General features: G+C 42.0%; 2 protein-coding genes and 1 pseudogene across 2 annotated transcripts; 2 read left to right on the top strand and 1 right to left on the bottom strand.

Annotated features, from left to right (window-relative positions):
• Positions 1-19,236: 19,236 nt before the first annotated feature.
• LOC120043054 (calcium-binding protein 7-like) lies at positions 19,237-46,575 on the top strand. The gene is made up of 5 exons (XM_038987782.1): positions 19,237-19,351; positions 44,148-44,291; positions 44,427-44,539; positions 46,104-46,251; positions 46,448-46,575. The coding sequence occupies exons 1-5, from the start codon at positions 19,237-19,239 to the stop codon at positions 46,573-46,575; spliced, it is 648 nt and encodes a 215-aa protein (XP_038843710.1).
• Positions 46,576-58,840: 12,265 nt separating this feature from the next.
• On the bottom strand, positions 58,841-62,383 carry LOC120044237 (annotated as a pseudogene).
• A 4,835-nt stretch (positions 62,384-67,218) lies between these two features.
• On the top strand, positions 67,219-67,934 carry LOC120045015 (cytochrome b-c1 complex subunit 9). Its single transcript, XM_038989828.1, has 2 exons — positions 67,219-67,397; positions 67,607-67,934. Exons 1-2 carry the CDS (start codon positions 67,257-67,259, stop codon positions 67,652-67,654), a joined length of 189 nt encoding a protein of 62 aa, XP_038845756.1. The 5' UTR covers positions 67,219-67,256; the 3' UTR covers positions 67,655-67,934.
• The last annotated feature ends 4,155 nt before the right edge of the window (positions 67,935-72,089 follow it).

Raw genomic sequence — 72,089 nt, 5'->3', positions numbered from 1 at the left:
AATCAAGATTACTGAATGTAAGTACATTGTTTACCTTCAGAGGTGAATGTATCAAACCAGTTGCCGTGATAAGTGTTTTGTTGTTGTGCACTATCCTCAAACAATAGCATGGTATTTTTTTTGCTGTAATAGCTACTGTAAATTGGACACTGTAGTTAGATTAACAACAATGTAAGGTTTCTGCCCATATAGGGCATGTCTATGTCCCGGAAAGTTGTCATTCTAGTCACATTATCGCATAATGAGCAACAACTGTCCCGGTTTAGGGACACTGATCCTGTAGAGATTTTAATACTGCCTACACTGATGCATGCAGCGAATATCTTCCATCAACATCTTCTAATTTAACTATGGTTGGCTGTGAGAGCAGACTAAAGGATGAGACATTACTGTAATTTAGCCACTTTTTGAGTTGTCCAACTCTGTCTTGCAAATCACCTTGTTAAAACTGCAACAGCAGTATGCCTTCACTCCCTCTCTCCTTTAAGTAAATACAATATCCCTGCCTATCAATCAATCAACTCATCAATAAACTATTCAATCCAACAATCAAGTATACAGTTGATCACACTTGAAGCATCATATGGCTGAATAGTGTAAATAGTAATCATATTATGGGTTAACCTCTGAGTATTTGCTTGTTTTCATTCACACTAATTACATTTACATTTCAGCATGGCTGCGGTGCTAACATCCACATGTAAATTAAAATGAAGACCACTCCCAACAGATGCATTAAAAAACCAGCAGGATATACAACAGGTATATTAACGTCATGGGCGATCTTTACTAAAGGGGTAGAAAAAGTTGATGTATTCCAGGCAAACATTGGGCCTAGGCTCTGATTGAGTTACAGTAACAGTACTGCAGGATAATCAGATCAGGAAGAAAGTGATCCAGGCCAGCTGGAGTCCCTTATGGCTCTGCCAGTCAGTGTGCAGAGGGTGATGGAAGAAAACAAGGCAGGTTAGTTCAAGGTCAGTCTCACACCTTCAGTAATATACAGTACCCACTCACCCACTTGGTGATGTTTGATAACGCCTCTGCCTAAACACCCTAACTTGTAATGCCTATGTACATCCTTTAACAACATATTGCAAGAATAAACTCAGATCTTCCACAATCTTCCACAGACACTCAAGTAAACAAGGCTTTGAAAGAGAACCTTTGACAGTTTATCTTCATCCTTTAGTTTTTTTTTTTTTTTTTTTACATATTTCCCTGCAAACACTATTTGTTAATCAGTGGTACAGTAGATGTGGCTGCGGGGTGGTTATAGCATTTCTTTCACATGACACACCAATTTACACGTGTGTCTGGGTAAGCATCATCTAATAATTATAAAATATTTATACAATATTTTTTATCTGGACACTTTCCATTTTTTTATTTTATTTTTATCCCCTTTTCTCCCCAATTTTCGTGGTATCCAATCGCTAGTAATTACTATCTTGTCTCATCGCTACAACTCCCGTACGGGCTCGGGAGAGACGAAGGTCGAAAGCCACGCGTCCTCCGAAGCACAACCCAACCAAGCCGCACTGCTTCTTAACACAGCGCGCCTCCAACCCGGAAGCCAGCCGCACCAATGTGTCGGAGGAAACACCGTGCACCTGGCCCCCTTGGTTAGCGCGCACTGCGCCCGGCCCGCCACAGGAGTCGCTGGAGCGCGATGAGACAAGGATATCCCTACCGGCCAAACCCTCCCTAACCCGGACGACGCTATGCCAATTGTGCGTCGCCCCACGGACCTCCCGGTCGCGGCCGGCTGCGACAGAGCCTGGGCGCGAACCCAGAGACTCTGGTGGCGCAGCTAGCACTGCGATGCAGTGCCCTAGACCACTGCGCCACCCGGGAGGCCGACACTTTCTATTTTTGATATTGCTACTATGCAAATATGCAAGTAACCATTTCACTGTACAGTTTACACCTTCTATATCCTATGCATGTGACAAATAAACAATGGTTTTATTTGATATAGTATGTGTTTACCAGAGACGGTAATGTGAAGAACAACATGACCTGCCCCAAAGTCAGATTATGATATTGGCTAAGGACTAGATACAGTTTATTTTTACCTGGAGTTTTTGCTTATTGTAGGATACTACTTTCACCACTTTTTTAAATATTTTTATTTATTTATTTTTAATATCTTTTTCATCCCATTTTCTCCCCAATTTTCGTGGTATCCAATCGCTAGTAATTACTATCTTGTCTCATCGCTACAACTCCCGTACGGGCTCGGGAGAGACGAAGGTCGAAAGCCATGCGTCCTCCGAAGCACAACCCAACCAAGCCGCACTGCTTCTTAACACAGCGCGCCTCCAACCCGGAAGCCAGCCGCACCAATGTGTCGGAGGAAACACCGTGTACCTGGCCCCCTTGGTTAGCGCGCACTGCGCCCGGCCCGCCACAGGAGTCGCTGGAGCGCGATGAGACAAGGATATCCCTACCGGCCAAACCCTCCCTAACCCGGACGACGCTATGCCAATTGTGCGTCGCCCCACGGACCTCCCGGTCGCGGCCGGCTGCGACAGAGCCTGGGCGCGAACCCAGAGACTCTGGTGGCGCAGCTAGCACTGCGATGCAGTGCCCTAGACCACTGCGCCACCCGGGAGGCCGACACTTTCTATTTTTGATATTGCTACTATGCAAATATGCAAGTAACCATTTCACTGTACAGTTTACACCTTCTATATCCTATGCATGTGACAAATAAACAATGGTTTTATTTGATATAGTATGTGTTTACCAGAGACGGTAATGTGAAGAACAACATGACCTGCCCCAAAGTCAGATTATGATATTGGCTAAGGACTAGATACAGTTTATTTTTACCTGGAGTTTTTGCTTATTGTAGGATACTACTTTCACCACTTTTTTAAATATTTTTATTTATTTATTTTTAATATCTTTTTCATCCCATTTTCTCCCCAATTTTCGTGGTATCCAATCGCTAGTAATTACTATCTTGTCTCATCGCTACAACTCCCGTACGGGCTCGGGAGAGACGAAGGTCGAAAGCCATGCGTCCTCCGAAGCACAACCCAACCAAGCCGCACTGCTTCTTAACACAGCGCGCCTCCAACCCGGAAGCCAGCCGCACCAATGTGTCGGAGGAAACACCGTGTACCTGGCCCCCTTGGTTAGCGCGCACTGCGCCCGGCCCGCCACAGGAGTCGCTGGAGCGCGATGAGACAAGGATATCCCTACCGGCCAAACCCTCCCTAACCCGGACGACGCTATGCCAATTGTGCGTCGCCCCACGGACCTCCCGGTCGCGGCCGGCTGCGACAGAGCCTGGGCGCGAACCCAGACTCTGGTGGCGCAGCTAGCACTGCGATGCAGTGCCCTAGACCACTGCGCCACCCGGGAGGCCACTTTCACCACTTTTAGTCATGAAATCTTTGGTTGTTTACTATACTACCTTACTCACGTGTGAATCATAAAGAGAGGGGTGGTGCTAAAGAGGGTGTAAACGATCCTGAATAGGTGTAGACAAAGAAGAGCTCTCCAGGTAGGTGTACCAAAAAATTTAAGGGACATTTTCTCAAAAGTGGGGTTACAAGATTATCAACTTTAAAAGCAGAATTACTTTCCCATTGTTCCTCAACTGTAGCGTATGATATAACATTTTCTAGCTCTGAGTCTCTACTTTTATCTAATGTAAATAACACAATTTCAAATGTTGCTATGTATGACCAAATCGAGGCGGTCGGTCACATATTGGCTGTTCTTTCTCTTTTCCCACCGACAAACTCTGCTCTGAATAAACTGGTTTTAATTGGGCCTTCAAGTGAATCACTTGAAATCAATATGTACATGAATGCAATGTTTGACCCATCATTTGCATTTGATTAGAACCGTCCATCAATAATCTTACTGTATTTTTACCTCATGCTGTCAAAGTTTAGAGTTTATAGAGCTATAATGCTGTCAATATTTCACCATAGTCAAGCTAACAATGACAGGATCATCTGTAGGCTGACTCACAAGGGTTTACTGCTGCATCATTTATCACCACAAACTGCTGTGTCATTATTGCTTGTGACACCCATTAAGTCATGCTTAGGGGCTGCATAAAGTAATGCTTAAGAAGAACATCATTTGATGACATATGAATTGTTTTCTATTCAAGCTGGAGGGTCTGTTTGACTCTTTGAGTGATTTTTTTCTACCAAGAGAGACTTCTTTGAGAAGAGGAAGATTGTTAAACCCTCTGTCCCCAATATTGACTCAGCTCATACAAATCAGCTCTATAACTTGGAGCCTAATTGCTTTGAGAGACTAGTCAAGGATCATATCAACTCTACCTTACCTGACACCCTAGATCAAATACAATTTGCTTACCGCCCTAGATCAAATACAATTTGCTTACCGCCCCAATAGATCCACAGACAATGCAATCACCATTGCACACTGCCCTATCCCATCTGCACAAGAGTAATACCTTTGCAAGAAATCTGTTCATTGACTATAGCTCAGCATTCAACACCATAGTACCCTCCAAGCTCATCATTAAGCTCAAGGGCCTGGGTCTGAACCCCACCCTGTGCAACGGGGTCCTGGACTTCCTAAAGGGTTGCCCCCAGGTGGTGAAGGTAGGAAACAACACCTCCACTTTGCTGATCCTCAACACTGGAGCCTCACAAGGATGCGTGCTCAGCAACCTCCTATACTCCCTGTTCACCCATGACTGCGTGGCCATGCACGCCTCCAACTCAATCATCAAGTTTGCAGACAACACAACAGTAGTAGGCTTGATTACCAACAATGACGAGACAGCCTACAGGGAGGAGGTGAGGGCCCTGGGAGTGTGGTGCCAGGAAAATATCCTCTCACCCAACGTAAACAAAACAAAGGAGCTGTTTTAGAGGGAGCACGGCCCTATCCACATCGACAGGACCGAAGTGGAGCAGGTGAAAAGCTTCAAGTTCCTTGGCGTACACATCTCTGACGATCTGAAATGGTCCACCCACACAGACAGTGTGGTGAAGAAGGTGCAACACAGCCTCTTTAACCTCAGGAGGCTGAAGAAATTTGTCTTGGCACCTTAAACCCTCACATACTTTAACAAATGCACAATTGAGAGCATCCTGTCGGGTTGTATCACCGCCTGGTACGGCAACTGCACCGCGCGCAACCGCAGGGATCTCCAGAGGGTGGTGCAGTCTGCCCAACTCATCACCAGGGGCAAACTACCTGCCCTCTAGGACACCTACAGCACCCGATGTCACAGGAAGGCCAAAAAGATCATCAAGGACAACAACCACCTGAGCCACTGCCTGTTCACCCCGCTATCATCCAGAAGGTGAGGTCAGTACAGGTGCATCAAAGCTGTGACTGAGAGATTGAAAAACAGCTTCTATCTCAAAGCCATCAGACTGTTAAATAGCCATCAATAACACATTAGAAGCTGCTGCCCTATAGACTAGAAATCACTGGCCACTTTAAAAATGGAACACTAGTCACTTTAATAATGTTTACATATTTTGCATTACTCATCTCATATGTACAGTTGAAGTCGGAACTTTACATACACCTTAACCAAATACATTTAAACTCAGTTTTTCACAACTCCTGACATTTAATCCTAGTAAAAAATCCCTGTTTTAGGTCAGTTAGGATCACCACTTAATTTTAAGAATGTGAAATGTCAGAATAATAGTAGAGATAATGATTTATTTCAGCTTTTATGTCTTTCATCACATTTCCAGTGGGCCAAAAGTTTACATACACTCAATTAGTATTTGGTAGCACTGCCTTTAAATTGTTTAACTTCGGTCAAACGTTTCGGTAGCCTTCCACAAGCTTCCCACAATAGGTTGGGTGAATTTTGGCCCATTCCTCCTGACAGAGCTGGTGTAACTGAGTCAGGTTTGTAGGCCTCCTTGCTCGCACACACTTTTTCAGTTCTGCCCACAATTTTTCTATGGGATTGAGGTCAGGGCTTTGTGATGGCCACTCCAATACCTTGACTTTGTTGTCCTTAAGCCATTTTGCCACAACTTTGGAAGTATGCTTGGGGTCATTGTCCATTTGGAAGACCTATTTGCGACAAAGCTTTCACTTCCTGACTGATGTCTTGAGATGTTGCTTCAATATATCCACATCATTTTCCTGCCATCTATTTTGTGAAGTGCACCAGTCCCTCCTGCAGCAAAGCACCCCATAACATGATGCTGTCACCCCCGTGCTTCACGGTTGGGATGGTGTTTACATTTACATTACATTTAAGTCATTTAGCAGACGCTCTTATCCAGAGCGACTTACAAATTGGTGCATTCACCTTATGATATCCAGTGGAACAGCCACTTTACAATAGTGCATCTAAATCTTTTAAGGGGGGGGAGGGGGGTTAGAAGGATTACTTTATCCTATCCTAGGTATTCCTTAAAGAGGTGGGGTTTCAGGTGCCTCCGGAAGGTGGTGATTGACTCCGCTGACCTGGCGTCGTGAGGGAGTTTGTTCCACCATTGGGGTGCCAGAGCAGCGAACAGTTTTGACTGGGCTGAGCGGGAACTGTACTTCCTCAGAGGTAGGGAGGCGAGCAGGCCAGAGGTGGATGAACGCAGTGCCCTTGTTTGGGTGTAGGGCCTGATCAGAGCCTGAAGGTACGGAGGTGCCGTTCCCCTCACAGCTCCGTAGGCAAGCACCATGGTCTTGTAGCGGATGCGAGCTTCAACTGGAAGCCAGTGGAGAGAGCGGAGGAGCGGGGTGACGTGAGAGAACTTGGGAAGGTTGAACACCAGACGGGCTGCGGCGTTCTGGATGAGTTGTAGGGGTTTAATGGCACAGGCAGGGAGCCCAGCCAACAGCGAGTTGCAGTAATCCAGACGGGAGATGACAAGTGCCTGGATTAGGACCTGCGCCGCTTCCTGTGTGAGGCAGGGTCGTACTCTGCGAATGTTGTAGAGCATGAACCTACAGGAACGGGCCACCGCCTTGATGTTAGTTGAGAACGACAGGGTGTTGTCCAGGATCACGCCAAGGTTCTTAGCGCTCTGGGAGGAGGACACAATGGAGTTGTCAACCGTGATGGCGAGATCATGGAACGGGCAGTCCTTCCCCGGGAGGAAGAGCAGCTCCGTCTTGCCGAGGTTCAGCTTGAGGTGGTGATCCGTCATCCACACTGATATGTCTGCCAGACATGCAGAGATGCGATTCGCCACCTGGTTATCAGAAGGGGGAAAGGAGAAGATTAATTGTGTGTCGTCTGCATAGCAATGATAGGAGAGACCATGTGAGGTTATGACAGAGCCAAGTGACTTGGTGTATAGCGAGAATAGGAGAGGGCCTAGAACAGAGCCCTGGGGGACACCAGTGGTGAGAGCACGTGGTGAGGAGACAGATTCTCGCCACGCCACCTGGTAGGAGCGACCTGTCAGGTAGGACGCAATCCAAGCGTGGGCCGCGCCGGAGATGCCCAACTCGGAGAGGGTGGAGAGGAGGATCTGATGGTTCACTGTATCAAAGGCAGCCGATAGGTCTAGAAGGATGAGAGCAGAGGAGAGAGAGTTAGCTTTAGCAGTGCGGAGCGCCTCCGTGATACAGAGAAGAGCAGTCTCAGTTGAATGACTAGTCTTGAAACCTGACTGATTTGGATCAAGAAGGTCATTCTGAGAGAGATAGCAGGAGAGCTGGCCAAGGACGGCACGTTCAAGAGTTTTGGAGAGAAAAGAAAGAAGGGATACTGGTCTGTAGTTGTTGACATCGGAGGGATCGAGTGTAGGTTTTTTCAGAAGGGGTGCAACTCTCGCTCTCTTGAAGACGGAAGGGACGTAGCCAGCGGTCAAGGATGAGTTGATGAGCGAGGTGAGGTAAGGGAGAAGGTCTCCGGAAATGGTCTGGAGAAGACCATTTCCGGAGAAGGATAGGGTCAAGCGGGCAGGTTGTTGGGCGGCCGGCCGTCACAAGACGCGAGATTTCATCTGGGGAGAGAGGGGAGAAAGAGGTCAAAGCACAGGGTAGGGCAGTGTGAGCAGAACCAGCGGTGTCGTTTGACTTAGCAAACGAGGATCGGATGTCGTCAACCTTCTTTTCAAAATGGTTGACGAAGTCATCCGCAGAGAGGGAGGAGGGGGGGGGAGGGGGAGGAGGATTCAGGAGGGAGGAGAAGGTGGCAAAGAGCTTCCTAGGGTTAGAGGCAGATGCTTGGAATTTAGAGTGGTAGAAAGTGGCTTTAGCAGCAGAGACAGAAGAGGAAAATGTAGAGAGGAGGGAGTGAAAGGATGCCAGGTCCGCAGGGAGGCGAGTTCTCCTCCATTTCCGCTCGGCTGCCCGGAGCCCTGTTCTGTGAGCTCGCAATGAGTCGTCGAGCCAAGGAGCAGGAGGGGAGGACCGAGCCGGCCTGGAGGATAGGGGACATAGAGAGTCAAAGGATGCAGAAAGGGAGGAGAGGAGGGTTGAGGAGGCAGAATCAGGAGATAGGTTGGAGAAGGTTTGAGCAGAGGGAAGAGATGATAGGATGGAAGAGGAGAGAGTAGCGGGGGAGAGAGAGCGAAGGTTGGGACGGCGCGATACCATCCGAGTAGGGGCAGAGTGGGAAGTGTTGGATGAGAGCGAGAGGGAAAAGGATACAAGGTAGTGGTCGGAGACTTGGAGGGGAGTTGCAATGAGATTAGTGGAAGAACAGCATCTAGTAAAGATGAGGTCAAGCGTATTGCCTGCCTTGTGAGTAGGGGGGGAAGGTGAGAGGGTGAGGTCAAAAGAGGAGAGGAGTGGAAAGAGGGAGGCAGAGAGGAATGAGTCAAAGGTAGACGTGGGGAGGTTAAAGTCACCCAGAACTGTGAGAGGTGAGCCATCCTCAGGGAAGGAACTTATCAAGGCGTCAAGCTCATTGATGAACTCTCCAAGGGAACCTGGAGGGCGATAAATGATAAGGATGTTAAGCTTGAAAGGGCTGGTAACTGTGACAGCATGGAATTCAAAGGAGGCGATAGACAGATGGGTCAGGGGAGAAAGAGAGAATGTCCACTTGGGAGAGATGAGGATCCCAGTGCCACCACCCCGCTGACCAGAAGCTCTCGGGGTGTGCGAGAACACGTGGGCAGACGAGGAGAGAGCAGTAGGAGTAGCAGTGTTATCTGTGGTAATCCATGTTTCCGTCAGTGCCAAGAAGTCGAGGGACTGGAGGGAAGCATAGGCTGAGATGAACTCTGCCTTGTTGGCCGCAGATCGGCAGTTCCAGAGGCTGCCGGAGACCTGGAACTCCACGTGGGTCGTGCGCGCTGGGACCACCAGGTTAGGGTGGCAGCGGCCACACGGTGTGAAGCGTTTGTATGGTCTGTGCAGAGAGGAGAGAACAGGGATAGACAGACACATAGTTGACAGGCTACAGAAGAGGCTACGCTAATGCAAAGGAGATTGGAATGACAAGTGGACTACACGTCTCGAATGTTCAGAAAGTTAAGCTTATGTTGCAAAAATCTTATTGACTAAAATGATTAAAATGATGCAGTACTGCTGGCTGGTGAAGTAGGCTAGCTAGCAGTGGCTGCGTTGTTGACTTTGTTTGAAAGTGTTGCTGGCTAGGTAGCCTCGATAACTGGCTAGGTAACCTCGATAACTGGCTAGATAATTACTCTAAACTACACAATTATCTTAGATACAAGGACAGCAAAGACAACTATGTAGCTAGCTAACACTACAATAATCAAATCGTTCCGTTGTACTGTTTCGGTAGAAGTTGGCTAGCTGGCTAGCTAGCAGTGTTGACAACGTTAGAAGATTCGATAATTCGATAATAATCTAAACTACACAATTATCTTTGATACAAAGACGGCTATGTAGCTAGCTAAGAAAAAAGTGCTAAGATCAAACAAATCAAACCGTTGTACTGTAATGAAATGAAATTAAATGTAATACAGTGTTCTTTGGCTTGCAAGCCTCCCCCTTTTTCCTCCAAACATAACGATAGTCATTATGGCCATACAGTTCTATTTTTGTTTCAACAGACCAGAGGACATTTCTCCAAAAAGTACGATCTTTGTCCCCATGTGCAGTTGCAAACCGTAGTCTGGCTTTTTTATGGCGGTTTTGGAGCAGTGGCTTCTTCCTTGCTGAGCGGCCTTTCAGGTTATGTCGATATAGGACTCGTTTTACTGTGGATATAGATACTTTTGTACCTGTTTCCTCCAGCATCTTCACAAGGTCCTTTGCTGTTGTTCTGGGATTGATTTGCACTTTTCGCACGAAAGTACGTTCATCTCTAGGAGACAGAACGCGTCTCCTTCCTGAGCGGTATGACGGCTGTGTTGTCCCATGGTGTTTATACTTGTGTACTATTGTTTGTACAGATGAACGTGGTACCTTCAGGCATTTAGAAATTGCTCCCAAGGGTGAACCAGACCTGTGGAGGTCTACAATTTTTTTCTGAGGTCTTAGCTGATTTCTTTTGATTTTCCCATGATGTGAAGCAAAGAGACACTGAGTTTGAAGGTAGGCCTTGAAATACATCCACAGGTATACCTCCAATTGACTCAAATGATGTCAATTAGCAGAAGCTTCTAAAGCCATGACATCATTTTCTGGAATTTTCCAAGCTGTTTAAAGGCACAGTCAACTTCTGTTAACTTCTGACCCACTGGAATTGTGATACAGTGAATTATAAGTGAAAAAATCTGTCTGTAAACAATTGTTGGAAAAATTACTTGTGTCAAGCACAAAGTAGATGTCCTAACCGACTTGCCAAAACTATAGTTTGTTAACAATAAATTTGTGGAGTGGTTGAAAAACGAGTTTTAATGACTCCAACCTAAGTGTATGTAAATTTCCGACTTCAACTGTATATACTGTATTCTGTCCTTTTCTTCTGTACCTTAGTCTAGGCCGCTCTGACATTGCTCGTCCAAATATTTATATTTTCTTAATTCCATTCCTTTACCTTAGATTTGTGTGTATTTTGTGTATTGTTGTGAAATTGTTAGATATTAGTTGTTAGATATTACTGCACTGTTGGAGCTCGAAACACAAGCATTTCGCTACACCCACAAAAACATCTGCAAAACACATGTATGTGACAAATATAATTTGGTTTAATTTGATTTGATGAGTTATGTCACATTCCTGCTGGAATAGAAGCACTCTGCTCAACTACCACAGGATCATCCTTGTACCGCTCTTCTGTACACTGGCAGATTGGATGTTGACTGCATTGCAGGGTATAAGAAAAATATATAAAAGGTATAGGAAAATAACTTTGGAAAGGAAGCATTTGTTTATTATCTATGCGTAGAGGTCTCTTCAAAGTCCCCAAGTCCAGAACAGACTATGGGAGGCACACAGTACTACATAGAGCCATAACTACATGGAACTCTATTCCACATCAAGTAACTGACACAAGCAGTAAAATTAGATTTAAAAAAGAGATTAAAAAAACACCTTATGGAACAGCGGGGACTGTGAAGCAACACAAACATTGACACACACACACACACACACACTGTCACGTTCTGACCTTTATTTCCTTTGTTTTGTCTTTATTTAGTATGGTCAGGGTGTGAGTTGGGGTGGGCAGTCTATGTTTGTATTTCTATGTTTTCCTATTTCTGTGTTTGGCCTGATATGGTTCTCAATCAGAGGCAGGTGTTTTGTGTTGTCTCTGATTGGGAACCATATTTAGGTAGCCTGTTTTGTGTTGGGTTTTGTGGGTGGTTGTTTTCAGTCTTTGTGTGTCTGCACCAGATAGAACTGTTTCAGTTTTCACTGTTGTTTTGTATTTGAAGTGTTCAGTTTTGGATTATTATTAAATAAGATGAACACTAACCACGCTGCACTTTGGTCCTCTCCTTCCACCGACGACAACCGTTACAGAACCACCCACCAAAACCGGACCAAGCAGCATGGTAAAGGACAGCAGCAGCAGCGGCAAAGTACACAGGACTCCTGGACATGGGAGGAAATTCTGGATGGTAAGGGACCCTGTGCACAGGCTGGTGAGTATCGCCGCCCCAAAGCTGAGCTGGAGGCAGCGAAAGCAGAAAGGCGGTGGTATGAGGAGGCTGCACGAAAGCGCGGCTGGAAGCCAGAGAGGCAGCCCCAAAAATTTCTTGGGGGGGGGGGGGGGGGGGGGGCACACGGGGAGTGGTGTTAAGCCAGGTAGGAGACCTGAGCCGACCGGGCAGGCACCGTGTTATGCAGAGATGCGCACGGTGTCCCCGGTGCGTGTGCATAGCCCGGTGCGGTCCGTCATCTCAATCCAGAGCCGCCCGTCAGTCAGGAGCCGCCAGAGCCGCCCGTCAGTCAGGAGCCGCCAGAGCCGCCCGTCAGTCAGGAGCCGCCAGAGCCGCCCGTCAGTCAGGAGCCGCCAGAGCTGTCCGTCAGTCAGGAGCCGCCAGAGCCGCCCGCCAGTCAGGAGCTGCCTGAGCTGCCCTTCAGTCCAGAGCTACCCCTCAGTCATGAGCTGCCCTTCAGTCATGAGCTGCCCTTCAGTCATGAGCTGCCCTTCAGTCAGGAGCTGCCCTTCAGTCATGAGCTGCCCTTCAGTCATGAGCTGCCCTTCAGTCCGGAGCTGCCCTTCAGTCCGGAGTTGCCCTTCAGTCCGGAGCTGCCCTTCAGTCATGAGCTACCCCTCAGTCCTGAGCTACCCCTCAGTCATGAGCTACCCCTCAGTCATGAGCTACCCCTCAGTCATGAGCTACCCCTCAGTCATGAGCTGCCCCTCAGTCCGGAGCTGCCCCTCAGTCCGGAGCTGCCCCTCAGTCCGGAGCAGTTTCCTCAGTCCAGAGGCGCTCCTCAGTCCAGTGGGGCCCTTTATTAGGGTTCCCAGGCCAAGGTCGGCGGCGAGGATCGCCGCTCAACGGACGCTAAGAAAGCGGACAAAGACAATGGTGGAGTGGGGTCCACGTCCAGCGCCAGAGCCGCCACCGCGGACAGATGCCCACCCAGACCCTCCCCTATAGGTTCAGGTTTTGCGGCCGGAGTCCACACTGTGGGGGGGGTACCGACGACAACCGTTACACACACACACACACACACACACGATAACATACGCACTATACATACACATGGATTTAGTACTGTATATATGTGATAGTGGTGGAGTAGGGGCCTGAGGGCACACAGTGTGTTGTGAAATCTGTGAATGTGTTGTAATGTTTTAAAATTGTATAAACTGCCTTAATTTTGCTGAACCCCAGGAAGCTGCTTTGGCAGCAGCTAATGGGGATCCATAATAAATACAAATGTACAAATACCCCTACACCCTTCACCCCTACCTACATGTACAAATTACCGCAACTAACCTGTACCCCCGAACACTGACTCGGTACCGATACCCCCTGTATATAGCCTCATTATTGTTATTTTATTCACTTTTTATTATATTTTACTTTAGAATATTTGGTAAATATTTTCTGAACTCTTCTTGAACTGCACTGTTGGTTAAGGGCTTGTAAAGTAAGCATTTCAAGGTAAGGTCTACACTTGTTGTATTCGGCGCATGTGACAATTAAAGTTTGATTTGATTTTTATTCAGAAGAGCATCGTTCAACTGGGAAGCAATCGGAAAAAACTCCAGAAAAACCTCAAGGCCCTATATTACATAATCTGTTTTTCAACTTGTGTCATGTCGCCTTCTTTTGCATACTGCATCAGATGTTCTTGGTGAGGATATTTTTCTCCTGACTGGCTGACAGGTGCCACATGAAAAACCTCTCATAAGAAGACATGATGAACCTATGTTACTCTCACTTCATGAACATGTTAGCTTATTCTGAGTAATCTTGGAGGCAAAGCAAGTGAATTTTTGTGCAGTTGACTGACGGTATCTATGAGATGTACAGCTAATGCTCATGCAAAACTTCCTGAAGAGTCTGTATTCTCATGGCTCGGCATGAGAATTCATACAGAAGCTTACATTTCACATTTATCTCATTAAACTGGCTGCCTGTGTGATTTAATGACAGTTTGACAGTATAGACATAAACAAAAACAATTAAAAATGTTTCTTTGGTCATGAAAAGCAGAAAGTTGTCTCTATCTAAAAAGTTTTGCGATGCTGACAGCACCATCAAGATGTTTAATTATGAGCGCTGTGACAACCTACCCGGTGAGAAATAGTCCCACGCTCCCATACTAAAGTAAAGACTGAATGGGCAAGAAAAATAAGTACATTTCCTTGCTGATGATTGTTTGGTTTAGAGAATTGAGCTGAAAGCTCTGGATTTCATTCTCAGTGCATATCTGAGTCATTAAAGAGGCTCTTTGATGTGCTGTGTACATACTGTATCATTAGTTCTTCTTAGAAAGACAGGTTCTGTAAGAGTATACGTTATTGTTCAGGTTGGACAAGAAATTATAATTTCAAAGTAGAACACCTATTTAAATAAAGTCCAAAATATATACAATTGTATCCAAACATCATTGTGCCTCATTCCTCTCAAGCACTCTAGGCAAGTCAAGAGCATACATAAGCTGGTTGTTTTGCATATGTCACATTGATTACAAACATAGACTGATTGCAGTTAATAGGCTGTTGTCCCAAACTACCTTACTCTGTATTGAGAGGTATACGTACGGTGGTACAAAGGGCAAAAATCCTTGTGCCTCATTTCTCTAAAACACTCTAGGCAAGTCAAGAGCATTCGTAAAATAGGAAGTAAGATGGTCGTTTTGCATATGTCACATTGATTACAAACACAGAGTGATTGAAGTTAACAGGCAGTCCCAAACCACCTTACTCTGTGTTGAGAGGTATAAGTATGGAGGTATAAGGTCTCTCTTCGCACTTAGCTAACAAATAACTTGATAATAACTACAGGTGAAACCCCTTGTCACCCCAAAATGTTATTGTTTGGTGAAATTAGGCAGAAGTAATAGAGTGCGCCACAGGAAAAGAACACCCTGGCATTCTTCCTTGGCAATGTTAGAGCAAGACATCCTGTGGGTCAACTGTTTAAAGTGGTGATTAAACTGGTGATGATCACAAGATTCACCCAAGCAACAACCGTGAGTTAGAATTCCGTGTGTAAAGCGAGACAATAGTAATGGAAATTATAGCTTTTCATTATGCTTATTTAAGGAATGTTAATTATGCTGCTTAATGGTATCATAAATCTGAGGAACATTTGTTCAACACAAACAAATCAGAATCTAAATTAAATTCATTGGTGTCTACCCCACCGCAATATCATGATTATTGCCCCATAGATATGCAAAAGTGCATTCGGGAAATCTAATTGGAATCATCAATTCAGGTGATCTGCTCTCAGGTTATTAATGGTTTAATCCAGACTGAGGGATAATAAAGACCAAAGCAAATAAAAGTCCAAAATACAAAAGTCTCTTAAATCTTCTCAAATAAAACCACTTTCACTTTTTCTCTCTCACTTTTGTTGTAAACAAAAAGCTGATTCAGGGTTGGATATCTGGATTATGTTACAACAAAAATGGGTAGTTTTGCCAGTCAACAAATTACTTCAAACACGGCTGTATTTGGTCAGTTGTGCCACTTCTATGACAATGTTATGATTGTGCAGTGGAAGAGATAATGATCTTCTTGAATTGTGATTCAGACTGTGTATATACATATATGATAAATATTACTCACTACAAGGGTACTGGTAGACCAATTCAAGATAAGATTTGTCACATACTCTGCCATGGGATAAGCCTTGGGGGTGTGTTACTTGGATAATGGACCAGGTTCCATTCGGATCACATGCATGCTGACAGATAAGTGTACACTGTGAAATTGAGGGTCCTCCAGTCAATTACAGAAGAAATCAATATTGCCAATAGAATCGGCCATGAACCTGTTGCAATGCAGGTCCCGTTGATGAGATTTTGGGGGACTTCTTTCTGCTCTGCTAGTTTTACAGATTGCGTTTTTCATGGAGGGAAAATCTGTTCTAGTTTGTTTGTTTAACAGCTGATTTTTTTTCTGGTTTTAACAAAATCTCATCAAATAGGTATTTTACAGGAATTTCTTCAACCTCAATCAATGAGCTATTTACCAGAACAACATAGGTGGAAAGAAATTGAATGGAGTCCACATTGATTTATTTCTCTAATAGATATAGGCCATTCTTATTCACATCAGAGCATTTGTTGGTAACAACTGACATAAATCTTTGTCATCGGCTATGGGTGCGTGTGTGTGCTGAATAGTTAAATGACAAACTTACAACCAATAGATTTGACCTAATAATTACTATTAGTTTGTTGTGTGTTGTATATGATCTTATGTAATAAATGGGACATCTCAATCCATTTTCAAACTTCTTTAACCTACAACAAGAAATCTTTTCCCCTGTGATAACTAGCATCTCCAGTACGAGCTACAGTGCATTTCAAACACTCAGTACAGAAGTTGGGAAGGTTGATAGCTTTAGGCAAAAGACATGAAACATCAAAATGATTTCAAGCCATCAAATCCGATCCCTCATCTAGTGGTTGACTAAGAACATTTGTACTTAATTTGCCCTGCCAAGGCATAAAGATGAGGCTGAAATCCCTTAATGGAGGTTTGCTCCCAGCGCAGAATGTTTTATATCTAATATGTTCACTCTGAAACAGCCATAAGCAAACCAAATGAATAAGTAGCACTAGAGGTTATTTTAAATGGGGTTCTTTCTGTTGTTTTAACACGTCTACATAATTTCACTGTGACCTCTATCACACTATTGAAGTTCTGAAACTATTAAAATTGATACTGACAAGTTTTAGGGGATCTAAGTGCATTGGTTTACTCTTACAAAGAGGGACAGAGTGTTGTGTTTCACCTGTGTGTAGTACAAGCAAGGAAATAAATGAAAATAGCAGAAAGTGGTTATATCGATAGATTCTTTCACCTCTTGGTCTCTAACTATGGTCTGAGACCATTAAAGATTTTACATGAACAAAAGATGAACCCATGCTGGCTGTTGGATAAAAGCATTCTAGACGTCAAATGCTGTATAGATGTCTGACCTTCTAGTACTGCCCGTGCACAAGGGTTTGTATGCTGTTGAGGGGCACCTTTTCTGGCTTGCCCTAAACCCACTCCCTCCCTCACACATACACACGCACAAACATACAGACACAAAAAAGCTCATGCAGTGTGGTGCCCACACAGTGAATAAACAACAGGTTTTCAGCATATTTTATCCTAGCAGGGCAGCTGTGACATTGAGAATCAATACATATTTAAAGGTGATGCACTCACTCACCAAACATGCAAGGATGCCTTTGTAAACAAGACACGTACTGTGCAGTGTGGGGGCATTTTGGATGTGATTATCAAACCATGGCTTTCTCATGGCATTGTGTTAGAAAAATCATTAAAGCTGAGCCTGTCTTTCTGGGTTTGAGAGGATGAGTCAGGGTCTGAACCATCACATCCATTGTACTGTGGATCGGTTTGGAATGAGAAGTGCCTGTTATTCAGCTTTCATAAAGCCTGCTGCTGTCAGAGCCCAGGCAGTGCTCAGACAGAGGCTCAGGGAGGGGCCCAGGTGCAGCAGAGGGAGACAATCCCCCAGCATCCAGAGAGGAATAGAACTGTCAGCCAAACCAGCACGAAAACAGCCCAGAGAAACCATTCAGAGCCCTCACCACAGGATTCTCATTCAACTATGTGAAGAATCTTGACACATAGCCAACAAACAAGCAGTACATAAAAATACACACACACACCCACACACACACACACACACACACACACACACACACACACACACACACACACACACACACACACACACACACACACACACACACACACTGAAATTGTGAATAATTCTAGTTTCATCTACAGACTTGAGTGATATGCTTCATTGAGTGATGTTTAATTGAAATCACATATTGAAGAACTCCATAAGGAAATGATAGAGGCGTTTGGCGCCACGACGTCAGACTGACATGAGGAAGAGGAGGCAGTAAAGTGCATGAACGTTAGAACGCGCTGTCCTTGGTGCTGGAATCGTATTACGGCGCGCAGCTTTGACCTTCCTACCACAGTAGCTATCGTCCAATAAAGTCAAACTGAAGATCATCTGTTGTTCCTCGGGATCAGCTCTTGCACATTTCAAGTAAAAAAATAATATATATGTATTACTATATACAGCTTTAGCAAAAAACGACATCCTTAAATAGATAGACTATAATATTATTTCTCTATCTCTACGTTCATCTATTCATTTACCATTACGTGCCCTAGTACAAGATACAGTGACCATCATGTTCAAGCTTCACTAAATAGTAAAAAGAGTCAGTCATCAATGTCAACCTTGAGAGACACGTTTTGTGCTCAATAAGATAATATATAAAGTCTACCGTGAAGGGGGAGGTGGATGGGGTTGTCATCACTAGAAACCGTGGGGAGCTTGGATTGAGGGAACCAAAATGAGACAACAGTGTGCAGAGCAGACGGCTCAAGGATCAACCTATACACGGAGTGTTTCTCCATCAGAATAAAGAGACAGTGGGTCGACCAGGAAATCCATTGATTATTGAATATCATGACAACTCTTGTTTTTAGTTTTGCTGTTATTTAGTTGTTAGGCTATACATTCTTTTTGTCTATTTTTTTGCCGCCAAAACAAAACGTGTTAATTTCACTGAGAACCTTACCGATGAAAATCTGTTCAATAAGCTACTGGTTGCAGCTGTTTTTGGCTAATGGTTACTTACAGTTGTATCGACTGGTCTCAAGAAGTGAAGATAAAGGAACAGGAGAGGAACGTGTGAGGAAACCGGCGTTAGCCTACGTTGATCTATGATTTAACACAAAAATATGCGCTCGACTCGGATTTGTAATTCACAAGTTCTGTTTTTATGTATAGTTTTTTTGTATCATTATTTTATTCCCAGATATGCGGAATAAAATATGTGATTTCAAATTGGAGGTTTTGGTGTAACACAGATATTCGCTATGCTTAGGTGGATCATTATTTGAGACAATAACATAGATATAATTACACCTGATAATAAAGTTTCAGCACTATATGTAGTACTTATATCCTTTGGTAATTGTATTGCAAAGTTGGCGTGACATATATACACAAGCATTCTTGTTGTATAGCCAGCCATTACATGCATGAAGCCAAAGGCAGAGACACCTGCCACTTTGTCGGGGACTTCACGTGCTTCGATTCCGCTACTGTTTTCTCAACAGGCTACACCAAAAAACAGAAGATATCAAGTGACATAACCTAACAGATGTTTGTTCTCCAAAGTGGACTATAGTAAAGTTTTATTCAGCAAACAGTGAGCTATAGCCTATGAAGATCGCGACACAGAGTTTCCCTCGCAGAAATGCCAGTGCGAATGCCAGTGCGAACCACCAGGTTGATGTACAGGGGAATTTGCACTATTCCAGATATCCTGTCATACCGGACCCCCATTAACCTGCCTGAGGATGAGGTGGAAGGTGAGTCATGATTGTTATATCTACAGATGTAGGATCTTAATTTGATCACGCTTTTGTTGCTGAGAATTTTCTTGCACAGCAGGAAATGCAAACCTATAGTGTATTTGAGGCTTAAAAATGCTTATAAAGTTTGTAATTTCCACATTGAAATTTCAGACTTGACTTGCACTTACAAAAAATGTATCAACCCCTACAAAAATGTCCATTATTGTATCAACAAAAAATTTATCAACCCCTAAAAACATGTCCATTATTTATAATAATTTAAATTGCTGTTGCTGCAAGATTATTTTCCTGCTGTAGAAAACTGGCTCAAATTAAAATCTTACATCTGTATTGTTTCATGTCTTGCCGAAATCCATTCTACATGTGGCGGATCGATCCAGCCAGGGTAAGAGAATGACCTTAGACTTGACAATAAAATGAGTCACATGAAATGAGTCAGCAAATTGGAGAGCGCCTCACTGATACGGGGCTAAATGTTTGCACATCAGAATGGTCTCAAACAAGAGCAGCAATTACAACTTAAATGTACTCACATTTTTGGGCCTGCTGTAATATTCTCTATTTAGGTGATAAAGCCAGAGAAGCCGGTGTTTGGAGGATATATTGGCACGGGTGTTGTTAGGTCCGAGATGAACTCGAACGCCGGCAACCGTGCCAATATATCCTCCAAACACCGGCTTCGAGGGCATTATACCATTCATACAACGAGTTACCAACATATTCAAATAATGATTGACATATTTTCATTAAAAACTTAATTTTGATGAATTTATTCATACAATTTCATCTTTCCACAAGATATAGTCCCGACACAAATCTAGGGTTGCTGGAGACGCGACACAGTCATTCAGTCTTTTTGTTCTGTATCTATGGATGTGACCCAGTCGTTAGTTCTAAATGTTCAATTGCCATACTGGCTGGCAACGTTCTTATCCCTTGCTTGCTAGCTAGCCAACTATGTCTAAAAGTGCAGCTAGAATAACAACAAACTAGCCGCATTTGCATTTGTTGAAGCTGTTTTCTAGTGACATTTATTTGGATACATCCATAACAATGAGCTAATGAGGCGCGATTTTGCCTTGCATAGTAAATGTGCTCACTCGTCAGGACACTGTTGTTCAGAGGAGCAAGCCAACAACACAGCTACAAAACTATTGTTTTGGCTTGTCAGTTAGGACATCTACTTTGTGCATGCCACAAGTCATTTTTCCAAAAATTGTTTACAGACAGATTTTTTCACTTATAATTCACTGTATCACAATTCCAATGGGTCAGAAGTTTACATACACTAAGTTGACTGTGCTTTTAAACAGCTTGGAAAATTCCAGAAAATTATGTCATGGCTTTAGAAGCATCTGATAGGCTAATTGACATCCTTTGAGTCAATTTGAGCTGTACCTGTGGATGTATTTCAAGGCCTACCTTCAAATTCAGTGCCTCTGCTTGACATCATGGGAAAATCAAAAGAAATCAGCTAAGACCTCAGAAAAAAATGTAGACCTCCACAAGTCTGGTTCATCATTGGGAGCAATTTCCAAACGCCTGAAGGTACCACGTTCATCTGTACAAACAATAGTATGCAAGTATAAACACCATGGAACAACGCAGCGTCATACTGCTCAGGAAGAAGACGCATTCTGTCGCCTAGATGAACGCACTTTGGTGCGAAAAGTGCAAATCAATCCAAGAAGAACAGCAAAGGATTTTGTGAAGATGCTGGAGGAAACAGGTACAAAATTATCAATATCCACAGTAAAACGAGTCCTATTTCAACTTAACCTGAAAGGCCGCTCAGCAAGGAAGAAGCCACTGCTCCAAAACCGCCATAAAAAAGCCAGACTACGGTTTGCAACTGCACATGGGGACAAAGATCGTACATTTTGGACAAATGTCCTCTGGTCTGATGAAACAAAAATAGAACGGTTTGGCCATAGAGAACATCATTATGTTTGGATGAAAAAGGGGTACGCTTGCAAGCCAAAGAACACCATCCGAACCGTGAAGCACGGGGGTGGCAGCATCATGTTGTGGGTGTGCTTTGCTGCAGGAGGGACTGGAGCACTTCACAAAATAGATGGCATCATGAGGAAGAAAAATTATGTGGATATATTGAAGCAACATCTCAAGACATCAGTCAGGAAGTTAAAAATTGGTCAGAAATGGGTCTTTCAAATGGACAATGACCCCAAGCATACTTCCAAAGTTGTGGCAAAATGGCTTAATGACAACAAAGTCAAGGTATTGGAGTGGCCATCACAAAGCCCTGACCTCAATCCTATAGACATTTTGTGGGCAGAACTGAAAAAGCGTGTGCGAGCAAGGAGGCCTACAAACCTGACTCAGTTACACCAGCTCTGTCAGGAGGAATGGGCCACAATTCACCTAACTTATTGTGGGAAGCTTGTGGAAGGCTACCGAAACATTTGACCCAAGTTAAACAATTTAAAAGCAATGCTACCAAATACTAACTGAGTGTATGTAAACTTCTGACCCACTGAGATTGTGATGAAAGAAATAAAAGCTGAAATAAATAATTCTCTCTACTATTATTCTGACATTTCACATTCTTAAATTAAAGTAGTGATTCTAACTGACATAAAACAGGGATTTTTTACTAGGATTAAATGTCAGAGATTGTGAAAAACTGAGTTTAAATGTATTTGGCTAAGGTGTATGTAAACTTCCGACTTCAACTGTATATCTGTAGAAATGATGCCAGTTGATTCATGATTTCGACTGGCTGAGAAATGCTCCCTGCCTGTCTGTCTTGTTCCGACTCCCGACACATTCATTATTATGGGACAGCAGGAGATCAAATTTGAATATTGAAACAATGTTGACAAAGTCGGAGAGACAGACAGCAAGGTTTTTGCAAATCTCTGCTGTTGAAAAAAAAATGTTAGTCTAAAAGAAATGTGAGATAATGTCTAGATGCTTTTTATAGTGGAGATCAAGTTTATAAATTGCCTGGCTGGGCTGATGAGACAGTGTATTGCGTTGAGTGGATTGCACAGAGTAAATAGGCATTTTAACATCATAGATTTAGCCGGTGGCAACTTGTGGAAACGACACCAGCTGGAATGCGGTTTTAACCAATCAGTATTCAGGATTAGACCCAACCGTTGTATAACATATGTTCTTGACCCATTAATTTGTTCATAAAACAACTTACATGTGCACAACTGTTACAATTGGGGGATCAAAGTAGTGTAACGTTTCACCACGTTGGGTTGCGAGACATCACTGGGCACCAAAGTGTTGTTATTGTTGTTAATAATGATCCTGTTTTGATGGTAGTTCCACCAAACGCAAAATAACTGAAATCCTGATCATTTAAATCCTTCATCCTACAGCATGTGACAGACAAAGAGAATGGGTGCTAGTATGCATGCAAATCTGAATATGTGCTATGATTATTATTCTAAGGCTTGCAGGCCTGGAAAAGCATGCTGAATATAGCTAGACAATATTTGTTTGAATGTTGCTTGAATGCTCCTAGACAATATTTGTTTGAATGTTGCTTTAATGTTGCTAGACAATATTTGTTTGAATGTTGCTAGATAATGTGTTTCATTGTTGCTTTGAGTGTTGCTAGACAATATTCAGGTCTTTGTACTTCCATTTTTTGTTGTTGTATTCGTTGTCTGATACTTTATTCCTGTATTTCATTATACTTAAATTGACTTCATGCAATCCTGTTTCACAGAAGCCTTGTTGGACATACATCTCCCAAATCTTAGTTATGTCAAGCAGTTAATGATCTCTCTCTCTATCGCACTCTCAATATTCCTTCTTTATTAATCTATCTTGCCAAACATGGGCGATTCAGACTGCCTGTGAGTAAAGATGTGTATACAGATATATCTCTCACAGCAATCACTCAATTCACTCCATTATTCTGATTCATATGTATTGAAGCCCCTGCATATTGCTTACTGCAAGCTATTTCCTATACAGGCCACCCAGCATCCACAGACTTTGTCTATCTGTTTACTCTAATAACTTTTCTGATTTAATTCAGTAAAGTTATGACTTATCATCAACAGAGTAGCTGCGGATCTTACTCTTCTGGACCCTTCTTCCTGACAGCTAAAAGTCCCGAAGCTTCTGCACATGTTTGGGATTCTATTTATGCACAGTCTCTGCTCTATTCGTAGAGAACAGGCGACTCTGGCGAATGGTGCTCATTTAATAAAGTTATATCAAAGCTGAATCAATTTCTGCAAGATCACATAATGATAGTATTTTACATAAAATAAAATAACAGAATATAATAGCATAGTCTAACATTACTGTAAAACAATAAAACACCACCTAATTTCTTATGAGATTACAGCATGATGGTCAAATTTTTCTCTCATGTAGCCGAAACTCAACAGCCATGCCACTAGGCGAAATATGTGCTTTGAAACAAAACACAGGTAGGCTATGCTACAGTTTATTAACACCATCTGCCCTAAAATTCAGTCACTTTACACAATTCAAACAACAAAGTAGGCTGCTTCGAAACAACACTATATAACTCAACAAGATCTAAATGCATATCCCCATGAAACTGATTGAGATAAAATGGTTGGTATGCAGATCCTGCATGGACGTCTCACCTGTTAAACCTGAAACATTTTCATTCAGGATTGAAAGTGAGAAATGTGAAGGGAGGGTGACCACAAAAATGTGTGCATAAAGTAGAGGTAAAGAAACACATGCGCAAAACGTGATTCGGATCTTCAGCTCTGGGGAAACGGGATACAGGGGAGCGGGACAGAGCGGTTACCTATGGATCGCAAACCACTGCCTATCATTAATGCGTTGGTGCTGCAGGGGGGGGACATATAGAGTAAGAATCAGGAGAAAGAGGATATCACAAAGTGTAACTGTGTAGCAGGATAAATCCAAAAATGTCACCAGAATTTCCTAGGAAATGCAATCAGATTTTCCTGAGAGGATGTACTGTAGCTAAGACAAGCCAACGTGTACAAAACGTACCCCTACCTAAACGTACAAGTTACCTCGACTAACCTGTACCCCCGCGTATTGACTCGGTACCGGTACTCCCTCTATATAGCCTCGTTATTGTTGTTTATTGTGTTACTTTTGATTATTTTTTACGTTAGTTTATTTGGTAAATGTTTTCTTAACTCTTTCTTGAACTGCATTGTTGATTAAGGGCTTGAAAGTAAGCATTTCACTGTTGTATTCGGCGCATGTGACAAATAAAGTTAGATTTGATTTGAATATTTAAATATAACCTGTGTATGTCTGCTTTATCCAACTTTGAAACACAGAAAACCAAGTACTTAGAATCCAAATAGAAGAAAACAATTTTAGCCAATTATTTACTTCTTCACACTTCCAGAAGACAACAGTCATTAGAATACAATGCATGTCCATTCTGACGTTAGAGGGAGGGGCCTCTCTAACCCTGAAGTAAAGGAAATGCACTGTGTACATGGTATGGCATTGGAACTCACAATATGTGATGACTGCTGATGATGAGCATGACTCCCGGCTGCAAATTAAAAGGGAAAATATGAATGTCATTGACTGTTTTTATGAAGGTCATTGATGATTGACAGCAGGCGGTGGTATGGGGCAGGGAGGAGTGACTACTACTTGGAAGGACCAGATAACAATGAGAGAAGCTGCATTGTGAATTCTGAAAACAAGTGGTTCATGGAGATTTGAATTTGAACTAAATACATAGGAATTAAAACAATCAACAGCATAATAAAAACCTTAGAGAAGAGTTAGGGATTGATCGGCATTGACGCATCACTGTTCTAGTTGACGTTAGTTTGGCTATAGAGGTTGCAAATCATAGAGAACCTATGGGTTTGGGTAATATAGAACCCAGTCTTGCACAGGATATTTGGTCCTGGGTGACGAGATTATAGAACCCAAATATAAATATAGAACCAAATATAAACTTGAGACTATGCTTTGTCTACTACTCCAGGATGAATGGACTGTGGAGTTGAGTTCATAAGGGATGTTTTCATTTTGAAAAGCCAAATTCTAAAGTTCACATAGGTGCATCTCAGCAGACGAATCATTAAAGAGATCTGGCATTGGGTAAAAAACTAAACCCTGTCAGAATATTGTAGCCTTCCTCCTGTCTGAAAGAGCAGTTTGGTGGTTCCTGCAATGACAAGATACACATTAATTAGAATAAATGTGTTTTCATAAGTTTCCTGGAAGTTAACAATGGAGATTTTGTTGTAACAAAAAAGAGATGAAAATCAGATCAGTCTTTTATGCTGATAATGAAAACCCTATTTTCTGTTTCTGCTCTTGGTTAGACACCCTGGCCCCAGATCTGGCCAAGCTGTCTCGCCCTAAAATTCCATCATCGCTTTGAGCAATTAATTTGCTGTCAATCAGCTGTACATTTTTACTTTCTCCCCCTTCCACTTGCTTCTTCCATTTTTGTGGTAATGCTGCAATTAGTTGGTTGTAATTTTGAGTAGAGCAGACATTTCCATATATTTTTGTTAGCTGCATGTGTGACATAATTCCACAGTCCTATTTATCAAATCAAATCAAATATTATTTCTCACATGCACCGAATACAACACCTTACCGTGAATACTTACTTACAAGCCCTTAACCAACAATGTAGTTTTAAGAAAATAGAGTTAAGAAAATATTTACTAAATAAACTAAAGTAAAAAAGAAAAGAAACAACACAATAAAATAACAATAATGAGGCTATATACAGGGGGTATCGGTACCGAGTCAATGTGCGGGGGTACAGGTTAGTCGGGGTAATTTGTACATGTAGGTAGGGGTGAAGTGACTATGCATAGATAATAAACAGCAAGTAGCAGCAGTGAAAAAACAAAGGGAGTGGGGGTGTCAATGCAAATAGTCTGGTTCAGCAGTTTTATGAATTGGGGGTAGAAGCTGTTAAGGAGCCTTTTGGACCTAGACTTGGCGCTCCGGTACCGCTTGCCGTGCTGTAGCAAAAAGAACAGTCTATGAGAACAGTCTGTTTCTTCCTCTGACACCTCTTGACAGTTTAATACTTTCTGTGAAGTACCCATTATTTACTATTTTTACACCTACGGCTGCTATACTTTAACCCATTTGTATAAGAGATTCTCCAAAATTGATATATTCCAGGCATTTATATATAAATCTCAATTGTACTTTATCAAAAGTATTTTCAAAGTCCGCTATGAATACCAGGCCTGGTTTTCCAGATTTTTCATAGCAGTCTATTGTTTCCAGTACTTATCTTATATTATCTCCAATGTACTGTATCGTCCATGTAAAAAACCTGTCTGATTAGGATGAATAATATCCTTTTTAATTCTATGCGCTATGCACTTTTCTATAATTTGTTGCATCACAACACTGAAGTGTAAGGGGACTCCGATTATTTTTATGGATTGGATCTTTATATTTACCACTTGGGTCCTGTTTCAGTAATAATGAAATCAGACCTTCTTGTTGAGTATCTGATAATCTACCATTTTGATAGGCGTAGTTAAAACATGCTAATAACAGTCTTCTGAGTACATCAAAAAAGGTTTGGTATACCTCAACTGGTATGCCATCCAGCCCTGGAGTTTCCCCAGACTATAATATATTACACTTGATCTTTCTTGAATAAGTTCATCCATTTATTTTTGTTTTTCCTCAAACGTATTCTGTGCCTCTATGGCACTGTTTTTGTTAGTATCTATCTGTACTGTTAGTCCCTCTATTTCCTTTCTTAATATGAATTATTTTGACTTAAATTGCTTTTGTTTTAAAGATGAGTATTGAATTGCATGGCCTCTAAAGGCACATTTAAAAGTGTCCCATACAATAAGGGGATCTGCTGTACCTACAATATATTATGTCGGAAAAAGTCAGTTATAAATTCTTCTGTCCTGATTAAAAACAAGCTGTCATCCAATAGGCCTTGATAAAGTGTCCAATATCCGACTGCATTCTGTCTCCTGTCAACACTTTTTTTTACTTTTGGTGCCAGCGAAAATGACATAAGTATTCAATACGACTAACTTGATTGAGCCTCCACCATTTATATCTGACTAGTTCAGGATATTTAACCCTCCATATATCCACTAGTTCCATTATATCCATGATATTCATGATTTATTTAAGTGCAGAAGGGTGATAGTTTGTAGTGTGATGAGGTTAAAAACCTCTTAAGGATCTCTACAGATCGGTGTCCCACCCTCTGGACGGTTGAGCTAATGTGTGCTAATGTGATTAGCATGACGTTGTAAGTAACAAGAACATTTCCCAGAACACACAGCCACTGTCACTGATTCCTTCCAAACCACTAGTTGAATTTGGGATTTCCAACTTGTTGTGTCATATTTATGTCCAATGGCCGATGAGCACCGATACGTTTTATCTATAATTTTTCTTCCTTATTTCTCTTCATATGACAAGGATTAAAAAGGATTTGCAAGTAGATTGTCGACTTGATTCATGATGATGACTGCTAGCTAAGATTGTGAAAGTATGATGTTGACATGATCGGTCCAGTCAAAGTGATTTGATGTAATTTTATCTGTGGCCAATGACCTTGAGCCTTCTTGGATGGGCACTTTTATGGCAGCAGCCAATGGGATAGAATTTTCAATGTCTCCTCTTACACTTGGCAGTGACGTAAAGTCCCCATGAGTGACAGAACACTGAGCCAATCACGGCGCAACGCTCCGTATTTTCTGCTGGCTTTCCCCACCACCACAGAAAGCACTGACCTAGGCTGAAACACCTGAATTTTGGAGCTGCCTTTCTCAAGAAAACAAAAAAGAGACCATGTTTGTATGCGGGTTTATTAACTCAATGATACTGTATATATTATTTTTTACATTGTTTGCAAACTGATATGTGACACTTATTAATGCCACAATAACATGTTAACAGGCAAGCCCCCCCCCCCCCCCCCCCCCCCCAAAAAAAGTATTTTAGTTATTTATTATTTGCTAAAAACCTGCCCTGAATGACGGGTCACCACTGCTTGTAGGCTTGATAAATTATTATATATACAGGGCCTTCGGAAAGTATTCAGACCCCTTGACTTTTTCCACATTTTGTTACGTTACAGCCTTATTCTAAAATTTATTAAATAAAGAAAAAATCCTCAGCAATCTCCACATAATACCCCATAATGACAAAGTGAAAACAGGTTTTTAGAAGTGTTTGTAATTGTATTAAACATAAAACACTGAAATAACTTATTCACATAAGTATTCAGACCCTTTGCTATGACACGAAATTGAGGTCAGGTGCATCCTGTTTCCATTGATCATCCTTGAGATGTTTCTACAACTTGATTGGAGTCCACCTGTGGTAAATTCAATTGACATGATTTGGAAAGGCACACTCCCGTCGATATCAGGTCCCACAGTTGACAGTGCATGTCAGAGGAAAAAACGTAATTGTCCGTAGAGCTCCGAGACAGGATTGTTTTGAGGCACAGATCTGGGGACGGGTACCATACCATTTCTGCAGCATTGAAGGTCCCGAAGAATGCAGTGGCCTCCATCATTCTTAAATGGAAGAAGTTTGGAACCACCAAGACTCTCCCTAGAGCTGGCCGCATGGCCAAACTGAGCAATCGGGGGAGAAGGCCCTTGGTCAGGGAGGTGACCAAGAACCTGACGGTTACTCTGACAGAGCTCCAGAGTTCCTCTGTGGAGAGGGGAGAACATTTCCAGAAGGACAACCATCTCTGCAGCACTCCACCAATCAGGCCTTTATGGTAGAGTGGCCAGACTGAAGCCACTCCTCAATAAAAGGCACATGACAGCCCGCTTGGAGTTTGTCAGAAGGCACCTAAAAACTCTCAGACCATGAGAAACAAGATTCTCTAGTCTGATGAAACCACAAACTCTTATGCCTGAATGCCAAGCGTCATATCTGGAGGAAACCTGGCACCATCCTTACGGTGAAGCATGGTGGTGATAGCATCATGCTGTGGGGATGTTTTTCAGCGGCAGGGACTTGGAGACTAGTCAGGATCGAGGCAAAGATGAACAGAGCAAAGTACAGAGAGATCCTTGATGAAAACCTGCTTCAGAGCGCTCAGGACCTCAGGCGAAGGTTCACCTTCCAACAGGAAAACGACCCTAAGCACACAGCCAAAACAACGCAGGAGTGGCCCTGCCAAAGCCCGGACTTGAATATCTCTGGAGAGACCTGGAAATAGCGGTGCAGCAACACTCCCCATCCAACCTGACAGAGCTTGAGAGGATCTGCAGAGAAGAATGGGAGAAACTCCCTAAATACAGGTGTGCCAAGCTTGCAGCGTCATATCCAAGAAGACTCGAGGCTGTAATTGCTGCCAAAGGTGCCTCAACAAAGTACTGAGTAAAGGGTCTGAATACTTACGTGAATGTTATATTACGTTTTTTTTTTTAAATAAATTTGCAAAAATGTATAAAAACCTGTTTTTGCTTTTTCATTATGGGGTATTGTGTGTAGATTGATGAGGAGAAAAAATGAGTTAATACATTTTAGAATAAGGCTGTAACCTAACAAAATGTGGAAAAAGTCAAGGGATCTGAATATTTTTTGAAGGCATGGTATTTTCAAAGAAGCTTGGATCATCATTATTTGGACCGTATAGATTAATGAGCTTTAAAGATTAAAATAATCCATCTTTGCCACCCGAGTGTCGCAGCGGTCTAATGCACTCCGTTGCAGCTCTAGAGGTGTCACTACAGACCCGGGTTCAATTCCGGCTGTATCACAACCAGCCATGATCAGGAGTCCCATAGGGCGGTGCACAATTGGCCCAGAGTTTGGTTGGGGAGGCTTTACTTGGCTCATCACGCTTTAGCGACTCCTTGTGGTGGGCCAGACGCCTGCAGGCTGATCTTGGTCGTCAGTTGAACTGTGTTTCCTCCGACACATTTGTGCGGCTGGCTTCCGGGTTATGAAGCGCGGTTTGGCGGGTCATGTTTCGGAGGACGCTTAACTCGACCTTTGCCTCCCGAGCACGAAAAAGGGGTAAAATACCAAAAAATATATAAAGAAAATCCATCTACCTTGCGGATCTGTTTGAACAATTTGCACATTCGGATCAAATTGATTGTAAATTCATATCTTCACCCCTTTCGCCCATGGAAGAGGTATATTTCGTCCCACCAGTCCATTCTCCACACAACTTAATCTAAAATAGTTGAATGAGTTTCCTGTAAACAATGGATATTATATTCCTTCTCTTTTAGCCATGTAAATACTGATTGTCTTTTCTTATTATCTGCAAAGCTATTAAAATTATAACTGCCTATACTTATTTCACCATAATGAGATACAAGTTTAAATTCTATTTATCATAATATATGTTTGGAAACTTACCATTAAAAAGTAACATAATGATTGGTTGCCCATATAGCTATACCATTGTATTTGCACTGCTAAAACCTCCCGCCATCCCAAGTTGGATTGTCGTCCCAGTGACTGGCAGACCACCCCTGTCAATCTGTATCCTAGGTCCTTTGAGAGATTAGGACCCATCCTTTAAAAAGAGCACATAGCGCCACCCACAGAACAGAAGCAGATTAACTGCCAAAAACATTTCCAACGCCCTTACCTCGATTGTATTGTATAGCGTTATTTAAAAAAATATTTATCTAAATTAATTTCCACAATTGGCGAATAATATGCGTAATAATGTTGGCAGTTCATACGAAGGATTGTTACCTATAACCAGGATTGGCATTAAAAAAATGCATTTTTGGCAAGCAATTATTGTTTTGGCCATGTACTGTTATAATCTCCACCTGGCACAGCCAGAAGGGGACTGGCCACCCCTCAGAGCCTGGTTCCACATTAGGTTTATTCCTAGGTTCCTGCCTTTCTAGGGAGTTTTTCCTAGCCACTGTGCTTCTACATCAGCATTGCTCGCTATTTGGGTTTCTGTATAGCACTTTGTGATATCTGCTGATGTAAAAAGGGCTTTATAAATACATTTGATTTATTGATTCAATTATTGTAATTCATCCTGTATTGTCCCTAACATTATAACCCCATAGCAACAGATGTGGGATACACACCCACGCACGCACGCACGCATGCACACACACACACACACACACACACACACACACACACACACACACACACACACACACACACACACACACACACACACACATACACACACACACACACACACACACACACACACACACACACCACCCTTCCCCTACAAACAACCACAAGCTCAGATGTTTAACAGTTATTTCATCCCGAGCCCAACTCAAGAGAAGGCTTAATGTGCGAATGCATATACAGTTGTAGCTGTTTGAGAAGGCACGCAAAATTGAGCAAGAATGGGGAGATTTGATTAACCAGTGTCAAGTCTTAGCTGATGGTGCTCAGATACACCCCCCTACCCTGAAACACACACACACTGGTCCCCCGTTGTGACCATTTTACCAAGCATCTCTGTGCAGTCAGACCTTTTGATTATTTTGTCCCACCAGGGCCACAATAATTAGCCCCTTCTCTGATTGTGACCCCCTCCCCATGGGTTACTGCAGCTAGTGTAGCCAGTACTGCTACTACCTGTGTGGGGGCACCCCACCGGAATCCCCACCAGCTAGGTAAAAGGTCATCAAGGTTCTCATTAGCAGCTTTGAAAAATTCCTTGTATATTATGCTCACATATCCGGGGGCTTTGGCTTTATAGGACCAACCTTGCCAGGCAGGCTCAGACTCTTGAGGGGGCAGTGTTGCTTTAGTGGGTCTCTGACCGTGTTTATCTTTCTGTCTTGGCTGCATATAGGCTACTTGCAGTAGGCCTATTAAACAGATAAGGATTTCTCCTTAGTGTGTGGGTCACTCAGGTGCGTGTCTAGGGTACAGGGTTGGGGACTGCTCCGTCATGATAAGAAATTAAAACAATAAACTATATTTGTAATCTATTTTAAAATGTATATCCCATATCTGCACAAAATTGAAAGCTCTCTCTGTCACTACTCCTGCTCGCAGACACACATGGGCTCTGGCATTTGCAACAATTTTCCTTTTTCACTCACTTAACTCCAGACTTTTCCAAACACAAAAACATATACCCCATCTTCCATCACAATACACCCACACATACCCACATACTGTGCCTTCTATGTCCTCTGTTTGATGTGTTTTTTTTATCTCTACCATGTTGATTCCTACCTAATTTTGGGCTTTTAAGTACTTATGTGTTCCAGTTCATTATATTTGAAATATGTATTATTTAAATAATTATCCTTTCTTCTAATGCTGTTTTTTTTAATCTATTTATAAATAATATGAATAGAAAGTCAAATACAAATTATTTTACAACATGCTATCTTGATTGATAGAATGGATTTGTAGTTTATTTCTTTATCAATTGTTGTATTTTCTTGTTTTCCGTTTTTTCCTTGATTACAATCCCTACCATGGATAGTATTGGGCGTTCCATTATTCAACTCCTCTTTTCGAACTTTGTATTATTTAGAATAGCCATGGAGTAGTCTTGGTGTCTCGGAACAGTTGGTTATCAATGTACAGTTTATCGACTACGAGAGCTACACATTTCCCTATAAGTCTATTCACCTTGAAAACTGGGTACAGAACTTTGCGCCGTTCTGCAATTTCCTTCATGAACTGATCATTCATTCCTATTTTCGTGCCAGTGAGTTTTTTTCCCAGGCTTTTAACCATTATTTTATCTTTAAGAATGCAAATTTGGCAACGATTGGGCACTCGTATCGTTGTCCTCTCTATCCGAAACGGTGTACGCGTTCGAAAAACGTTTGCAGTCAGAGTACAGTATAACTGCAGTGATAAATGCAGTTAGAGTGCAGTCTAACTTCAGTGTGCTGCAAATATTGCATCCAAATAACAAAGTTTTCTTTACTGCAGTAATTTTGCAGTATAACTGCAGTTAGAGTGCAGTAGAACTAACTGCAGTACAGTGCAGTTATTCTGCAATTACTGCGTCCAAAATACTACAGTCGACTGCAGTTACTGCAATTTTACTGCAGTTTCAAAACTGCAAAAACATTTTGTAAGGCTTGATTTTGTCAACAGTATCGCATGGGATCTGCAGCGCTTCAAGGAGGAATTCTTTCCCCATGCTTTCAGGATCTTTCACCCTCATTTTCTTTAAGCACCAGTTTTTCTCGCATGGATCTAGTCTGTATTCCATGTAAGGCTTCTCTTAGAAACATGTTCTCCTTTTTAAGTTCATTAACATCAGATTCAACAGTATTGACTGTATCTTTTAGCTTGTTTGTTTCTTTCTCCATTGTCGCAGCTTTTTCATCACTCGTTCTCCTTTATTTTTTTACTGACAAGTTCAAATACTCCCAATTTATAATTTCTTGATTTTAGCAGGTCGGTTTCCACTCTTACCGTACCAGGTGGTGAAAAGCCAATGGTGTCTGTCGAGGAATCGCGTTGTTTTCTCTTGGAGTTTGGTTCATAATTTTTTTCCCTGGTTCCTCTCTGACATGTTTTGACCTCGACTGCATGTAACGTATACGCTGGGAGTCAAAAAGCAGGTGCAGAAAGTGAGGTTAATACGGAACTGATACAAAAGAACAAACATGGGAAGCGTACTGAACGTGAGAGACAACCAATAACACCTAAGGACTGATGGTTAGTTGTTAGTAAACCGGCGACGTCGAGCACCGGAGCGGTGGAGCGGGAGTAGACGTGACAGTGGGCCGATCTGGATGGCAAAGGTGGAAATCTCAAATTTTGTTGGGATCTAGAATGTCGTCCACCGGAACCCAACACCGCTCTTCTGGACCGTACCCCTCCCAGTTCACCAGGTACTGTAGTCAGTCGACCCCCACAACGTTGGGAGTCCAGGAGGGATCTGACGGCATAGGCAGGGCTTCCCTCGATGTCCAGTGGTGGCGAAGGGATATCGTGGGAGATGGCATCAGCCAGGGGACTAGGAACCACCGGCCTAAGGCGGGACACATGGAAAGAGGGTGAGATCCGGTAGTCAGTGGGGAGCTGCAAACGGTATGTTACCTCATTGACCCTCCGGAGTACTTTGAACAAACCCACAAACCGGGGGCTCAGCTTCCGGCAGGGCAGGCGGAGCGGGAGGTTCCTGGTGGAGAGCCAGACACAATCACCAGGACGGAATACAGGAGCCTCACTGTGGTGGCGGTCCGCCTCCTACTTCTGTCGGTGGACGGCGCGTTGGAGCCTCACGTGGGCAGTGATCCTCCTCTGCATGCCGGAACCACTCGTCTGCTGCTTCGGTCGGGCTCTGGATCCACGGGGCCAGGGCCTGCTGGTACCCCAGGATGCACTGGAAGGGAGACAGCCCGGTGGAGGAGTGACGAGGTGAGTTCTGGACGTACTGCGCCCAGGGAAGGAACCGGGCCCACTCCCCCTGCTGGTCCTGACAGTGACTCCTAAGGAACCTCCCCAGCTCCTGGTTGGGCCTCTCCACCTGGCCGTTGGACTGAGGCTGGTACCCGGATGTGAGGCTGACCGTGACCCCCAGCTTCTCCATGAAGGCTCTCCATACCCGTGAATTGGGGGCCACGGTTGGAGATGATGTCCTCCAGAAGGCCATAGTGCCAGGAAACCTGTTGGAACAACGCCTCAGCAACCTGGAAAGCGGTAGGGAGACCAGAAAAATGGATAAAATGGCAGGATTTGGAGAATCTGTCCACAACAACCATAACAGTGGTGAAACCATCAGACGGAGGAAGATCAGCAACAAAATCTATGGACAGATGTGACCAAGGCTGCTGAGGCACGGGAAGGGGAAGTAGTTTCCCTGCTAGAGATTTGGATTGGGTACATATGGAGCATGAGTTGACATAGTGGGCGACGTCCTGCGCCAAGGTGGGTCACCAGTACTTCTCAGAGAGGGATTGGATGGTGTGGGTGATATCTGGGTGTCCGGCGGCAAGGGATGTATGTGCTCAGGTCAACAGCCGATTTCTCACCCCCGTGGGGACATGGATGCGTTCTGGAGGGCAGGTAGCAGAAGCAGTTTCCCTTTCCAGAGCCTGACGAGGGCCACATCTACGTCCCAACACATGGGAACATACAAAAGATCAAACATGGGAAGCGTACTGAACATGAGAGACAACCAATAACACCTAAAGACTGATGACAAATGAGGGCTAAATAAAGGGGGAGTAATCAGGGTATTGATCAAGTCCAGTTGTGCCTAATTATGGGGCGCAGGTGTGCGTAATGCGAGTTGCCAGGTGTGCGTAATGATGGGTTGCTAGGACCGGTGGTTAGTAAACCGGCGACGTTGAGCGCCTAAGCGGTGGAGCGGGAGTAGACGTGACAATGCGTTCGTAATATTTATCAATGAACTTCTCTGTCCTTATACGTTTTTTTCGGGTTATTATCCAGTTTGAATGTTTTTGCCCACGAGCAAATGGATCAGTGTAGTGCTACTATTTGGTCCGTTTTAGAGATAATGAATATTGCAATATCTCATGAGGCATTCTGCACCTCCATCTTCAGTCCGCCATCTGCTAAATAGTTAACCAAATAGATACCCGGACAATCTCAAATGTCTTTTTTTGTCTGCCTTATAAAGTAATTGTATTTTGGCTGGGTGACTGGTTTCTGGGACTGATTACACTGTAATACTGCACTGTCCAAGTTTCAATATTAAAAACCTTTGTGCTCCTTGATGATACTGCAAAGTGCTATAATAATAATTGTATCAATTTCCATTTTCTCACCAAAATTACAATTGTTACAGTTGCTATATGATAGAAAAATTATTAACAAAATAATGCATAATTTTTTTTATTGAAAATAGGTTATTAAATATGTTGTCAGGAGGTGTAACTATATTCATCATCAGGGAACTAAAGGGGATTACAGCGAATGGCACTTTTTGTTATTCTTCCCAATAAATATTCCCTACGAACAAGAGTCAACACCTCAAAATAATCAGACTGAAACAGTTAATTCAAGTGCACCTCGACAGCTATGGCATAGTCAGGAAAGTATTTTAGGACTGCCAGTTCTCGCCCAAGTCTGCCGAGCAAGATAAGACCACGGAGCACTGATTTCCTTAGAGTGAGATCCCATGTCTCAGTCTCCACCTCTCTTCCTGTTTCTCAATGCACAACTGACAGAGCTCACACACGTTCTTTATAGATCACAGAATGTCAGAGAATCCCCCAGACACAAGACATTGTTGTAGGACTTAGATCACTTTCCACTTTGTATGCAAAGCTGTCTTCATACATGGTTACAAATGGGAAGATATAAGCACCTCATATAAAGAGATGAGGTCTCTGACTACTGTAAATCTGAAAATGAATTAGCTAATAAATTTGATACAATGCTAACATTTGACAGAGACCCATAACCCTCTGTATGACAGCAATGCTCCCCATCAGCTGATTTACACATAATACCTAACACACAGTTGAACAGACACTGGACTCTAATTGGGCTATAATAGAGTTCATACATAGGGTGTGTTCGTAAAATTGCATCTGGCTATCTAATCCGATTTCAGAGCACTCTCTTCTGAGTGTGCCAGAACGCAGAATAACTGATGAATTTAGGAACGCTCAACATCCATCGAAAATGACCGGTGTCAGTAAACATCTGCAAAAAAAGCGTAATTAAATTGTTGCCAGCAGCACATTGACGTGTTCTCTCATTTTATGTCTGGAAGTAGATAGCAAGCTAGCTAACTTTAGCCAGTTAGTTTGGGTGCTTGACTGCCGTTGTGAGGTCAGAATGCTCGGATCAACCCTACTCCTTGGTTAGAGCGTCCAGTGTACTCACTAAATGCTTAGAGAGCGAAACGCTCTGAATTTTCAAAGGACAATCTGACAAAGCTCTGAATTTACGAATGCCCAGAGTGCACTCTGAGCGCTTTTTTACACTCCAGTGTGAATTTACGAACGTACCCACAATAGAAAGAATCATCAGAATTATATTTCATTGAGAAAGCATTGCTATAAAGAAAGTGGCATGGCATTGTTTGAAGATTGTTTGAACAAATTAGAACACTGTAGTATACAGTGCTGTTCTCATCAAATACTGTTACCCTACTGTATGTAGGTGGGTCAATTCCTAGAATGGGGAATCCAATGCCAAATGTGGATATATGGTAAGCAGTGGTGTCCTCGTGGACTCACCAGCTGTTTAAATGAGTACCAGGAAGGCTTTTCCCACAGTGTTGAATCTGTAGGGTCCCAGAATAGTGTGAACTATAAGATGGTTTCCATCACCTTACCTCTTACTGTGTAGAGTTCACCTCTGGTGTATAGCGATATAGGATCTTAATTTGATCACTCTTTTGTTGCTGAGAATTTTCCTGCACTGCAGGAAATGCAGATGAGCTTCGTGATTTACATAGATTCACTGAAAACCCACACTAAAACACGTTTTTTAACAGTATTAACAGTATTGCACTTTTCATGTAGCCTACTTTTAACCTGCTGATAGCCTAACCACCGATCAAGCAACATTATGGACTAAACATTCAAATCCTGTTGCTGCAGGATTATTTTGCTGTAACAATATAGGTCAAATTAAGTTCCTAAATCTGTAGCAGACAGCTTCTACTGCAATTCCCTTGGCACATCAGAAGAAGCAGAGTTTCCTGTAGAGTCTGTAAAGCTGAATAGATAACGCGGGATTAGTTATTTGTTCAAGCTGAATTATTGAAAATGTCATAACAAAGATCAAGTCATGACTGGAGATTGTGATAATTTCTTGGAGAGCTCCAGGCTCACAGTAAGCTATCTGAAGAGGAGGGATCTCTGGTAACCCTCCCTCTCTCTCTCTCTCTCTCTCTCTCTCTCTCTCTCTCTCTCTCTCTCTCTCTCTCTCTCTCTCTCGCTCTCTCGCTCTCTCACTCTCTCACTCTCTCACTCTCTCTCTCTATCTCTCACTCTCTCTCAGCCGCAGTCTCACTGAATGCAGAACCAATGTCACAGTGCCAATTCAGCTATATTATGATAAAAAGACAAGCCTTTTGAAAGAGAGAGAATTCTCATGAAATGGATGAGCAGGTCGCTTAAAATTGAATATCTGACACCAGCTTCAGCAAATACAATTGTCAGTCAGTTGGAACCACACAGTCTTGTGGTTTTTCATTTTTGTTTGATTGTTGTCAGTCATTTGTTGGGAAAGCATTGGGACAGTGCAGAATAGAGCTATATCACCCATACAAGACCTACCTGCAGAGTGAGACAGAAAAAACGGTCCTCCTCAGAGAGGGAAACTATGGTCCTGAGGCACTGGGGAGGAATAGGGCTCTGGCTCATAGGTGACCTTTTGTTCAGGGGGAACGGAGCAGACAGACCCCTGTAGAGATCCCCTTTCAGGGCTGGGCACACTACACCAGAGATGGTTTCTTTCTGCTCTACAGAGCAGATTGACTGAGGAGATTTTAATACACATCTAGATTGGAATCTTTTAAAGTGACTACCAGGTGGAAATGAAGGAATTGACTTATATCTTCAATAATGGAACGTTGTTCGGTGTGTGTTCAGGGTCCTGCCGTTGCTCAGGAATGTCAGCAATTCTACAGATCAGATGTGTATTGTGAGCATAAATAATGATAGTCGACGTGAGACTTCAACTCCAGTCAAATATCTGCAGTTGTGCAATTACTTTGAAGAAAATGGACATGCGCAGGCGACGAGCCAGGCTTTGTAGTATTCAATTCTCAAAGAAACAGATCATGAATTTAACTAATTTGTTAACTAACTGTGGATTTTTAAACTAACTGTGGGAAACTAAAGTTTTGAATGACTTTGAAAAAGTTCTGAACATGTAAAATAAATGATATGCCAAGGGAGCTAAGATTTCAAAGTATAACTCTTCTTGGCATAGGAGCAATTTGGTGGCCATAACCTTTACATTAAATCAAGGACTAAGACTTAAAACTACGACCTTCAAGAATCTATGACCTTCAACCTCTCTCACTCATATTAAGGAAATCTGATAGAGAGCCAAGATATACTTGGAGCTGATTCGTAATATTCAGCATTGACAATTAACATATCATAACATCTATATAAAATATGGCTGTGTTGAAAGAGAAAACAAATAGGTGAAAAAGTGATTAATCACTGCCCCAATAATGCTCAGTCACTGGTGGCTGTCTCTACAGCCACAACACTCCAAGGGGCATTGCAGTTATTAGCCTGATGGCGTCATACACTCAGTGGCCAGTTTGTTAGGTACACCACCCCGTTCACGAAAATGGTTCACTCCTACAGACAAGACAGTGAGTCACATGGCCGTGGCTTGCTATATAAAGCAGGCAGACAGGCATCGAATCATTCAGTTACTGTTCGATTGAACGTTAGAATGGGCAAAACAATGGGCCTAAGCGACTTTAAGTGTGGTATGATCGTTGGTGCCAGGCGCGCCGGTTCCAGTAGCTCAGAAACGGCCGGCCTCCTGGGCTTTTCACGCATGACAGGGTCTAGGGTTTACCGAGAATGGTGCGACAAACAAAAAACATCAAGTCAGCGGCAGTCCTGTGGGCGAAAACAGCTCGTTGCTGAGAGACTTCGAAGGAGAATTGGCAAGATTCGTGCAAGCTAACAGGCGGGCCACAAACAGGCAAGTAACGGGCGCAGTACAACAGTGGTGTACAGAACGGCATCTCGGAACGCACAACTCGTTGGTCTTAGTCACGGATTGGCTATTACAGCAGAAGACCACACAGGGTTCCACTCCTATCAGCTAAAGACAAGAAGAAGCGGCTCCAGTGGGCACGCGATCACCAACACTGGACAATTGAGGAGTGGAAAACATTGCCTGGTCCAACGAATCTCAGTTCCTGTTGCGTCATGCTGACGGCAGAGTCAGGATTTGGCATAAGCAGCATGAGTCAATGGCCCCTTCCTGGCTGGTGTACAGGCTGATGGCAGTGGTGTAGTGGTATGGTCCCGTGATACCAACTGAGCAACGTTTGAACGCCACAGCATATCTGTAGCTGTTCTGGAGGCAAAGAGGGGTCTGACCTTTATTTAACTAAGCAAATCAGTTAAGAACAAATTCTTATTTACAATGACAGCCTACTCTGGCCAAACCCTAACCCGGACAACACTGGGCCAATTGTACGCTGCCCTATGGGACTCCCAATCACAGCCAGGTTGTGATACTGCCTGGAATTGAACCAGGGTCTGTAGTGACACCTCTACCACTGAGATGCAGTGCCTTAGACTGCTGTGCCACTCATGAGCCCCAAGTGGAGGGGTGTACTAGATGGGTGTACTTAAACAACTGGCCAATGAGTGTATATCAACAGTAAAAGTTGGCACTATATGAGCTAAAAGACAATTGTTCAATCACTCCCATTGATCAGGTGGAAGTAATACATGTGTTGCTATTATAATAATATCATAAGCCATTTAGTAGAGAGTTTTCTCTAAAGCAACTTACAGTGATACATTTTACATGGGTGATGCCAGGAATCAAACCCACTATCCCGGTATTGCAAGCACCATGCTCTACCAACTGAGCTACAGAGGACCATTGTGAGGCTTTGAGAGGGGCAGAAAGATGTCTGATGGCCAGGTCAATGTGACCTCATCTCTCTGTAAGAGCTGATGGGATGTTAATCTGACACAGCAGAGAATTGAAACCGGAAGGGATACCATGAGAGAGAGAAGGAGGAGGATTTCTCTTTTACTGAAACAATAAAATAAAAAGGTGATACCCTGACAGCAGATCAAACAACCAGAGCCACGCTGGAGAGAGATGAAGTATAAAGTAACAAACATCAGCCTAGCTGTCCCCTTCCCATAGAACACACTTAACAATGGCTGGAGGACTGTCAGAGGACTGTAACACAGCTGAAGAAGATGTAAGAGTTATTGATCCACACATCATATTGTTAGAACTGAGTATCTCTATGTGTATTTATTATGGATCCCCATTACTTCCTGCCAAAGCAGCAGCTACTCTTCCTGGGGTCCAGTAAAGTTAAGGCAGTTTATACAATTTTAAAAGCATTACAATACATCCACAGATTTCCCAACACACTTTGTGCCCTCAGGCCCCTACTCCACCACTACCACATATCTACAGTACTAAATCCATGTGTATGCATAGTGCGTATGTTATTGTGTCTGTGTGTGTGTGTGCGTGCGTGTGTGTGTATGCACGTGTCTGTGCCAATGTTTGTGTTGCTTCACAGTCCCCACTGTTCCATAAGGTGTTTTTTAAATCTTTTTTAAATCGAATTTTACTGCTTGCGCCAGTTACTTGATGTGGAATAGAGTTCCATGTAGTCATGGTTCTATATAGTACTGTGTGCCTCCCATAGTCTGTTCTGGACTTGGGGACTGTGAAGAGACCTCTTGTGGCATGTCTTGTGGGGTATGCATGGGTGTCCGAGCTGTGTGCCAGTAGCTTAGACAGACAGCTCGTTGCATTCAACATGTCAATACCTCTCATAAATAAAAGTAGTGATGAAGTCAATCTCTCCTCCACTTTCAGCCAGGAGAGATTGACATGCATATTATTAATATTAGCTCTCTGTGTACATCCAAGGACCAGCCGTGCTGCCCTGTTCTGAGCCAATTGCAATTTTCCTAAGTCCTTTTTGTGGCACCTGACCACACGACTGAACAGTAGTCAAGGTGCGACAAAACTAGGGCCTGTAGGACCTGTCTTGTTGATAGTGCTATTAAGAAGGCAGAGATGCGCTTTATTATAGACAGACTTCTCCCCGTCTTAGCTATTACTGCATCAATATGTTTTGACCATGACAGTTTACAATCTAGTGTTACTCCAAGCAGTTTAGTCATCTCAACTTGCTCAATTTCCACATTATTTATTACAAGGTTTAGTTGAGGTTTATGGTTTAGTTGAGGTTTATGGTGTTTTGTTCCAAATACAATGCTTTTAGTTTTAGAAATATCATTGGATGTGGTGAAAATTGAATTATTATCAGAAACAGTTTATTACATTGAGGCCCTGGTATTTTTATCAATCTTCCTAATACTGCCAAGATTAGAGACACCCATGAAACTACTTGGTACGGAAAGAGATAACCTTATTAATCTCCATTATACATAGGATGTGAATGCTGAACAACTTTCTCATTCATTTGACAGTTATAGAAATCATTCATCACGATTTCCATTGATGTGCTTTCTGGGAAACATAGCAGTTATAACAGCACATAGCAGTTATAACAGTCTTAATCCTGCTGTTGTGTCCCAGAGCAGTAGGGCCAGTCTGACCCTGGCCACAGATTAGACACAGGGACAAATCTATTTTCAGCCCTCAGTACACCAAAGAGGTTCCGATATGCCTTTTATCAATTGCATTGAACAGAAGGTTAACACATGCACACAAGTGCTCAAATTATTCATCACAACAAAAGTAATTTGAGTGTAGGCTAATTGGTTTGTATGCTATTTCTATTGCAATTCTCCTGTCAAAAAATGAAGTTGTGTTTTTCTACAGATAATTACTTCACTAGCATATTGTAATTCAGATCCCATACATATAACAATACAATATTTATTGGATACTTTGTATGTGATGTGAGTACAAACAAGCCATAGTGAAATCTGCAAATCCTTTGGACTTTGCCTCAACTCACTAAATATAAATGGCCTATGGCCACTCAGCTACCATTGATGTAGGATCCATTCAATTGTTATACTGTTTAAGTAACAGCCTCCTTGGATTATACATTCAGCAGGGGAATATAAAAACCAGTTCCTCGAAACACATTATCCACTTAATTTGTCATTTTCAAACCCCTTGAGTCTTGTTACAATTTGGTAAGTGCAATATTTAAAGCCTCTTTGTCACTGGAAGGACTATTCACCACCAAATGTGGATTTAAAGTGGCATTTGCATGGATTATGCGCAGGTTGAGTTTAGCGTTTGAAATTAATTGAAGGTGGAAGGAAAGCGGTATACCTCATTTGAGCACAGTATTGTTGAAGTGACGTGCTGAAATCTTATGACTGTATGCACAATATGCTCAGTTTGTACTAGCTGATTCTGATCTGTTGTCTTTTACCGAGCCTGGAAAGATGGCTCAAAACCTCAGTGGTGATATACTGTATCTAAGTAAACTCCAGGTCAAAGATATTACAAGCCTTATCCAAACAAACATATAAAGCCCCTTACCATATTGATGAGCATTTTGTTTATTTGCAACCCTCCAGATCTGGTATGGAAACTATTCCATAACCCCTAGCTACTGATATTAGGCTTGTAGCCTCTCCTCTTGTGCTACAGTATTCTGTTTGAAGTGAATAAGATACAGTTGGCATCACAGATGTAAAATGTCAGTCCCTCTGCTGTTTGATGCAAACAAACACTCATAGATTTAAAGCCCTACAAATTCAGCTGAGCATTGAAAATGTCAGCCAACTAGCCGCAATAAGATATGAGCATAATACCACATATTTCTAAGTCAGCATTATTTACGTGAACATAACGCCACATAACTCTGAGTCTGAGCATTATTAACACATCAAATCAAATCAAACTGTATTTGTCACATGCGCCGAATACAACAAGTGTAGATCGTGAAATGCTTACTTACAAGCCCTTAACCAACAGTGCAGTTCAAGAAGAGTTAAGTAAATATTTACCAAATAAACTAAAGTAAAAAATAACACAATAAAATAACAATAACGAGGCTATAGGGGGTATAGGTTAGAGGTAATTTGTACTTGTAGGTAGGGGTGAAGTGACTATGCAGTTCTCTATGAGTGGTTTGAGAGGTCAGGACAGCTCTGTTGTGTGGTGGGGAAATGTGAACTACAAATTATCAGTGCATTAGAAATAGAATATCAGACTAGTCTCAACCCTTCTACCCTCCATTTCCCCACAGAGATCCGCGAGGCCTTCAAGGTGTTTGACAGAGATGGAAACGGCTACATATCAAAGCAGGAGTTGGGGGTGGCCATGCGGTCGCTGGGATACATGCCTAATGAGGTGGAGCTGGAGATTATTATCCAAAGGCTGGACATTGATGGTGAGTTACAAACATACGCAATTTTAAATTAGGTTTACTGGGATAATTCAAGATAAACCATTGGCCCCATTACATGTGTAAAAGTGTCTGGCTGACAAAACTATTTACTAAATATCCACTCTCCTGTCCCTGCAGGTGATGGCCAGGTTGACTTTGACGAATTTGTTGCACTGCTTGGACCAAAACTTATTGCTGCTGGGATGCCTGATAAGTTCCATGGGGCGAACTTTGACTCTGTATTTTGGAAGGTAAAGTATCACTAGTATCACTATCAAAAGCCTCACCTGTGCAGTCTCATTCTCTTCTTTCTTTTTCAGAGTTAATTATGGCTTAATATTTCCTCATCAGAGTGAGATGATTTTCCTGAGGGCTTTTAAAGCTTTTGTGATAATAAACCACAGTCAGTCTAATTAGAATTACCATAAAAACATGATAGGAGCTAAATGAGTCATTAAAGAGAGGCCGATTCCACTGTGGTTATGAATATTCCTGATTGCCATTGCAATCGTTCCCCTGAGATTCAAATTTCTATTCAATTTTTCCAATATTCAGACAATTAATACAAACACTTTCTTAGTTGCTTCATTGTTTAAATTCTTCATCACTCCGTGATGACTGGATCATGACATTGGAAGTCATAATAGTCAGGGGGCTGTTCATGATTTTAAACTTCATAACAGTAATTCACATCAGAAGAGGCTGGTAGGATGAGCTATAGGAAGATGAGCTCATTGTAATGTCTGGAATGGAATACATGGAACAGAATCAAACATGTGGTTTCCATGTGTTTGATGTATTTGATACAGATCCATTAATTCCATTCCAGACATTACAATGAGCCTGTCCTCCTATAGCTCATTCCACCAGCCTCCTCTGATTTACATCCATGTGTCTGTGTAGAGATAGAAACCCTTGCACCTCTTATAATTGTCTAACATAGAAATACTCCCCTGTGTAACCTTGCTCAAACATTAATATGCAGACAGACACCTGTAGTTGTGGTCAGTAACCAAGTTTCCATACAACCTTTTTATGCGGGTAAAGTACATGTCGGATAAAAAATGTCACGACAGGCCTAATGGAAACAGAAAATTTGTCAGGAAATGTCCAAATGTTGTCAAAACAAATTACAATAGACAAGGTGAAATCTTTTTGTGTCTGTAAAGTTGATTATGCGAGAAATGTCGGTGGAAACGCTTATATGCGCAAATATTGATATAATAACAATTAAATTTGGAGTCACATGATGAAATGTTGTGTGGTCCTCCCAGTACGACTCGTCGGGGAGCATGCAGTTTATTAGGCTACAGATGACCTTCACAGGGTGGTGAACGTGTAAGTGGATGAGCTTAATGCTCCTTTCCAATAAATATTGAGGGTCTTATTCTGGTGACATGATGATCGTTGCTTTACTGCTGTTTGACAAATAAAAAATATTGTCGCTCTTATCCATAATAATCTCATCATGTAGACTAGCCTACCCGCACTGTATCTGTTGTTGGCTAGAGCACATGTACCAAGACCAGAGTAGGCACGTGCTATTTAACACAACAGTTTTTGTGATAAAACTATTGGTGGCGTGGAAAATGTTTGACACGATATATCAACATTTTTATTCGGTACATGAAAACGTAACTTTTTTGGTGTGCATTACCTCATCACACACTGATTGTTATCCGCAACAAGTACCTCTGGTGGAAACACACCACTGGTCGAACATTTGCATATTTTTAATGTGTATTTTTGGATATTCGCATGAAAATCTGTCGGATGGAAACCTAGTTAGTGTTCGTGTCTGGTACTATCCCCCAGTGTGACATGTCGAAGCTAACGGTAGATGAGCTGAAGAGGCTGCTGTATGACACGTTCTGTGACCACCTCACCATGAAAGACATTGAGAACATCATCATGACCGAAGAGAGCCACCTGGACAACCAAGTGTGCCAAGTGGACATTGACAGTAAGAGCTTCAGCCAGCACAATCTTGTTTAACACATTGCTGATAAATACAGCTATGCAATATTTCTAATGAGCAAAATTCATGCCACCGTCTTACGAAGGCTTGTAATCGATGGAGTACAATGTATTGTGTACTGTTTTCCTGATAGATTTATCTCTCTGTCATTGTCTCTCTATTTTTCTCTCTCTCTTCACAGCGAGCCCGACACAACAGGTGAAGCACACTTGTGTGCGGAAGAGTCTGATTTGTGCTTTTGCCTTTGCATTTATCATCAGTGTAATGCTTATTGCAGCTAACCAGATGCTCCGTAGAGGTATGAAGTAGAAAGTCCTTCACTACCAGAGGGGAAAATAGTTTTCTTCATTGTCCTTTCACACTCAATCCAGTGACTAAGCAGAGACAAATTAAACTGAAAAAAAGAACCAAAATGACATGGATTTTCTTTGATTCAGAGACACACTGAGTGTACAAAACATTAAGGACACCTTCGACATATTAAATTGCACCCCCAAAACAGCCTCAATTCATCAGGGCATGGACTCTACAAGGTGTCAAAGGTGTTCCACAGGGATGCTGGCCTATGTTGACTCCAATGCTTCTCACAGTTGTGTCAAGTTGGGTGGATGTCCTTTGGGTGGTGGACCATTCTTCATACACACGGGAAACTGTTGATTGTGAAAAACCCAGTAGCGTTGCAGTTCTTGACACAAACCGGTGCACCTGACCCCTACTACCATACCCAGTTCAAAGGCACTTAAATATTTTGTCTTTCCCATTCACCCTCTGAATGGCACACACACAATCCATGTCTCAATTGTCTCAAGGCTAAAAGCTCCTTCTTTAACCTGTCTCCTCCACTTCATCTACACTGATTGAAGTGGATTTAACAAGTGACATCAATAAGGGATTATAGTTTTCACCTGGGATTCACCTGGTCAGTCAGTCATGGAAAGAGCAGGTGTCCTTAATGTTTTGTACATTCAATTACCCTTCTGTCCTGAGATCCATTTCGAGCCAGAGCATAGACCAAACCCGTTACTAAAACCGTCAACTGGACGAATGGGCATTCAGTGATGTAAAGTAACTAGTTTTAAGTTTCAAAATGTATTGGTCGTATGTACAGGATACACATGGTATACACTGTCCAACGAAATGCTAACTTGCAAGTTCCTTCTCGACAATACAACAACAATAAGAAATAATAAAAGATTACTATACAGGCACCGTTTCAAGTAGATGTCCTGGATGGGTGGGAACACGGTCCCAGGGATGTACTGGGCCGTCTTCACCACGGGACTTGCGATCGTGGATGGAGCAATTCCCGTACCAGGCCGTGATGCAACCAGTCAGGGCACTCTCAATGGTGCAGCAGAAGTATTTGGAGAGGACCCAGGGTGGCATGCCAAATTTCTTCAGCCCCCTTAGGAAGTAGAGGCGATGTTGTGGTGGTGTTGTTGGTCCATGTCAAGTCCTCGGTGATGTGGATGACGTGGAACTTAAAACTGCTTACTCTCTCTACTGCAGTCCCGCTGGATGATGTGAAACTATACTGAACAAAAATATAAAAGCAACATGCAACAATTTTAATGATTTTACTTAGTTACAGTTCATATAAGGAAATCAGTGAATTTAAATAATTTCATTAGGCCCTAATCTATGGATTTCACATGACTGGGCAAGGGGTGTAGCCATGGGTGGACCTGGGGGGGCATAGGGAGCTCTCCAACCACTGGGGAGCCAGGCCCAGCCAATCAGAATGAGTTTTTCCTCACAAAAGGGCTTTATTACAGACAGAAATACTCCTCAGTTTCATTGGCTGTCCGGGCGGCTGGTCTCCGATGATCCCGCAGGTGAAGAAGCCGGATGTGGAGGTCCTAGGCTGGCGTGGTTACACATGGTCTGGGGTTGTGAGGTCAGTTGGACGTACTGCCATGCTCTCTACAATGATGTTGGAGGCAGCTTATGGTAGAGATTCCTGCAGTCAACATGCCAATTGCAAGCTCCCTCAAAATTTGAGACATCTGTGGCATTGTGTGACAAAACTGCACATTTTAGAGTGGCCTTGTATTGTTCCCAGCACAAGGTGCACCTGTGTAATATTCATATTGTTTAATCAGCTTCTTGATATGCCACACCTGTCAGCTGGATGGATTATCTTGGCAAATGAGAAATGCTCACTAACTGGGATATTAACAAATGTGTGCACAAAAGTTGATTGAAATAAGCTTTTTTGTGCATATGGAACATTTCTGGGATATTTTATTTCAGCTCATGAAACATGGGACCAAAAATTCACATGTTGCGTTTAAATTTTTGTTCAGTATAAGTACAAATAATTTGAAATACTACTTATGTATTTGTGGGGGTTATCTGTTGTTTACTTTACTATTTACATTTTTACATTCTGCCATTGCATAGCATGTAGCCAATGGCAGTCGCTAAAGAAAATGTGATAAGAAGCGAATGAGATTGGAAATGGGGAGATATGATTTTGGTGAACTTCTTAGACACAGATAATATATTAATTATCATTATCAAACCTAAGATGGGATCTGCCAATCCCTAGCTATTGAACCACTGTTCCAACTGCTGGCTCACCCCAGTTCTCCTTCTAAACACACAGCACATGTAAAGTACATGTAAATAATACCAAGTAATACAATTTGTGTACTTCCTCTGTGGTGGTTTTACTTCAAAGTCTGATGTATTTATTACAGTTATTATGCAAATTATAGTGCTCTCAAAAAGGTACATGACAGTTTTCTGTAAATATTTATGTTCTGTGAGTAACAGGTTTTACGGTATGCTGTGAAGGATATTGAAACATATCATGGATATCAATGTTGTTTTGTTTGGCTGTTGACATGGTCCACCAAAACAACATTCAGCTATTGTTTAGATTTTGACTTGGTTATATTTTCTTAATGGAAGAAGAGACACGATATATCAAAGATGATGATATCAAGAATGTAAACATACAATATTTTTTTAAACCAGGGTTCTAATGTATGATTTCCAGGTTTACTGAAACTGGAATACCATTCTAACACAATTAATGTGTTAATGGCCATTTACTTCAATTTTACGTATTACTCTTTTGTCATGTTTCTTTTTAAGAATCAGTGTTTATCATACAGTACCAGTCAAAAGTTTGAACACACCTACTCATTCAATGGTTTTTCTTTATTTTTACTATTTTCTACATTGTAGAATAATAGTGTAGACATCAAAACAATGAAACAACACAAATGGAATTATGTAGTAACCCAAAAAAGTGTGAAACAAATCAAAATGTATTTTATATTTGAGATTCTGCAAAAAAAAGTAGCCACCCTTTGCCTTGATGACAGCTTTGCACACCCTTGGCATTCTCTCAACCAGCTTGATGAGGTAGTCACCTGGAATGCATTTCAATTAACAGGTGTGCCTTGGTAAAAGTTAATTTGTGAAATGTCTTTCCTTCTTAATGTGTTTGAGCCAATCAGTTGTGTTGTGACAAGGTAGGGGTGGTATACAGAAGATAGCCCTATTTGGTAAAAGACCAAGTCCATATTATGGCAAGAACAGCTCAAATAAGCAAAGAGAAAGCACAAGCCATCATTTCTTTAAGACATGAAGGTCAGTCAATGCTGAACATTTCAAGAACTTTGAAAGTTTCTTCAAGTGCAGTCGCAAAAACTATCAAACGCTATAATGAAACTGGATCTCATGAGGACCGCCACAGGAAAGGAAGACCCAGAGTTACCTCTGCTGTAGAGTATAAGTTCATTAGAGTTAACTGCACCTCAGATTGCAGCCCAAATAAATGCTTCACAGAGTTCAAGTAACACACATCTCAACATCAACTGTTCAGAGGAGACTGCGTGAATCATGCCTTCATGGTCGAATTGCTGCAAAGAAACCACTACTAAAGGACACCAATAATAAGAAGAGACTTGCTTTGGCCAAGAAACACGAGCAATGGACATTAGACCAGTGGAAATCTGTCCTTTGGTCTGATGAGTCCAAATGTAAAATTTTTGGTTCCAACCGCCATGCCTTTGTGAGACGCAGAGTAGTGGAACGGAAGATCTCTACATGTGTGGTTCCCACTGTGAAGCATGGAGGAGGAGGTGTGATGGTGTGGCGGTGCTTTGCTGGTGACACTGTCTGTGATTTATTTAGAATTCAAGGCACACTTAACCAGCATGGCTACCACAGCATTCTGCAGCGATACGCCATCCCATCAGGTTTGCACTTAGTGGGACAATCATGTGTTTTTCAACAGGACAATGACCCAAAACACACTTACAGGCTGTGTAAGGTCTATTTGACCAAGATGGAGAGTGATGGATTGCTGCATCAGTTGACCTGGCCTCCACAATCACCCGACCTCAATCCAATTGAGATGGTTTGGGATGAGTTGCACCGCAAGGGGAACAAAAAGCAGGACAACAAGTGCCCAGCATATGTGGGAACTCCTTCAAGACTGTTGGAAAATCATTCCTCATGAAGCTGTTTGAGAGAATGCCAAGAGTGTGCAAAGCTGTCATCAAGGCAAAGGGTGGCTACTTTGAAGAATCTGAAATATATTTTGATTTGTTTAAAACTTTTTTGCTTACTACATGATTTTATATGTGTTATTTCATAGTTTTGATGTCTTCACTATTCTTCTAAAATGTAAAAAATAAAAAATAAACCTTGAATGAGTAGCTGTGTCCAAACTTTTTACTGGTACTGTATATTAAGAATTGATTTATCGTTTTGATGAAATGCTATATATTTTGTATTAAGACTATAACATACCAGATAATACTATATAAAGTAAAGTGAAAAATAATGGGTCGTGCAATAGTCTAGGGCAATTCCAAGGTACAAAGTGATGCTGAAACTTTTCAGACTTGTTAAAAGTAGTCCTTGAGCATAAAGTTGTATGTTTTGCAATCATTGGTTTTTGTTTGATATACATTTTAAAGTGAAACATCTGAGTCTCAGCATCGTTCTGTTAACGTGGAATTACCCTCTACTTTGCTGATGACAAAATGTTGCTTGGTTATCTGTTCATATTTACAAACACTGAGAACAGCTTCCTAACATTGAGTTGCACCCCCTTTTGCCCTCAGAACAACCCTAATTCGTCGGGGCATGGACTCTACAAGGTGTCCAAAGCGTTCCACAGGAATGCTGGCCCATGTTGAGTCCAACACTTCTCATAGTTGTGTCAAGCTGACTGGTCCGTTGGGTGGTGGACTTTTCTTGATACACACGGGAAACTGTCAAGCGTGAAAAACCTAGCAGAATTGAAGTTCTTGACACACATCAATGCACCTGACGTTCAAAGGCACTTCAATCTATTATTTTGCCCATTCATACTCTGAGTGGCACACACACAATTTATGTCATAATTGTCTCAAGGCTTAAAAATCCTTCTTTAACCTGTCTTCCCCCCTTCATCTACACCGATTGAAGTTAATTTAACAAGTGACATCAATAAGGGATCATAGCTTTCACCTGGTCAGTCTATATGTCATGGAAAGAGCAGGTGTTCTTAATGTTTTGTACAATCAGTGTATATGAGAATTAACTATATGACTACATGCATTTGTGCAAATGTGACATAGCCAGTGTAATAGACAATACATACAAAAATATTAAAGCAATGATATTGCATATGAACAATGTTACATTGAATTACTGAGGAGAATCTGTTCATGTACAGTTTGTTGAGAGCTGATCAGATGTTTTACTCATATCCCTCAATGTGTCATATGTAGAAGTTTGGTTCTCTATATGTGACTGTGATTGTCATCAAGTCAAACATAGTGCAGCTCTGATACTTTGTGTCAAACACAGGAGGAAATCCACATATCAATCATTTCAGAATAATATGTTTTATGGACCAACTATCCTTGATCGAAAAATAACTTGAAACAAATGTATTGGTCAGAGATGAACATCTTGCAAATCTAAATTAACACAATATACAGGTACAGTTGAAGTCGAAAGTTTACATACACTTAGGTTGGAGTCATCAAAACTCGTTTTTCAACCACTCCACAAATTTATTGTTAACAAACTATAGTTTTGGCAAGTCGGTTAGGACATCTACTTTGTGCATGACAAGTAGTTTTTCCAACAATTGTTTACAGACAGATTATTTCATTTATAATTCACTGTATCACAGTTCCAGTGGGTCAGAAGTTAACATACACTAAGTTGACTGTGCCTTTAAACAGCTTGGAAAATTCCAGAAAATGATGTCATGGCTTTAGAAGCTTCTGATAGGCTAACTGACATCATTTGAGTCAATTGGAGGTGTACCTGTGGATTTACTTCCCGGCCTACCTTCAAACTCAGTGCCTCTTTACTTGACATCATGGGAAAATCAAAGGAAATCAGGCAAGACATCAGAAAAAAATTGTAGACCTCCACAAGTCTGGTTCATCCTTGGGAGCAATTTTCAAACGCCTGAAGGTACCACGTTCATCTGTACAAACAATAGTACGCAAGTATAAACACCATGGGACCACGCAGCCGTCATACCGCTCAGGAAGGAGACGCATTCTGTCTCCTAGAGATTAATGTACTTTGGTGCGAAAAGTGCAAATCAATCCCAGAACAACAGCAAAGGACCTTGTGAAGATGCTGGAGGAAACAGGTATAAAAGCATATTTACCCACAGTAAAACTAGTCCTATATCGACATAACCTGAAAGGCCACTCAGCAAGGAAGAAGCCACTGCTCCAAAACCGCCATAAAAAAGCCAGACTATGGTTTGCAACTGCACATGGGGACAAAGATCGTACTTTTTGGAGAAATGTCCTCTGGTCTGATGAAACAAAAATAGAACTGTTTGGCCATAATGACCACTGTTATGTTTGGAGGAAAAAGGGGAGGCGTGGCTTGTAAGCCGAAGAACACCATTCCAACCGTGAAGCACGAGGGTGGCAGCATCATGTTGTGGGGGTGCTTTGCTGCAGGATGGACTGGTGCACTTCACAAAATTGATGGCATCATGAGGATGAAAAATGATGTGGATATATTGAAGCAACATCTCAAGACATCAGTCAGGAAGTTTAAGCATGGTTGCAAATGGATCTTCCAAATGGACAATGACCCTAAGCATACTTCCAAAGTTATTGCAAAATGGCTTCAGGACAACAAAGGTATTGGAGTGGCCATCACAAAGCCCTGACCTCAATCCTATAGAAATTTTGTGGGCAGAACTGACAAAGCGTGTGCGAGCAAGGAGGCCTACAAACCTGACTCAGTTACACCAGCTCTGTCAGGAGGAATGTGGGAAGCTTGTGGAAAGCTACCGGAAACGTTTGACCCAAGTTAAACAATTTAAAGGCAATGCTACCAAATACTAATTGAGTGTATGTAGAGTTCTGACCCACTGGGAATGTGATGAAAGAAATAAAAGCTTAAATAAATCATTATCTCTACTATTATTCTGACATTTCACATTCTTAAAATAAAGTGGTGATCCTAACTGACCTAGGACAGGGAATTTTTACTAGGATTAAATGTCAGGAATTGTGAAAAACTGAGTTTAAATGTATTTGGCTAAGGTGTATGTAAACTTCTGACTTCAACTGTATATGGTGAACGGAAATTTTCCCTAATGTGAACCTTTAGGTGTCCTAGAACTGTCTAATGTCGCCTTTGGTTATGGCATTCTTTCAGCAACAGTAAACTCTTCCTATGCTCTGTAGGTGCAGAGGCGGTAGGTAGCCTAGCAATTAAGAGCGTTGGGCCAGTAAGGGATTTGAATCCCTGAGCCGACTACGTGAAAAATCTGCCGATGTGCCCTTGAGCAAGGCACTTAACCCTAATTGCTCCTGTAAGTCGCTCTGGATAAGACCGTCTGCTAAATGACTAAAAGGTAAATGTAAATGCACATACAGTATGTACCCATCACCACATCAAATATACATTTATAAAAGTGATGTCTGGGAGCATGTTGTCCAATAAACACAAACATAAATAACCTTGTCAAATGTTTTTATTCCTATCGTACGGATACTGTAACCTTTTAAGGGAACAGACATAAATATTGTAATGTTTTAAGATGTAGTGTGTGCAATTGAAGGCTAGTGATTGTTGGTGTGTATCATATTGTGAGTCAACAGGTGATACACACATTCATATAAGACTGCCTCGAAATCTACTAGAATTTGATAGAAATAAGGAAATGATACAGAAATGTGAAGCTGCATTCTAATTAAGTTTGAATGTGAATCTTTCAGCTGATTTCTGTAGCACCATCAGTGTTATGGCTGTAGCTCTATGGTGGAATCCCAACGGGCCAGATGCTGGCCCTACCTTCAGACAGACATCAGTAGCTCTGGTTCCCTGGGACTCAAATCCCAGCATGAGTAGACAGGAAAACTTTAGATACGGAGTAGTAGCAGATATCATTAGACAGGTCCAAATGTTCAGTAAACCAGAAAGAGGTGGAAAAGGAGACAGACTGGGTGGAAAAATAATGGTGTTGGAAATCAGAATCTCAATGTTCTTGGCCCATTTCACTTTCTTCTGAGCATACCAGAATAATCCCATGGGAAGTCATACATTTGAGGCCATTTTAGGACCTTCAATATCCTCAGAATTACCATAGAGGAGAGTGAATTGCAAGTTCTGTTTTAGTTGATCATATAATTGTTCATAAATGATTTATATGGGAGATACCAGCAAACCTGCCTGAAATTACCATACATAGCCTCTGGGGTCTGACAAATACATAATGGCAGTTCTTTCTGCCCTGTTTACTAACAGGAATCAAATAATAAAAGACAGTGAGTACTCAAGTGGGGAATGATAAAGTTATATGTTATCTGAAGAGAATCAGCAATACAACATATAGTTATATATATATAAATATATCTTCAAGAGATGATATAATAAGCTGACAGCCAACCTCTCAAGGCACTAATATTACATCAGCATGAATGTAACATCAAGTCTAATCAATGCACAGTAATGGCAAGGATCCATTTGATCACGCAGCTCGATTTTCCATGAAACCATGCAACATGAAAACAAAGCTACTGCCCAAAGGGTTCCCATATCTCTCGTTGTTTACATGTCAGACTCCTGTTTGATGATATCGTGTCTTGACAAGCTGATGACCTGAGAGGATCTGACATGGAGGCACTCACTGAACTTTAGTCCCAAACAAGACATGTCTTCTCTTCACCCCTCTGACAGTGACAGGTCTATGATTCACACCCAGGGAAGGCACTTCCTTTCTCCCTCGAGGACCTCCATCTCATAAGATTCTTGTAGACTGTCTATAACATTCCTCTAAGGGGACTTTGGCAGACACTAGTTGCTGGCTGGCCAAAGATCTCTCAAAGGGGGGGGGGGGACAATTCAGATCGACTTTGGATCATATTGACGACTGTTTAGTTTATCCCCTGGGAGAAGGACAGAAATGAACTGTTACATTTTTCATAGGAACTTATTTTTTTAACGATGGTAAATAGCCAAAGATGCAATAAACTGAAATGATTATGCAATGGATCTAAATAAAAAGTGGTGCTGTTTCAAATGGGTTTCTTTGAGCAGTGCAGATATGCAGAAACTAATTAAAACGTAATGATGGTAATCTATGCCTTTATTCCTTTTCCATCTTTTTCTTTTGCATATCCGGTATCCTAACTCCACATCGCCCTTCATAGACTGTAACACATACCACCACAGCAAAGAGTTTAAATAAATCATATTCTAGGAACCACAAAATCCAATAATATCTACATGCCTTTGAAAACATCTAGGCCGTTTTCCAGACCATGACAAAAATATCACTGGGACACATTTTGTTTATAATATTGTGTGGATAGAGTAAGACTCAACAGTTACGTTTTGAACATTCATACAACATGTTATTCTCCTGAGATTTGCCAAGCTGTTTTATGTATTTACATTTGTTAGAAGAGAAAGCTAAAATGGTTGGGTGGTTTTAAAACAGGATCTAAGTTTGGAATAGTGCCTGCAGTTGCTAAATTACTGAGAGCAATTTGTGGTAAGCCTGGCACCCGTTCCCCAAAAGGCAATGCAGAACCTTGCTCGTCTTAATTAAATGTTACAACTTTTGGTGCTTGTCTCGGGAAGGGGAGAATGTGCCCAGCGTTAATAATAATTAATTAATGCATCTCGGACTGCATACCAATGACAGGTCCAACAAGCAGCTGCATACACTATGAATATATGATCTATTACCCCACTGCATCTTACCAACCATTATTGCTGCATAATGCAAAAATCAACCTTCCTTTTCCCCTTTTTTTTCAATCAACCTTTCAATTCCAAACAAGGAATTTGAATGTTTATTAGATATGAATGTTTACCAAATATGAATTTCCAGTTGTTTTACATTGCCATTTTCTAGAACTGGATATTCTTACATGACGCACACTGTAAGAAGCAATCATGACAATTCCATATGTTGAACCTAATTCCAAGCTATCTACTAGGGTGATATCTATTAAATAGCAATACAAATATGACATTAATGATTAATGACCAATCAGTGAAATGAGGTTTGACCTGCCTGGCATGTGCTGGCAACTGAATCTCATCAGTTCCTGCTGCATATGCTTTCAGCAGAGAAGCTGAAGACTTGCTGCTGGGGAGCCATTTCTCTTACTGTGTGTTGCAAATCAAAGTTAAATTGTAGTGTTGATTTGCTGTTAGGGGATTTTATTCTGCATTTAACCTCAAGCCCATAAAAGCCAAATGCAGTGCTTGAATGATTGGACTGTGAAAAACAAACAAACTCACAGTGAAGGACCTCTACTACTGCCAGGTGCCTACAGCACATAGTCAACAATGGAACATCAGTAGGGAGGGGGACTGTTGTAGAATAACAAAAAATACAAACTGCTTTCAGTAACACCTGTGTAAAACACAATTACACTAACAACCTGTTACAAAATAGCCTACTGAGATATTTCCAAGACACGTGACAGATTTTTATCACGGATTCAAGGAAGACAGACTCGATGTACATTTGTATTCATTTATTTAGTTTATTTAACTAGGCAAGTCAGTTAAGAACAAATTCTTATTTACAATGACGGCCTACCCAGTCCAAACCCGGATGACGCTGGGCCAATTGTGCGCCGCCCTATGGGACTCCCAATCATGGCCAGAGGTGATACAGCCCGGATTCGAACCAGGGACTGTAGTGACAACTCTTGCACTGAGATTCATTGCCTTAGACCGCTGCGCCACTCGTACATTGGGACTCTGCTTGTAATTATCTTGCGGAGCCGAGAGAGACCGTTGTTAATGTGTCACATTTCAGCAGGGAATGGACTCAGTATTCAGCACAGCAACTTCTCATTGGAGGTGGGTAAGGTCTTAAAGAGCAGTGAGGATGGTAAAGAAAAGCAGAGCAGATATAAAGAGCACAGTGTACCGGCAATTAATCAACCAATGCAAGCTGCATACTAATGGTTGGATGGTAGCAAAAAGCTACTATTAATAGCTACAAACTTTTCTACTTAGAATTTTGTTTGGTACAATGACTGTACATATTACATTTTGGTGAATACTTGGAATAAATGCAAAACTACAAGTGTAAATACCAACTTAATTATGTTGAGTTATTTTATGCCTGGTTCAGGGAAACTCGGTGGCAGGTAGGCAGACACTAAGGCCTTGAGACAAGTCAGTAACTGTAGTCCTGCTCCAAAATTGGCCATGTGAGTTTTTAATCACAGATCCCAGAGATGTAATACAGCCAGCATGGCCATAATATTCAGAGTAGAGGAGGTACTCACACTGCTGGCCAACCAACCAGCAAAGTATCCCTGTCCTGGCATCTCCCTCAGAGCCAATCTGAAACCAATTGAAAATGTTATTCTAGGGTGTAGCGGCTTGGGTTTTAATCTGTGTTACTGTCACAGGAGAGGCAGATGATGCCGGCAAAGGGTCGCCGTCACATGGTGATGTGACATCCTGCCAAAGCACTGTCTGATCTGGCCCTCGGTTGTGTGGCACATACTGACAGGGCTCCAATTACACAGTGAAGTAAGGTCCTGAATAGCACTTGTTCTATTATCCCTTACAAATTAAACGTGGGGAAACACTATTTTATTACCTGAAGATAGGGACACAAAAAATGTGTTTTTACAAATATGGACACCATCTTTTGTGCATGTGGCCAACATCAGTGATGAGGTAAAGCTGTAACATCCATCCACTCAAAATAAATCTTCACAAAATACACAAACCACTTTTTCATCATAAAGAATAGGTGGAGGGAAGGAAATCACATATAGTTTTTTTTTCTAAATGTGGTAGCCACTCCAGTACTGCTGATTTCCTGAGGTTATCATTTCAAAAGCATTACAACCTCACATTCTGCAAATGTCTAATTCATAATCCATTTTCTTGAATCCAAGGACTTACTCAACAAGTCTGCATGCACATAACTCATAAGACTAATGTAGACGAATGAAGAAACTCAATTAAAATATGAAGATAAAAAATTAATTCACCTTCATCAAGTAAAAGTTTGAGGCCTAATAAAAATAAATGATCAGTTCTTGCATCACCAAATGTAACTTTGAGAAATAAAATGGTGAATCTCCTTTAATTAACCCCATTCAGTTCAGCCAGACTTTCCATCCACTAGGGGGAGGGTACAGAATTGAGGGAGGGAGGTCAGGAATTGTGAGGAAATGTGGCGGTATATCATTCTCTGGTTGATTGTCATCATCTTCCTCTTTCAAAACACTGTAGGGAGTAAAACAGAGGAACCATTTTAGGAAAAGGAAAAAGAGGAAAAGCTATCTTTGCACTGATGGTATCAAATATGACGCTGTGCAAGTGAAAATAACATTTTACCACTAGCATGCACAGGAAGTACTGACAGCCTTTGACCATTTATTCATACTGTACCTTCCACTGCTGAGGGCGGCTCTCTTCTCCCTCCTGGTGAGAAACTCCTCTATGCTCCGCTCAGGGGATGCTCTGTGCTCTGGGTCCTCTCTGCTCCATCTTTCATCTAGAGTTCAGACTGCACCACTTAATATGGAGCTAATTAACACAAGCACCATGGTAACTTTGAATTCCGAGCAAAATTAGTAACGATGCTTACTATGAGGGATTTCATTGAACCACCTAAATGAAGAGGGGCATTGCGTGTTCATAATTCAAACACCAGAGTAACTTGCCACCATAATGATGTAAATTTGACCTCTTACAAATGTTATCATCATGCAAGGCATAACTAAAATGACGACGACGCCATTGCTCATAACTGACTAGCCTTCATTTGAGGACCATGTCCATGGCAGACAGTGCCATCTTGTGGAAACAACTGACCTTCAATCTGCATTCTTAGGCTCTCCATTTTATTTATTTATTTAACTAGGCAATTCAGTTAAGAACAAATTCTTATTTACAATGACGGCCTACCAAAAGGCAAAAGGCCTCCTGCAGGGATGGGAGCCTGGGATTTAAAAAATGTATTCAATATAAATATAAGACAAAACACATCACAACAAGAGAGTCATAACACTACATAAAGAGAGACCTAAGACAACATAACAAGGCAGCAAAACATGATGACACAGCATGGTAGCAACACAACATGACAACATGGTAGCAACACATGGTAGCAGCACAAAAACATGGTACAAACATTATTGGGCAAAGTCAACAGCACAAAGGTCAAGAAGGTAGAGACAACAATACATCATACAAAGCAGCCACAACTGTCAGTAAGAGTGTCCATGATTGAGTCTTTGAATGAAGAGATTGAGATAAAACTGTCTAGTTTGAGTGTTTGTTGCAGCTCGTTCCAGTAGCTAGCTGCATCGAACTGAAAAGAGGAGCGGCCCAGGGATGTTTGTGCATTGGGGACCTTTAACAGAATGTGACTAGCAGAACGGGTGTTGTATGTGGAGAATGAGGGCTGCAGTAGATATCTCAGATAGGGGGGAGTGAGGCCTAAGAGGGTTTTATAAATAAGCATCAACCAGTGGGTCTTGCGACGGGTATACAGAGATGACCAGTTTACAGAGGAGTATAGAGTGCAGTGATGTGTCCTATAAGGAGCATTGGTGGCAAATCTGATGGCCGAATGGTAAAGAACATTTAGCCACTCGAGAGCACCCTTACCTGTCGATCTATAAATTATGACTTCGTAATCTAGCATGGGTAGGATGGTCATCTGAATCAGGGTTAGTTTGGCAGCTGGAGTAAAAGAGGAGTGATTATGATAGAGGAAACCCAGTCTAGATTTAACTTTAGCCTGCAGCTTCGTTATGTGCTGAGAGAAGTACAGTGCACCATCTAGCCATACTCCCAAGTACTTGTATGAGGTGACTACCTCAAGCTCTAAACTCTGTGGGAAGAGGGTCATTCTTCTTACCAAACCACATAACCTTGTTCTGAACACCTCCAAAACAAAGGTCAAGGGTAGAGAAAGCTTGTTGGACACTAAGAAAGCGTTGTTGTAGAGCATTTAACACAAAATCTGGGGAGGGGCCAGCTGAGTACAAGACTGTATCATCTGCATATAAATGGATGAGAGAGCTTCCCTCTGCCTGAGCAATGTTGTTAATGTAAATTGAGAAGAGCGTGAGGCCTAGGATTGAGCCTTGGGGTACTCCCTTGGTGACAGGCAGTGGCTGAGACAGCAGATTCTGATTTTATACACATCACTCTTTGAGAGTGGTAGTTAGCAAACCAGGCCAAAGACCCCTCAGAGACACCAATACTCCTTAGACGGCCCACAAGAATGGAATGGTCTACCGTATCAAAAGCTTGGGCCAAGTCAATAAAAATATCAGCACAATTTTGCTTAGAATCAAGGGCAATGGTGACATCATTGAGGACCTTTAAGGTTGCAGTGACACATCCTTAACCTGAGCAGAAACCAGATTGCATACCCAAGAGAATACTATAGACGTCAAGAAAGTCAGTCAGTTGATTATTGACAAGTTTTTCCAACACTTTTGATAAACAGGTCATAATAGAAATAGGCCTATAACAGTTAGGATTAGCTTGATCTCCATGTCCCTCTGACATGTAAGAGAATCTGCAGTTGTTGCCGAACACACACTGGCCTGATGCAAAGGACAAAAATATAAGCATTACACAGATAAATCGCAAGGGTCTTTAATTCACACGACATGTTCCTTGTATCTTTAATTGTAGTCTTTACCAGTCTTTAGAAACCTCCTGCATGGTGTCTTAGTCCGTTCATCATACAGGATAGCTGCTGTATCTGTGATGAGAGAAGAGGTGTCAATGTGTACATTAAAATCTACAGCCTATTACCACAAGTATGTCAGATGATAAAAACAACTGCAGAGATAAGGTCACTGTCAATTCTTTTTAGAAAAGGACTTGAACTGAATTGCATTTGATCACATCCATCTGAATTTAACCCCAACCATCTCTTTTTGCTGTTCTTTTGTAATTATATTACGTCTTCTGATTGGTTACTGTGTCAAACCTTACACCCTGATCTGATGTAGGAAACTAAGCCTAAGCAAATTCCATGTAGCTTCATCGTATGGGCAGGTGGGGGAGTACTATTCATGTCTGTGTTAGTTTCCTGAATCGTTATCTATATGTTTTGTATATGCAATGTGTGAGCTATGCCAAGATTTCCCTAATGTAGGACAATACATGTGATTTTGAAAACACATTGGCAACTTGATGTTGGTCCTGCTGTCTGCCAAAATGCCAAGTAAATAAAGCCTTTTTAAATCAAGAAGTTTCTTCATCTGTTCTTCAAAAGTGCATTGATGGGAAAAGTAAGCCAAGTGATAGCCATCATTCCCTAATTTTTCTACCAGTCCATAGACAACCCTTTTTCTAAAAGCATCTTATACCAAGTCTCCATGAACGTATAGTTGTAACTTTTTACACACTTGAGCGCACCAACACAATGTTTCTTCAGACCGAGGCCTCAGCTATGTTGGACTGAAACTCTTGGGAAATTACATTTCTTACCTCTGAAATGGTCAAACCAGGCTTTTTTAGATCTGTGGTGTTGAACACCTTACATGTGTTTTTTCCTGTTGTGCATGTTGTCCTGAAAGGGCCGGTCACAGTAGTCACAGTAACACCGCTTCCCCATGGTTAAGATTCTGTCTTCAGTTCAGTCAGCTATAGAGTCACCTCATATCTCTGAAACCAAACAATGGCTGTGTTCAAGAGCATCAAAACCGTGATGTATCATAAATTGTGACGGACTAACTGATCTACAAATAATAATGAGTTGTTATTTTTGATGCAAGGTGATTTGTAGATCAATCAGGTGATAGCACTGTTGAATGCAATGTCGAACAAGCCCAATGATTGAAAATATGACCGTCACATTACAGGCCCCAATCGAAGTGCCAAGACTTTCAAGTGCTTACCCTGCAGTGAGTCAAGGGTTGGCAAACCCTTCTTGTGTAGAGCTACTGGGTGTGCAGGCTTTCGTGCCAACATTACTCTCTACACACCTGATTGCATAGGCTACTAATCCTCCAACCCCCTGCTCATCAAGACTTTAGGTAGCTAAATCAGGGCTGGAGAAAGGGTAGTTTGAGAACCCAAGGGCATACAGCCATGATAGCATCTCGGTCTAGAACCTACATTCACTCCAGCCACCATGGTTGACCAATGAACTGACCATCCTTGTCTAATGTTACTAGCTATAAAGAAATAAGCAATACAAACCTTTTTATGTGAGGATTGGGACACTCAGTCATAGTATTCAGCTAACATAACATTTAGCAAGTGGTTTAGCTGTTAAATCGTTGTGACTTCGATGCGAGCTTGTTTTCTTGAAATGTAACATTTCTTCTTCGATGAGGTTTAACGGTGGTTTGCATCCAATATACGTTGCATTACCACCACCTACTAGATTGGAGTATAACTCTGTTATACTTTGCTTAATTATTTTTATATATCAATAAATAAATACCCTACATTCTAACACTACCCTACCAAACCCACCACCCTACTCCACTATTTAAATCCATTTGGTTCTACCTCAGGCCAACAGTCTGAAAGGATGGGACATCACCACTTAACACACCCTGTAACTCTTCTGACGTCAAGTCTTGCACACCCAAATACCTCTCTGCAGCTGCCACCACAACCTCTATTTTCTGTGACTTCTGCAGTACAGTTGATAACCATTGCTATAAATGCTAAAAATCCAATCTTACTAAAACATACAGTACAAGTCAAAAGTTGACACACCTACTCATTCAAGGGTTTTTCTTTATTTTAACTATTTTCAGCATTGTAGAATTATAGTGAAGATATCAAAACTATGAAATAACATATATGGAATCATGTAGTGAGCAAAATAGTGTTAAACAAATCTAAATATATTTTATATTTGAGATTCTTCAAACTAGCCACCTTTTGCCTTGATGACAGCTTTGCACATTCTTGGTATTCTCTCTTTTTTGGTTACTTCATGATTCCATATGTGTTATTTCATAGTTTTGATGTCTACACTATTATTCTACAATGTAGAAAATAGTAAAAATGAAGAAAAACCCTTGAATGAGTAGGTGTGTCCAAACTTTTGACTGGTACTGTATTTCACTTGTTGGCCTAACCCTCTGTACTGGTATAGCTCTACTACTCACACTCCCCTCCACATTCTTCATTGCCTCAGCATACAACAACTTATGCACTACTCTAACCCTGGAAATCTCAACATGCCTCTCTCGCACCGGACATTTCTGATTCCCGGCCTCATGGGCACACCTACAATCAACACATACCACTACTTTCCCCAATGCTACACGTTCCTTTGTCTCATGCCCTTCTGCACACTTCTCACACCTAGGAACCTCCCTCCTACACACTGCTGCCACATACCCATAAGCTTGACACCTGTAAAAACGTGATGTATTTGGCACAAAAGCTCGTACAGGATAACTTATATATTCTAACATCACTTTGTTGACTCAACATCAAAACTCAAAAGGACAGACAACGACTCTCACGCCCCCGTCACCACTCACACCACCCTGTCCGTGTCGCACCAAACGACGAGCATCACAAACACCGGGAATCTTCCCCTTCAAGTGGTCAACTTTCACATTTACCCCTACCCCAGTAATCACTCCTCTCAATGGCGCCCTTCCGATGAGAGCAAAATGAAAGTTACGTATGTAACCACGGTTATGTGAGCTATTGGATCACTCCAATATGGTATCCTTCCGCTCGACAGGATACATTCCGAGTAAGAATTTCATATTAGTCCCGTGCTCTGGATAGTGCTGCAGCTGACACCCTTAAATAGCTGCCGGCACACTACTCCCACCTCAAGTTCTTTTCGAGGCGTAGTAGATCACAACAAGAGGATTGGAGTGATCCAATAGCGCAAATAACTGTGGTTGCATACGTAACCTTCTTATGTAGCACTATTTTGGATCACTACAATATGGTATCACAATACCAGATTAAATCAGTGAACTAGGCATGGCCAGACAAGACCAAAATCCCATAGGACTGAGCCCATGGCAGTCATGGTTGCGGTTTCCCTCCATCCCCCTCCAGGGAAGTGGAGGCAACACCCAACATGGCCGTCCCGACCTGGTTGGCTGCAGCAACATTGACTCGATAGTGCCTAGCAAAAGTGCTAGGTGGCCGAGACACAAATTTCATCAAGGGGAAATCTTCGGAGCAGGGCCTACGATGTAGCTACTCTTCTAGTAGAATGCGCCACCAAAGCAGATGGCAAGGCCAGCCAGCTAGCTGATATGCTGTAGTAATAGTGTCCATAGTCCAATGTGAGAGTGGACATGCGCTTAGAAAGCCTGGAGGGGATGAGGGCCACATTACAGTCCTCCCCATCTGATGACCGTATTCCCCCCCTGGGGTGATGCGTTGTCACGGCAGCACTCCTTCGGCCACTTTGGGGGCCCTCCTCCAAACTCAGTATGGCTGAGGAGTTGATCCGTCTCGAACGTCAGGCAGAAAGGATAATGACGGTGACGACGCCCTCTCTCCACGCTGGAGATGAGTTGGAGTTGGATGACAGTGCTTCAGTGTTTAACAGTGTTTAACTTTAGGGACCCTCTGCACACATCAACAACAGTCACCCACGAAGCATCGTTACCCATCGCTCCACAAAAGCCCTTGCAGAGCAAGGGGAACCACTACTTCAAGGTCTCAAAGCGAGTGACGTCACCGATTGAAACGCTATTAGCGCGCACCACCGCTATCTAGCTACCCATTTCACATCGGTTACATTCACCCCCCTTTCGACCTCCTCCTTTTCCGCAGCAACCAGTGATCCGGGTCAACAGCATCAATGTAACAGTATAACTTTAGTCCGTCCCCTCGCCCCGGGCGCGAACCAGGGACCCTCTGCACACATCAACAACAGTCACCCACGAAGCATCATTACCCATCGCTCCACAAAAGCCACGGCCCTTGCAGAGCAAGGGGAACCACTACTTCAAGGTCTCAAATTGAGTGACGTCACCGATTGAAACGCTATTAGCGCGCACCACCGCTAACTAGCTAGCCATTTCACATCGGTTACACTCCCTCTTACCAACAGAAACACAAGACCACTTCTGGTTACCTTCACCAATTCCACAGCACCCAACTCTGTTTTCACCCACCTTGAAACGACAAATGGATCAGCCAAAAGGATCCACTTTTCAAAAAATGTCACTCATACTGTCACAGACTCATCTTTATCCTGACCACACCTACCACCTCTGATACTTCACCCTCATTTACTTCCATTTCTCCTCCTGTCTTCGATCCGGCGTACAGTTCACTCTGCTTACACTTTCGACCATTCTTCTTGAACAAATCATCTCCCCTTTTCCCACCATTTTTAACCAACTCTCTCTCTCCTCCTCCTCTGCCTCTCTTTTCCCCTCTATTCCTCCTCCGTATTCCAAGTATACGTCTCCTTATGATAATACTGCACTACTCCTGACATATATCTTGTTCTTGCCCTCTCAAGGGATGCCATTTAACCAGCTGACACAATCGCTGTACAATCAGAACAAACCCCTCAGAATGTAGTGCATCCCACACTGTAAAGCAGCTGCTTTGTCTTGATGTTCTTCTTTGTCAGTAGCTACCAAGAAGCTTTACCATTTCAAACAAGTGCGCTCTTCCAACCACCATCCAGCCACTTCCTCCTCAACAGGCTTCAGCAAAGATTGTCACTGTCCAAATGTATAATTTATTTTTCAGGTAATAGCTATATCACGTGATGTTCTTCTTCTTTAAATTTGTATTGGCGGATCGCAACCGAGAGGTGCAAACACCGTTCCCTATTGTACTGGAGTGTGAGCCCTCTATCAGAGAGGATGAGGTAGAGAGGCCCTACTCGGAGGAAAATCTGTCTCCCTCCAGCAGGTGGCGTTTTTTCGCCCACTAATCAAAGAGTTTTTGTATGGAAGTCAACCAAAGAATATATGGTTTATTTGATTGAATAGAAGTTTCGTAATGCTTAGGTTGTTAGCAGTGTAATGATATAAGTAGGACACGTGACATCCCTGCAACTTTCAGAAAAAACACTATATCGTAGTGGTCTCGAGATGGCTATGCATATTCATGTTATGAGACTAGTAGCATAGCATCTCTCCATTGAATACAGGCATAAATTTAGCAGCGTCGTTGGGGTTGAGGTTAGGTTCAAAATCATATTTTAACAAGATTAATTGTAGAAACAGGCGGGGTTTAGAAATAAGTATCACTTTGTGGCTGTGGTAATTAGTGACGACCTCGAACAGCTAGTAACTGCAACTACAGGTTAGATCTACTCTAGCGGGTTTGCTGTCTATCCAGCTTAGCTACTCCGCAGTTTGCCATCATTATATTTGTATGATAAGTAAGTATGTAAGTGTTTACTCTCAAAGACCATGTATGTTATATCGTCAGTATTTTGTTTTCACGTTTACTTTGGCGCACATTGATATGACGCACATGTTTAGAACTACTTTTCCCATCATACTTCGGTTTAATTTAATATGTCGTCATTTCCTCCTTTCTCGAAATCACCATCAGTTGACATGTCGCTCGCTAAAGGTGTCTACAATTTGCTCTTCAGGAGAACATCTACTTTTGCCGTTACCATCATGGTCGGAGCAGTGTTTTTTGAACGAATGTTTGACCAGGGAGGCGATGCCATATTCGAGCAATTGAATCGGGGGGTAAGTCTACTGACAGATCTTCCCGCAGCATACGTCTGACCTTGCTAAGGACAAACGACCGCCTGCCTTTTAGCTAACCTAGCTAGCTAGTTGTTAATGTCCATTGGCTATTTGATTAGCTAGCTAGTTCATTTAAATCTTCATAGGAAGGATGCATCATAGGTCGTTACACGTATAATTCAACTTTCAATGTTGTGTTTTGTTTGTAGAAACTATGGAAACACATTAAACACCAATACGAAACAGAGGAGGAATAGAAGTGGCCTGACGATGTTCCGGGGGGAAAGAAGCTAACGCCACTCTTTAGTGTTCTATTCCCCTGAGTCGGTCTTCATGGAATATCAGCTACATGGACATTGATCTGTCACGACGAGGCTGACTACTGGCTACCAGGAACTTCATGGGCGTTAGACTTGTCAAAACTCAGAAAATCATGGATGTGTTTCCTATCAATTGTTATTGTCATTCCCTCCTGTTCCTCACAATTTGTACATGTACTGATACGTTAAAACTGTTAATAAACTCAACATAAACCTACACGTTTTGAATTGTAGAATCAGAAAACTAGCAAGCATTTCTTGACAGTCTCTTGTTGGATAATATTATTCCCTGCCATGACTGATGATACTTTAGTGGCATTGCATTGTACAAAATAACTCACTGTATCAAAGTTCTATTGTGTAACTTGTTGACACAAACAACTCAAACTTGAAGAATAGCACCAATCCACAAGTATCAATGCTCAAGTCTAATACAGTTGATGTCAAAAGTGGGCACTGCCCTTCAGTCAGTCCCCAGTAAGAACCAAAAGTTTTCTACCAGAATACTCAATACAAGTTATCAGTAGCCCTTCTTTCACAAGGCATTGCTGTCCTACGTTCCCCTTACTGGGAGAAGTGGTCAATGGCAGGGAGGAAGAGGCAAGAGGGTTCACTCGTCAATCTGACCATGATTAGCAGACCTCCTGCCATTGGGATGACAACTCCCATTGTTGGGGTGGAGACAAGACCATCTCGCCATTATATACAGTATCAATTTGAAGGGCTTTATTGGCATGGGAAACATGCTTACATTGCCAAAGCAAGTGAAATAGATAAACAAAAAATGAACAGTAAACATTACACTCACAAAAGTGTCACAGGAATAGAGACATTTCAAACATCATACATTGTCTTATGTACAATGTTATAACGATGTGCAAATAGTTAAAAATACAAAAGGAGAAAAATGTTTGTTCTTCACTGGTTGCCCTTTTCTTGTGGCAACAGGTTACAAATCTTGCCGCTCTGATGGCACACTGATATTTCACCCAATAGGAATGGGAGTTTATCAAAATTTGACTATGTAATCTGAGGGATTGTATCTCTGGTTTGATGCCACATTCAAAACAGCTGGGAAAATATGAGGTCATATGATGTCAGAGCTCTAGAAAGAGGTCTGAGTTGGAATATCGAGTTGGATGACACATCCAAATCGATTTTTCCAGTAGAAGCTTGTTTTTTCCCAGTTTTGAAAGTGTCATTAATGTCTGGTCACAAGTGTGACAAACAGGTCCTGCTCTATGTTGGGAACACAAGATGGAGCCATTTCCTCTATATGGCGAATCCATCCAGCATTATTCTATCCATGTCCTGTTTATGTAATACTTTATATCCCACATCCAAGGTCGGCAGTAGCGGTGCGTGGGTAAAATCACCGGGAAAGCAAGCAAGGCCCCCACCCCAAAAAAAGCAATATTACAAAATATGTGTCAATTGCATTGTTTTTTCTGTAACCTGTTAGTTCATATGCTTTGGCAGCAGGCACCGTTTTAAGATGAGGGAGGACGGGTTTTTTTGTCTCATGAGCATTGCCTTATTTCTATTACAGCATATTGGATGACTGTCATTCATATTCCATTTACCCAGTTCAATGTAACATCAATAGGTTTAGGGTACTACATGATACTCAAATTTTCCCTATACCCATTAAGCCCATCAACCTAGCCTATGAATGAAAGTTTATCATGTAGGTGCACACAGGTCGATAGAAATTTGGCACTGACACATTCAATCCCGCCTTGCGCGCACTTGCCTGCATCTAGCTGATCTAGGGTGTAAGGTATGCTTATCCCTGTTCCGTTTAATTCTGTTTAATAAATGTTTTACAACAGAATTGGCGGAATGAATAAACCCCTGATCACACATAAACATAGTTCACTTTCATAGCAGCCACGTAGTATTCCTTCTCACATCTATGTGCTCTCCTACATCATTGTCACTATGTTAGTTAAAGTAGTGTCATAGTCAACATAACTAATAGAACTAACGCATTAGTAAACCTGCTACAATCATGCAGTAACGTTAGTGTGCAGTTCAATAAGTAGTTTAGCAGTTACACCGACGAGCCCCACTGGCATTAAAATAGTAAACCGAAATCTTACCTTGAATTGGAAGGGTTCCAGTGTTGTGTTGGATAGTCATAGCCAGCAACTGTAGCTAACATAGCATCCCTCAGTTTGAGTAGGCTAAACTAGCTAGCTAGCTAAGTAAGTGAAAGCAACAACAACAAAAAATCTCTCTTGCTTCTTTATTTAAAAAAAAAAAAGTAATTTGTTAACTGTTCAACTATTGTGGCATTTTTTGAGTCAACTACTCACCAAATGTTATGCACTGCAGTGCTAGTTAGCTGTATCTTATGCTTATACTAGATTCATTATCTGATCCCTTGATTGGGTGGACAACATGCCAGGTCATGCTGCAAGAGCTCTGTTAGGTTGGAGAACGTCCTCTCGAAGTTGCCATAATTACTGTGTAAGTCTAAGGAAGGTCTCCTAGGTTTTTTATTGAAGTCAATGTACCCAGAGGAGGACGGAAGCTAGCTGTCCTCCGACTACACCATGGCGCTACCCTACAGAGTGCTGTTGAGGCTACTGTAAACCTTCATTGTAAAACAGTGTGTTTTAATCAATTATTCGGTGATGTGAATATATTTAGTATAGTTTTATCAATAAAGGATAACTTTTTAAATGTTTTACTATTTTTATTATGAAATTCTCTGAGGATGGTCCTCCCCTTCCTCCTCTGAGGAGCCTCCACTGCTTGACACCGTGATATATAAGCACAAGGCCGAGACAATAATTAGACAGTGGGAGAATAAATTCAACCACACATTTGTTTAATTACAAAATCAGATAGCAACATCTGTCCTGCTGAATCGGCACCGGGACATGTCTTGGATGGTCGTCCACGATTTCCTCCCGGTCAGGGGCGTTATGCACTCTCGTTGCATGGTGAGGACATCCACGTGCCCCCGACCAGGCTGCGGCCAAGATGAGTCGGTGAGGCACTTGCTCTGGGAGTGCAGAGCCGCCAGGGACCTGTGGAAGGAAGCAGGCCCCCTGATCTCCCCGTGTCTGCCAGCAGGGGAGGACCTGACGCCCCAGCTCATGCTGTATGGGGTGGGCCGAAGGCCTATTCCACCGAAGGCCTTCACCAAGCTCTGGTCCACCCTCACGAGTCTGAAGGAAGCACTGTGGTCCTCCCGCAACCTGCTGGTAGTGAAACGAGTAGAGACCACCCCCCAGTCTTAAAAATGTTTTACTTTCGTTAATTCATTTATACACATTTTAAATGGCTTTTACAGAATTTGATGTTTTACATAAAAAAGTTGTTTTATTTCTGGTTGTTTTTATTGGTTTTAACAACATGTACTTTTTAACAAACTTGTTTGTAATACTGAAATGCTGTGTTTTATGCTTTTATGCCATTTTATGTGTATAAAATGATGTGCAAAAATATATGAGCTGTTTTAAAGGAAATGCAACAATAAAATCTGTCCTGTGAAATCCACAAAACATATTGCATGTAACACAGGCTCCTGAGTGGCACAGTGGTCATATCCCTGCATCTGAGTGCTTGAGGCATCACTACAGACACCCTGGTTCAAATCCAGGCTTTATCACAACCAGCTGTGATTGAGAGTCCTATAGGGCGGCGCACAATTGGCCCAGCATCGGCTGGGTTTGGACGGTGCAGGCCGTCATTGTAAATAAGAATTTGTTCTTAACTGACTTGCCTAGTTAAATAAAGGTTAAAAATTACCTACAGCAAGGTAATGTTTCTGACATTTTCAGACTACTAAACAACTATTGATTTAGAACCATGGAGAGTTACAGCAAGTCGCAAAGAAAACAGGAGCTGCCTCCACCATTCCAGCACCATTTCAACTTCAACATTTCAACATCATCTAATCACCTATGTTTAGTCTAATACAGCGACAAATAAAATATACCAAAAACGATTTAGTACAATCAACGTAAGCTAAATATGTGTCTGTCCATGGTACTGATTTGTGTGTTTGTGTGTAGAAAAAACATGTTGACTCACCCTACTTGTAAAGAAACACCAATGCCAACTTCCTCTTTCATGTTGCCTAAACGGTCTATAACTCTGTCATCAGTACACAATTGTAGTGTTTGTTGTCCTAGGCAACTTGCTAAAATGCTTGCTTGCTCGGCTAACTTCCTTTCATGGGTAATGATGCACCAGGTGAGCTAGTTAACATTAGCATGCTACATCTGGCTACATATTGAACTTCCATCCTCTCAGGCCATGGGCAGAGTGTATTAATTTATGGTTGGATTAGAATCGTCATTATAATCATTGGCCAGTAACGAGAATTAAGTAAAACTACAAGTCCAAATCCCTATCT

The sequence above is a fragment of the Salvelinus namaycush genome, chromosome 3, assembly GCF_016432855.1.
Source record: "Salvelinus namaycush isolate Seneca chromosome 3, SaNama_1.0, whole genome shotgun sequence".
In the NCBI taxonomy this organism is placed as follows: Eukaryota; Metazoa; Chordata; class Actinopteri; order Salmoniformes; family Salmonidae; genus Salvelinus; species Salvelinus namaycush.
Note: the sequence above shows the minus strand (reverse complement) of the source record. Positions and strands in the feature narration are given on the sequence as shown.

What these genes read in the sequence shown, in the direction of transcription:
- LOC120045015 (XM_038989828.1), top strand. Translation starts at nt 67,257, where the DNA reads ATGTCGCTCGCTAAAGGTGTCTACAATTTGCTCTTCAGGAGAACATCT. An exon ending in TCGAGCAATTGAATCGGGGG is followed by an intron (nt 67,398 to 67,606) that starts GTAAGTCTACTG and finishes TTTTGTTTGTAG; the next exon opens with AAACTATGGAAACACATTAA.
- LOC120043054 (XM_038987782.1), top strand. Translation starts at nt 19,237, where the DNA reads ATGCCAGTGCGAATGCCAGTGCGAACCACCAGGTTGATGTACAGGGGA. An exon ending in GCCTGAGGATGAGGTGGAAG is followed by an intron (nt 19,352 to 44,147) that starts GTGAGTCATGAT and finishes ATTTCCCCACAG; the next exon opens with AGATCCGCGAGGCCTTCAAG. An exon ending in GTGCCAAGTGGACATTGACA is followed by an intron (nt 46,252 to 46,447) that starts GTAAGAGCTTCA and finishes CTCTCTTCACAG; the next exon opens with CGAGCCCGACACAACAGGTG.